A 71,527-nucleotide genomic window follows, 5' to 3' on the forward strand; every position below is an offset into this window, starting at 1 on the left:
CCTCCATTTGGAGGCCCTCCCCCCACTTCAGGGTTATCAGAAAACCGGGGTGGGGGTGGAAAATGTCTGCTGGGCACTCCATTATTTCCTTATGGAGTCCCATAAGATATAATGGAGAACTGATCTGCAGGAATATGGGACTCTTGGGGCACTGTTTTTTGAGGTAGAGGCACCATATTTTCAGCAGAACATCCGATGCCCCTTCTCAAAATACCCTCCATGTTTCAAAAGGATTGGACCAGGGGGTCCAATTCTATGAGCCCCAAAAGAAGGTGCCCCTATCTTTCATTATCCCCAATGGAAGGAAGAAGAAGAAGAAGATATTGGATTTATATCCCACCCTCCACTCCGAAGAGTCTCAGAGCGGCTCACAATCTCCTTTACCTTCCTCCCCCACAACAGACACCCTGTGAGGTGGGTGGGGCTGGAGAGAGCTCTCACGGCAGCTGTCCTTTCAAGGACAACCTCTGCCAGAGCTATGGCTGACCCAAGGCCATTCCAGCAGGTGCAAGTGGAGGAGTGGGGAATCAAACCCGGTTCTCCCAGATAAGAGTCCGCACACTTAACCACTACACCAAACTGGCTGTCCAGTTTGGAAGGCATTTAAAAGGTGTGCAGTCCTTTTAAATGTGATGGCCAGAACTCCCTTTGGAATTCAATTATGCTTGTCACAACCTTGCTCCTGGCTCCACCCCAAAAGTCTCCTGGCTCCACCCTCAAAGTCTCCTGGCTCCACACCCAAAGTCCTCAGATATTTCTTGAATTGGACTTGGAAACCCTACCTTCTAGCCACATGTGAAGAGGAAACTGAAAGGAAAGGTAAATACAGTCAAAACCGTTGGGGAAGCTTGGAGGCTGTTTAAAACTACAATCCTAGAAGCCCAGATGAAATATATACCAGAAGTTAGGAAACAGGTATAAGAAAAGGCCTGCATGGTTAACAAAGTAATGGAAGCTGTAAAAGGTAAGAAGGACTCCTTTAAGCAGTGGAAAGCTAGTCCAAGTGAGATTAATAAAAGGGAACACAGGCTGCGGCAAATCAAATGCAAGATTGTGATCAGGCAGGCAAAAAGGGACTATGAGGAGCATATTGCAAAAAACATAAAGACCAACAATAAAAATTTCTTCAAATATATTAGAAGCAGGAAACCAGCCAGGGAGGCAGTGGGGCCCTTGGATGATTACTGAAAGAGGATAGGGAAATGGCTGAGAAACTGAACGCATTTTTTGCCTCCGTCTTCACTGTGGAAGATGAGAAGTGTTTGCCTGCTCCAGAACCACTAATTTTGGAAGGGTGTTGAAAGACCCGAGACAAATTGAGGTGACAAGAGAGGAGGTCCTACAACTGATTGACAAATTAAAAACTAATAAGTCACCAGATCCGGATGGCATACATCCGAGAGTTCTGAAAGAACTCAAAGTTGGACTTGTGGATCTCCTGACAAAAATATGTAATCTTTCATTGAAATCTACCTCTGTTCCTGAGGACTGGAAGGTAGCAAATGTCACCCCCATCTTTAAAAAGGGTCCCAGAGGAGATCCGGGAAATTACAGGCCAGTCAGTCTGACTTCAATACCAGGAAAGTTGGTAGAAACCATTATCAAGGACAGAATGAGTAGGCACATTGATGAACACAAGTTATTGAGGAAGACTCAGCATGGGTTCTGTAAGGAAAGATCTTGCCTCACTAACCTGTTACAGCTCTTTGAGGGGGTGAACAAACATGTGGACAAAGGGGACTCAATAGATGTTGTTTACCTTGACTTCCAGAAAGCTTTTGATAAAGTTCTTCATCAAAGGCTCCTTAGTAAGCTTGAGAGTCATGGAGTAAAAGGACAAAAACTGTGGATCAAAAACTGGCTAATTAATAGGAAGCAGAGAGTGAGTATAAATGGGCAGTCTTCACAGTGGAGGACGGTAAGCAGTGGGGTGCCGCAGGGCTCAGTACTGGGTCCCATGCTCTTTAACTTGTTAATAAATGATTTGGAATTGGGAGTAAGCAGTGAAGTGGCCAAGTTTGCAGATGACACTAAATTGTTCAGGGTGGTGAGAACCAGAGAGGATTGTGAGGCATTCCAAAGGGATCTGTTGAGGCTGGGTGAGTGGGCATCAACATGGCAGATGAGGTTCAATGTGGCCAAGTGCAAAGTAATGCACATTGCGGCCAAGAATCCCAGCTACAAATACAAGTTGATGGGTTGTGAACTGGCAGAGACTGACCAAGAGAGAGACCTTGGGGTCGTGGTGGATAACTCACTGAAAATGTCAAGACAGTGTGCGATTGCAATAAAAAAGGCCAATGCCATGCTGGGAATTATTAGGAAGGGAATTGAGAACAAATCAGCCAGTATCATAATGCCCCTGTATAAATTGATGGTGCAGTCTCCTTTGGAATACTGTATACAATTCTGGTCACCGCACCTCAAAAAGGATATTATAGCATTGGAAAAAGTGCAGAAAAGGGCAACTAGAATGATTAAAGGTTTGGAACACTTTCCCTATGAAGAAAGGTTAAAACGCTTGAGGCTCTTTAGCTTGGAAAAACGTCGACTGCGGGGTGACATGATAGAGGTTTACAAGATAATGCATGGGATGGAGAAAGTAGAGAAAGAAGTACTTTTCTCCCTTTCTCACAATACAAGAACTCGTGGGCATTTGATGAAATTGCTGAGCATACAGGTTAAAACGGATAAAAGGAAGTACTTCTTCACCCAAAGGGTGATTAACATGTGGAATTCACTGCCACAGGAGGTGGTGGTGGCTACAAGCATAGCCAGCTTTAAGAGGGGATTGGATAAAAATATGGAGCAGAGGTCCATCAGTGGCTATTAGCCACAGTGTGTGTGTGTATATATATGTGTGTGTGTATACACACACATACACACACACATTATAAAAATATGGATAAAATATGGATTGGATAAAAATACGGAGCAGAGGTCCATCAGTGGCTATTAGCCACAGTGTGTGTGTATATATATATATAATGTGTGTGTGTATTAGGGGTCCCAAATCCCCCGCTAGGCCTGGAGACCCCCGATTTGGAGCCTCCTCCTCCCGCTGGCCATAAAAGGGAAAGCGGGGGGGGAGGGGGAGAACGGCAGCCCTTCCCACCCAGCCCCGATCGCAGCAGCCAGAGCTGTTCCGTTTTCTCAGGCTGCTTCCCGCCCCCAGTCAGCTGGCCGGTGAAGGGAGGGGAGCCCAGCCACGCCCCCAAAGGACCATGTGCCTTTGCACCTCCGGAGGTGAGTGAGTTCTGTCTCCTGCATCAGATTTCCCAGAAAGGGGGGGGGCGGGGGGGGGGAGGGGGGTGGAGAGGGAAACGTCTTCTCATAGGGTATAATGGGGAATTGATCTGGAGGTTTCGGGGGCTCTGGGGGAGCTGTTTTTTGAGGTAGAGGCACCAAATTTTCAATATAGTATCTAGTGCCTCTCCCCAAAGTATCCCCCAAATTTCAAAACGATTGGACCAGGGGGTCCAATTCTATGAGCCCCAAAAGAAGGTGCCCTTATCCTTCATTATTTCCTATGGAAGGAAGACATTTAAAAAGGTGTGCTGTCCCTTTAAATGTGATGGCCAGAACTCTCTTGGAGTTCAATTATGCTTGTCACACTCTTGTTCCTGGCTCCGCCCCAATGTCTCCTGGCTCCACCCCCAAAGTCTCCTGGCTCCACCCCCAAAGTCCCCAGATATTTCTTGAATTGGACTTGGCAACCCTAGTGTGTATGTGTGTGTATACACACACAGACACATATATATTGGCCACTGTGTGACGCAGAGTGTTGGACTGGATGGGCAATTGGCCTGATCAAACATGGCTTCTCTTATGTTCTTATGTACTCCCTGATATTTGTTTGATGGACTTTGTTTGACCGACTTAGAGGAGAGTGTGCATGAGAAAGCCCTGATATTACCATTGGGGCACAGAGATTATATATTTTCTGTTGCTTTGCCTCCACTTACGGGGTTAACTAGGTATGCAGTCTTAAAAAGAGACAAGTGTGAAGAAATGCCCACCAATCTAGGAATTCATTCCAATATTTCAGTCATTGCTGTGAATACATTTTGTGTGTGTTCAGGAATGCAGCTGCAAACTCATAGCTGGTAGAATGGAGGGGGTTGGGGAAAGGAGCCATCCGCATCCACTCTTGGTTATGCTGTTGGGTATGGCCTAAGCAGATAGAAGAGTGGTAAAGCTGTAGTACCTGAGTTCAATCTCGGTGAAAGCTGGGTGAAGGGAGCCAGCTCATCGTTGACTCAGACTTCCATCCTTTTGAGGTTGATAAAATGAGTACCCAGCTTGGTGGGGGTAAGTGTAAATGACTGGGGAAAGCAATGGCAAACCACCCATAAAAAAGTCTGCCATGAAAATGTTGTGAAAGCAACCTCACCCCAAAGTCAGAAACAACTGGTGCTTGCATAGGGGATTATCTTTACCTTTATGGCCTAAGCAAGATTTAACACCCTATACCCTGCTGGAAGGTGACACATAAAGAAACAGAGAGGGAAACAGCCAGATTGCTAGGTATTCTTATCTGTATGGCACAGCTTTGATCTGAATGATCCCAGGGGAAGCATACTTTCTCTCAAGGTAGATTATTAATTCTCTGGACACAGAGAAGAAGCTCTGTTACTATTACTATTTCTTTTGCATCTTGCTCTACATTTGAGTGCACGAGCCATGAAAGACTAAGCTTTTACCCAGGGATTCCATCTTGTACACATAGTGAAGGACAACATGGAAAAGTCCCAGCAATGAGAATTAAGGTAATGCTGAACATTACTGCAACTTCAAGAAAAAACTAACTTGTCCTATCATTAAAATAAGTGCTAAGTGTGGGAAAAGTAGACAGGGTGTTTTCACCTTTTCTTTGTATCCTTGCTCAGTCTGAATGCATGAAGAGAACATGTGTATACTTTTTATTCATTTATTAAACTTTCTTATATTGAATTTGTGAAACCTGGTCTCTGTAAACACACCATGCCTGTTTGGTCTTGCTTTCTGAAGTGCAGCAGGGTCTTGCCATCCCTGGAGCACAATATCTCAAAACTGTGAAGTTGTAATCAAGCTTCCCTTTAGCATGTGCTGGACTGCGCCAGCACACAAATTCTCAGAGTCCAGCGCAGGGATTTTTCTCCAAGCACAGCTACTTGAGAGGTTGGTGGCCCTGCCCACCTGCCAGCCTCCCTCCCTCTCCCCTCTGACTGCCTTCCTGCTTTGAACTGACCTGGTGGCTTGGCTATTCAGCAGTCATCAAGCTCAGTGGTCAGCGTCACAGGAGGGAGGGGGAAATTGGCTGTTGACTGTGCTGTTTAAAGAGGCATCGGAGGAAAAGGAACCGCATGGTCTGGCTGGAGCCATCTCCTGAGTTGGGAGAGCGAGGGCTTCCCTTTCCCTCCCCCATGTATTTTTTTAAAAAACGAACATGGCAGTGAGGCTCTTAATGGGCCATCCGCTGCCTGAGCTGCCTTCAGGGATGCAGGTGAGGCCTCAGTCCAAGAGGGGGAGGGGGGAGATAGAGCCTCAGCCCCTTTGTCCACCTGTGCCAGTTCCCTTCCCCCTCCCAAATGCTCCTCTAAATGTATTGTTGGCAGGCGAGTAGCCCATGAAGAGCCTCGCTGCCACATGCTTTTTAAAGATACATGGGGGGGGGGGGAAGGAACTGCGTGGGCAGGAGAGAGTATGGTTCTCTTTCCCTCCCCCTCTCATGTCCCTTTTAAAAGCACGGTGGCAGAGAGGCTCTTCATGGGCTACTTGCCACCAGTGCCGCCATGAGCGGTGGGGAGTGGGAAGGCCTCAGTCCAGTGGTGGGAGGGGAGAGAGAGAGAGGGTTCCAACCAGGCGGGGGGAGGAGCTTCACCTTTGTGTGCATCTGTGTTTTGAGTGTATGGGCTCCATGTGTGTGTGTGTTTGGGGTGTAGGGGCTCTGTGTGGTGGGAATGTGTATGTGTGTTTTGCATTTAGGGGCTGTGTGTGAGTTTTGAATGTAGGAGTTCTGTGTGCGTTGTAGGGGCTGTGTGGAGGGTGTGTGTGGGTGTGTTTTGAGTGTATGGGCTGTATGTGTGTGTGTTTTGGGTGTAGGAGCTGTGTATGTAGGAGATTGTGTGTGTTTGGGGGTGTAAGGGCTGTGTGGAGGGTGTGTGTGTGTGTGTGTGTGTTTTGGGGTGTTGGGGATGTATGTGTGTGTGTGTGTGTTTTGGGTGTTGGGGATGAACCTAGGGGACATAGCTTGGAGGTGGGGCTTTTCTCAGTCGCTTCTCACTTCTTCAGAAGCCCTCTCACCTTTTCAGAAGTGAGCAGTGACTCATGAAAGCTCATACCCTGCTACAAGTTTTGTTATTCCTTAAAGCTACTTGCTTTGAAAGAGGTATCTCTGATGATGCTGTTATTCTCTAGACCAGGGATGTCAAACTCATTTGTTATGAGGGCTGGATCTTACATGAATGAGACCATGTTGAGCTGGGCCATGTGCATTCCTATTTAAGATTAGGTAGCAGAAATATAAACTTTATAAAGGACATAGACAAATACAAATATATTGTAAGAAAACTTAAAAATAAAACATGCTTAAAACAGTACCACTCATTGGCCTTAAAGGTGTGTTCTTCTGCCACAGGATCCAGGGAACTGGGCAAAGGAAGCTGACTCTTTCCTTCCTTCCCCAGGGAACCAGGAGGGGGAGGAGCCTCAGCCAATAGAAGAAAGAGAGGCTTGGCTCAGCAGCTCTATTGTGTGATGGAGATAGTCTGGCAAAGCAAGCTCTTCCTCCCCCCCAAGGGAGGAGTCTCATCCAATGGAGAAAATAGAGGTTTTTCTCTGTAGCTCTTGTGAGATTGAGCAAGCCTTGCAAAGCAAGCTGTGATGCAGAAGGAAGCAAGAGAGAAGGAGAAGGAAACAGATGACAGCCAGTTGCTCGGGGGCCTAATTTAGTCCTCAGGCCACATGTTTGACACCCCAGCTCTAGACCCTTCTGCTCACAGTTTTAAAGCTAGCACCATTTTTGACTCACAGGGAAAAAATTCTGCTCACAAGACTGCAGACCTTAGAGGGAACATTGGTTGTAATAGAATGCCCCCAAGCTAGCTTGTAGAAGCAAAGTGGGTGACTGCAGCAACTAGGCAGAGCCTCTAAAAGGCAATGCAGGTAGAGAGTGCTAGACATGCAACTCTGTTTATGTACTGTCAAGAGGCAATTGTTCTTTGTGATATGGAGAACAATGAACAGACTTTTGGAAAGGAAATATATTTAAATAGTCTAGAGAGTCTACAGTAGAGAAAACATATTTACAGAAGAGTCAATGAAAGAGAATCATGCATGGTCATGTTATGTCTCTGGTTGCGAATGGGCCTCCCACTGGCAAAATGCACAGCACTGCTCTGCAGTAGCAGTCTTGGCCAAAATTCAGTGTTGCAATAGTTCTCTGGGGAATTATGTAGAATTTAGGATTTTGCCATAACTAATTTTGGAATTGAGTAGTAGGTCCAAAGCCAACATAAACAATAATATGTGATGAGCAACCAAGGTAGAGACCATCTGCCCCACATTCTGATGCCTATCTTGGGCATGGTGATTAGGTAGCTGCATACTAGGTGAAATACACTTCTAAAAGAGAGAGGAACATTTTCAGGATTATGAGGAATATTCAGACCTGAGTTGCAAGGCAGTTTGTGATGGAAGCTGGAGGAACTGTGAAACACCACACTTAATCAAATTTATAATAGTATTCTGCAAGTGCTACCACAGTTTGGCAGGAGATACTCTCAGACTTGCTGGTGGCAGGAGTTATCCAGCTTTTTCGCACCTGTGGGGACTGAGCAGAAGAGGCAGCATCACCGATGGCTCAGGATGGCTACAGGGTTTGCCAACATCCTGGGGACTAACCCAAAGGAATAAGCAAGGCTTGTGGGTCTGTTCCTTCACAGCAAACAAGGATCAAACAAGGTGGATGGTTGGAACAAGGGGTTATCTTCATATAATGAGGTCTTCCCATTGCAGCAGCAATTGACATGGCTTCCTGGAGCACAGCTTTCCAGTGCAGAATTGTACAACCCACTAAAATAATCCAAACAATTTCCTTGGAAGTGCTGCTGTCATCTATGCCTCTACACTCTCATGACTCTGAATTCACAATTTTAATGTAATTACTAGCATCCCTGGGAAACAGAAGACTAACCTCATTTTTTGAATAATGAATCAAGGTGTTTGAAGTGTCCCTATTTTTGCAGGATGGATTTCATTGCCTATATCTATTCTGACGGAGGGACCTTCCAGGCTCTCAGGCAGGAATCTTTAGCAATCCTGCAACTGGAAGTCTTTTATCAAAAATTCCACAGGTTGACTGGACCTGGGTCCTTGTGCACATAAAGCGCATCGAGATCCCATGCAGCATCATGGCTAAGAGAATAAACTGTGATCTAGGAGACACCCAGTTTAAATCTTGCCTCTGCTATAAATTCACTAGGTGACCTTGGACAAGATTATCTCTCTCATTCTTCGCTTCCTTCAGTCTGCAACATGGAGATAATAATACTGGTCTGCTTTTCAAGGCTGTTGTAAGGATTACAAAGTGTGCATCTACTAAACTGAACATTGAAAATGCTTTCTAAATGCTCATTTTAAGTGCTACAGCTCATCAGCCAGGGGAAGGGAATACTTCAGAATTTAAAGCTAGAGTGTCGTGGGCACAAGTTCAGTGAGATTTCTTGAAGCAGAAAATTCACCTCCTAAGAACTCATACAAGCAGCCTATGACAGGCAGAACTATTCAGGTGACATCATGTTCACACATGGTAGTAAAGATTATCTTTTCATGACACATTTTTTGTCATTTGCAAATGTGCTTAATCTTGATAGAAAGTGGGACAATTTTTTAAACTGAATGCACATTCTAATCTAGGTAATTTTGTATTTGCATTACATATCAATTTAAGCCTCACGTGCAGGAGCACTGTAAACCTAAATGCCCTCCAAACGAGGTTGGGGAATTAGTTAGGTGGGCACTTGGCTCACTAGGAATCTTTTACCAATGTATACAAGAATACACATCCAGAAAAGTGATGCTTAAATAATGGGACTCTAATTTAGTAAAACCAATTACAATTTATTAAGAAAAATATAGTCTTCCATACAAGATAAAAATACACATACAACCATACATACACACAGTCCTAAGAAATATAGATAGATGGATAGGGAAACATATAAGGGTAGACACACAGGGTAATATTACCTATCGTAGTCTTCAAGGAAGGCTCCAATGGCGACAAAAGAGGACAGGGGAAATGGACCCAAAACTGTGGCCAGAATTGGGGATGGATCCAGACAGCGGAATTGGGATACTGCTAGAAGCACACATGAGTGGAGTTGGGTCAGAGGTTATAAGGACTCCCTTGAGCCCTCAAGGAATGGGAGGGAGGAGGGAGGAGAAAGGGGAGGCTCTGCAATGACCAGGAGGGCTGGACTATTGCAGAGCCAATAGCAAGTCCCTTGGTGGCACCCAATTGGGTACCTGTCTTGACCAATGAACCTGCCTGGATCCTGGGTACCTGAAAGAATTTCCAGATTGCAACAGGGCCTGGGGCGGCTCCAAGGTGTCAGTCAGGAAGAAGAATGGAAATGGCTAAATACTTAAGATTAAATGGGCTTATCTGGGAAGGTGACAATAGGGAATCAAATATTGACCTAGGTATCCCCGGTTTAGACAAAAGACTTGGCTCATGCAGGAGATGGTCTTCCTCTTTCTTAGTCTTCTTCCTGACACCAGTCTATGTCCTGGGTTTCGTTAGACAAAGGCTTGAGTGGTCTGGCAGGATCCATGCCTGGATAAGCTTGATTGCCTTATGCAAAAGCTGAAGCAGATGCTGGAGATGGAATCAGGAAAACAAGATGGATTCTGGTGGTGTTAGCCTTTGGTTCATGGAAACAGGCTGGAAACTGCTTGCCTGTACAGTGCATGGTGGTGTGGCTTCTGCCACTGCAGTGGCCAAGACTGGGCACACAAGGAGTAGCTGGCAGCTCATCTGTAGTTCTGGCTAACACCCTTCAGAGGTGTAAAATGCAGCTGCAAAGCTGAGGCTTATAGTACCCACATAAGCCTTAGAAACTGTAAGCAAAGTCCACTTCTTAGAGCAGATGTGTGAGAGTCAAAACTCCAGGCACCCTGGCAACCATACTGGTGATCACGATGTCCATATGTATGAAAAGTAGGGGGCTTTCCTTACAGCACTTTCAGCCCTCCAGGTCCCAGGATAACAGATGATTCAATCTCTGGGAAATCACCTGTGTTTAAGGGAGCCATATGAGCACACTAGTGTACAGTGAGAGTGAGTTGCAGTATTCAGTAGAAGTCAATTTTACTGTGTTCAGACTTCCCTGAACTCTTAGTGGCTTTAGCCAGAACAGTATTGAAAGGAAATAATTGGAAAGGTGTTTGACAGGGGTTCTTCAACTGACTATGCTCCAAACCATTAAAGCAGAGAAAAGAAACACTTGTCAGAGGATGACATTCAATGAATATGACTGTGCAAGCATTTTATGCAATACTGTACCACACAACCTGTGGCCAGGTGTGCCCTTTGAACCAAATAAGGAACAACTTAGAAGTCCTGTGAAGGGAAGTACTAAATATGTTTATTAATAAACAGACAGAGTGCTGGATACATAAGGTAAAGGACCTCAGAGGATTTCAAAGTTTGTCCAGAGATTTTATACCCTTAATTACATAGCAAAAAATTATACAAAGCATAATTTATTGGTTATTACAGGTCAAACCCATTTTGACCTGGCCAAGTCCCATTGGACATTCAGAAGTTGGGATGTCCTCTGAAATTAACATTTTGTTGATAATTTGAGAAGAAACACAATTCTTTGTTGACCTTTCAGCAATATGTATATCTAGTCTGTGGAGGTGTTCTCTTTTCAAGGATAGTATTTTGTCTATGCCAAGTCTGGTCTCTCTCTCCACCAAACATCCACATTCCATAATATATTGTGTACCTTCTTTGTGAGGCTAAAGTTTTTATTTTCAAAATCAAGAGCCTACGGGCTTCAGGTCTCCCCTACATGGTACTATGCAGAGAAGAGGTCTAAAGGCCTTGAGGCTATTTGAACCTTTATTATTCCTAGCTAACAGATACATTAGGATAAAAGACCAAGTTAGTGAATGTAATGCTAATTCCCACTTTCATTTTCTAAACCAAGCCAAACTGAGAAAAGAGATCTATATTAAAAATGCACAGAGGAAAAGCCTTAAGTCTAAATGTCAGAAATATCATATTCTAACTTTATGTTTTACCTTATATACTTTTCTTAACATTATAACTGTCTTAATTTCCGTCCCTAAATATAATTGTAATATATCTGGATATGTATATAAAATATTCAGGTTAATGCATTCCAAAATATGGAGAATCCAGGGATCTGTTCCCTTGAGCAACTGATTTGCTATCTATTTGAAAGCCTTCTGTGCGCCTTCCCATGGCAATAATAATGCACCCTCTTCCTTTGTGCTCAGCTGAATCAGCAGCTTTGCAGTAAAATATAGGCTCAGAGACTGGTTCTCCTGCCAGAAATTCATGGTGCTACCTTCAGGCTTCAGTGTAGCGCCTTGCCCAGGATTTGTATTGTGAGGGAAAGAGAAGACAGACTAGCCAGTGGAGGGAGGGACATACAAAATGGGTGGGTTGTTCTCTGGAAGAGCAGCTGACTGCAAAGCTGGAGCTCATTGAGACGGTGACTGTTTGAGCCAAGTAATCAATACATGGACATCCAGCCCAGGAGGAAAAGGTGATCTTGAGAGAAAGCAAGAGAGGTGAGAGTTGTAGGAAATGTGAAAGGAGAGATATTTTATGGTTGCAGAGGAAGTGCCTGGGAGGGGAGAAGTGAGTGATGCAGAACCTCTACGCATAGGGCTGCCAACCCCCCGGTCCGGGTGCGGAATCTCCCGGCTGGGAGGTTCTCAACCAGCCGGCCCACATTGGGCCGGTGGGGGGAACCTCCTCCTGCAATGACAGCACCCGGAAGTGATGTCATCAAATGGTGGCGCCCGTGCAGGGCCACTCTAGGCGTTTCCAGGAAAACTCTATGGTTTTCCCAGACGCTTTAGTCATTTGGGAGGTTAAAACTCTATGGAAACACCTAGAGCGGCCCCACACGGGCGCCACCATTTTGATCATGTCACTTCCGGGTGACGTCATTCATCTCACGTGCGCATCACACGCACAAATGTCCCCTGCCGGGGGATGAAGAGGACTTGGCAACCCTATCTACGCATCTGCTTCTGGGCCTGCTGCTTTCACAGCCGTGCAAGAGGAGAGGGGCAATCCCAGAGAAGGAGGAAGCACAAGACTGTGCAAGCAGAAAATAGGGTAGAAAAAAGACCCAGCAGGTGTGAAAGAGAGTGGGATGTCACTCTCTGCATGTATTTGCACACATTAGTGAGAATCAGTGTTATTTTAGGATGCATGGATGAAGGGAAGCTGCTGCAATATATTTGGATGCTTTGTTAGGCTTTCTTTGTGAAATAGAGTAGAAGAGCCAGGTTAGTGTAGTGGTTAGGAGCATAGACTCTAATCTGGAGAACTAGGTTTGATTTCCCCCTCCTCTACATGCAGCTGCTGTGTGACCTTGGGTCAGTCACAGTTCTCTCAGAATTCTCTCAGAGCTGTTATCTCAAGAATCTGTCACAGGACTTCTTGAGTAAATGCAGAAGAAGCTTTTAATGAAGAATTAGGTAGCAAACACTTGTAGCATGTATATGCAAGACTACTTGTCTTGCTAGACTGACAATAAGTAAAAGGTACAGTCCAGGTTACAAGTTAATGACTCATCATTTCTGCTGCCTCACTGTCTCCAGTCCAAAAGTCTCTCAATTAGTTCCCAGATCCTGGTGTTGCTTTCCTCCAAGGTCGCATTCCAGCTTTGTGGACATTTTCCACTGGTACCCTTCTTCTGTTACCAGGGAGATAAAATTAGGCTTAGCTTCACACAATGATCTACCCTCTACTGTGGCCTCATTTGTTACCAGCACTATTCTACATAATCTATAAAAGAATATAATGAACATATATGGATAGTATATATTGATATTATAATACATAGATGAATACAGAGACATGAATACATGTATATAAATGCATATATGAATACATTTGGATAATTTACCACTCATTAGCTATGACAATACTATTAGGAAAGTCAATAGACTGTTTCTGGACCACAAATCCTTGTCAGGGACTTGTATCTGACACAGCCCCACCTACCTCACAGGGTATCTGTTGTGGGGAGAGGAAGAGAAAGAAACTGTAAGCTGCTCTGAGACTCCAAGTGAAGGGGGAGTATAAATCCAATTTGTTCTTCTTATTCTCCTTCTCCTCCTATTTCAACACATTCAATTGTCCTTCTTCCCAAACCACCTGTTCTTAGGATTGCTGACAGGCATGGAGGAAAATGTCATATTCCTTTAATGTGTGGAAGTGGAGAGTGGTGAAGTTTTTCATGGTATGGTTGTAAGTAACATCACCTGGTAGACAATATCCTATTAAGCCACTCTTAAAGGGGAAAGATATTGAAGATATCGGAAGATATTGGATTTATATCCCGCCCTCCACTCCAAAGAGTCTCAGAGCGGCTCACAATCTCCTTTACCTTCCTCCCCCACAACAGACACCCTGTGAAGTAGGTGGGGCTGGAGAGGGCTCTCACAGCAGCTGCCCTTTCAAGGACAACCTCTGCCAGGGCTATGGCTGACCCAAGACCATTCCAGCAGGTGCAAGTGGAGGAGTGGGGAATCAAACCCGGTTCTCCCAGAAAAGAGTCCTCACACTTAACCACTACACCAAACTGGCTCTCTCTCTATCTTTTCTTTCTCTAGGCAGCTGGCAACCACAGCCTAAAAGGACACAAAGGGATATGATATGGTCAGAGGTGCTGGTAGAGGGGGCAAAAAAAGATTTCAGTGGCAGGAAGATCCACACCACTTGAGGCTGCTTTGTTCCCTTTTGTCTTTTTTTAAGAGCTCTGTCCAGTTTGTTTGGAATTTCTCAAATGACTCAGCCTCCCATGGGAGAGGTTCTTCTGCAAGACAAGTTAGTAAATGGCTGCTGATTCTTTTTGTTTCTCCTTTGGTTCTCATAATGTTCTGCTTAAACACTCTTGAATAATATTCCCTGCATAGTCAAGCAGATATCTCTGCCAACTCTGCTGGACCACACCCTCACTAGAAACTAGGCCAAGCTCTTGAGTTTCTGTTTTGCTAATGCTGCTCCATAAGCAAAACCCTTTAACTACTATATTTGTCCTTTCTGTAAAGTCCTAAGTGGCCCTCAGTGTGTATATATAGTTGAATGCCTGTGTATGTACCCTTGGGCTTACAGTGGGTGGTTGCATGGTAACAACCACATCCAAAGTAGGGTTGCCAATCCCCAGGTGGGGGCAGGGGATCCCCCGATTTGGAGGCCCTCCCCCCACTTCAGGGTCATCAGAAAGCGGACCTTCAAGGGACAACTCTTACCTATGGAATCAAATGAACTATTTGGGTAGTTTCATTTCCACAGTCCAGGGGCACCTCAGTGGCAATGACACACCTACCTGGCCTGACCATTTAGCTGACCGATGCCAGTATCAGTTATGCAACCAGTGCATTTCTTTTCCCCCTACATAATTATATTTCTCTTCTTAAATCTTATATGGATGGCAACCTGATGCTGTAAAATTTGCTACACTCTTTTTACTCTATCTGTAATTTTTTCCACTGTGAGAAATTGTTATGGTTGTCCCTCCATGATTAAAGGATCATTCAATGGCAGATCCAGCCAACCACCTCTTGTAATAACACTTCTTTCTAGCAAAAAAAATGGCATTAAAAGAATACCCCAATGGTCTTTATATACTAATTTCTAGTAATGCCTTCACTGTTTTTTGAGATAGAGGCACCATATTTTCAGCATAGCATCCAGTGCCTCTTCCCAAAATACCCTCCAAATTTCAAAAGGATTGGACCAGAGAGTCCAATTCTATGAAACCCAAAAGAAGGTGCCCTTATCCTTCATTATGGAAGGAAGGCATTTAAAAGGTGTGTGGTCCCTTTAAATGTGATGGCCAGAACTCCCTTTGGCGTTCAATTATGCTTGTCACAACCTTGCTTCTGGCTCCACCCTCAAAGTCTCTTGGCTCCACCCCCAAAATCCCCAGATATTTCTTGAATTGGATTTTGCAACCCTAATCCAAACATGTGCTACATATTTTCATTGCTATGGGACCTTCCCTTCCTCTGAAATACAAAGTTATCTTCTCCTCAGCTCTGAAGTAATTATTCAGTAGTCCTTTCTAAATTTCTGTGACCTAGAGGGAGTAAACCAGAATTTGGGTGGTACTACCTCAGACTCAGGTGACTGAGAGGGAGAGAAATTCCATCTATAGGAGAATGATTCAAAAACAAACAATGCTGGGCTAGGTGAACAATGATTTGATTGGAAATAGAGCAGCTTCATTCGCTTTGATTCACTATTCATAAGCCAAGGGTGGGCCTCTGTCTTACTGGGATACTTTGCCAGCAATGACACCAAAAATTGTGAGTTCTTACTCTTTATTTATTTAAAACATTTGTTAGATGCCTTTCTACCTTGTGGAATCAGAGTTACCAGGTCCTACCTCCTCCCCAGTGGAAGGCATTCCTGGAGGAGGTGGGGACATCCCCAACATGATGACATCACACAGAAGTGACATCGTCATATTGGGGACTGGCACCTGCACACCTGAACTCCAAGCACTGAATTCACTGTTGGAATTCAAACCACACCCCCGCCTCTTGTGGACAGCATTTAAAAGGGACCCTTTAAATACTGTTTGGAAGAAGTGGGGGCCATGCATGCCTGAACTCCAAGCAGTGAACTCCAAGTGTCAATCCTTTAAATGCTGTTTGGAAGAAGCAGGTGGGGGGGCATGTGCACCTGAAATCCAGTAGCAAATTTATCACTTGGAGTTTAATAATAACAATAATAAAATTTTATTTATACCCCGCCCTCCCCGCCGGGGCAGGCTCAGGGCGGCTTACAGGGTGTGGCAAAAGCCATGTTGAACAATAAAACAATTATACATTTCTATACCATTTAAAATTTACCATTAAGTTTACATAATATAAAAGTCTAAAATCAATCTAAAATAATCTCATCTTATTGCTATCTCAATTATTGATGTTAGTGATGGCATGGTGTTTATTTCAGGTTCCATCTTGGAAGGCTAGCCGGAAGAGGGCGGTTGTGCATGCCCTATGGAATTGGCTAATGTCCCGTAGGGCCCGCACCTCTTCCGGCAGCTGATTCCACCATTGGAGTGCTTTTATAGAGAAGGCCTGTTCTCTGGTTATTTTTAGTTTGGCCTCCTTTGGCCCAGGTACTTCCAGAAGGTTTTGTGAGCTGGATCGCAGTGCTCTCTGGGGAACATATGGAGAGAGGCGGTCCCTAAGGTAAACAGGTCCTTGGCCATATAGGGCTTTAAAGGTAATAACCAGCACCTTGTAACGAACTCGGTAAATAACTGGCAGCCAATGCAGCTCCCGCAGCCCAGCTCGCACATGTTCCCACCGAGGTAGGCCCAATAGCAGTCTGGCTGCTGCATTCTGCACTAGCTGCAGTTTCCGGGTTCGGCACAGGGGCAGCCCCATGTAGAGGGCATTACAGTAGTCGAGGTGACCGTTGCATGGATCACTGTTGCCAGGTCATTGCGCTCCAGGAAGGGAGCCAACTGCCTTGCCTGCCTAAGGTGGAAAAAGGCGGATTTGGCAGTGGCTGCTATCTGGGCCTCCATTGTCAAGAAAGACTCCAGTAGCACTCCCAAGCTCCTGACCCTGCGCACTGGTATCAGTGACACACCGTCAAAAGCTGGAAGGGAGATCCCTCCCTCCGGACCACCATGCCCTAGACAAAGGACCTCTGTCTTCGCTGGATTCAGTTTCAGCTCACTCAACCTGATCCAGTCTGCCACGGCTTGCAGCGCCCGGTCCAGATTTATAGGAACATCGGCAGCCCGGCCGTCCATCAATAGATAGAGCTGGGTGTCATCCGCATACTGGTGACAACCCAGCCCATATCTCCGGGCAATCTGGGCAAGGGGGCGCATGTAGATGTTAAATAACATCGGGGAGAGAACTGCTCCCTGAGGCACCCCACAGTTGAGTGAGTGTCTCTGGGACAGCTCCCTCCCAATTGCCACCCTTTGTCCCTGACCCTCCAGGAAAGAGGAAAGCCATTGCAAGGCTAGCCCCTGAATCCCTGCGTCGGCGAGGCGGCGGGCCAGCAGCCGGTGGTCGACCATATCGAACGCGGTCGAAAGGTCTAACAACAGCAATACTGCCACACCGCCTTGGTCTAGGTGTCGCCGGAGATCATCCATGAGGGCGACCAGAACCGTCTCTGTCCCATGGCCCGGGCGGAAGCTGGACTGGAATGGATCCAAAGTGGAAGCGTCATCCAGGAAGCTCTGTAACTGCAACACCACAGCCCTCTCTATAACCTTGCCCAAAAAGGGCAAGTTTGAGACTGGCCGGTAATAAGCCAATTCGGCTGGGTCTGATGTAGCTTTTTTCAGGAGGGGGTGCACCACTGCCTCTTTCAGAGGGGTTGGAAAAGAACCCTCAGAAAGAGATCTATTTATGATGTCCCGTATAAGACATCTCAGCTCCTCCTGGCAAGCTTTAATTAGCCAGGAGGGGCACGGGTCCAGATCGCAAGTTGTTGGGCGTGCAGTAGAGAGGATCCTGTCAACCTCCTCTAGGTCGAGCAGGTCGAAACGGTCCAGGATCAAACCAGAAGACAGGCACGGAGCCTCAAGTTCACATACTGTATCTAGTATGGCGGGGCAGTCACGGCAGAGCAACTGGACTTTGTCTGCAAAGAATTTCGCGAATGCCTCATAGCCTATCTCTAATTCCTTAACATTTGGTTTGCCTTATGGCAATGTAGTAAGGTTCCGAATTATCTTAAATAATTGTGCCGGGCGCGAATTTGCAGACGCAATCTTAGCCGCAAAGTATGTTTTCTTTGTGGCTTTGACTGCCATCTCATAGGACCTCATAAACTCTCTATAAGATGCTCTAGCTGCTTCGTCATGAGTATGCTGCCATTGCCTCTCTAGCCGTCTGAGGCCTTGTTTCAGCTGGCGTAGTTCCGGGGTATACCACGCGCCAACCTAGGCCGGGGTCGCAGAGGGCGTCGGGGTGCGATCTCGTCAATGGCTCTGGAAAGCCGGCTATGCCAGGTCTCAACCAGGTCATTGAGGGAATCGCCAGAGGGCCAGGGATCCTGCAGAGCCATTTGGAACCGTTCCGGGTCCATTTGGCTTCGCGGGCGAGCCATAATGCGCTCGTCGCCTAGACAGGTTTGGCATGGAGCGTCCACATGAGTTTAGGCAGGCAGCTGGTGACTGCCCCCCTCTCTCTCTTCTGCAAGATTTAAAGAGCCTTCCAGCTGGTTGGTTGTCCATGTGCTCCCGCCAATCAGGCCCTTTAAATTTCACAGGAGGGAGAGGGGTGGTCACTCTTGGGGTTTCTCCCACCAGCCAGCTGTCTAGTGCAGGCAGGAACCCCCAAAATCATGGGATCCCCCAACCCCACCTGGGGACTGGCACCCCTTGGTGGAACTCTAGAAGGCTTACAATGTAAATAAAGCAACAATTATTTAAAAACTTATAACTGACAGTCTCTAATTTTGACTGCCAATAAATAAAAATTAAATTATTCAAATGCAGTCTTACTAAAACTGTCTTTAACTTACTGCTGAAGATTGAAAGTGAAGGAGCCAGGTGCACCTTCCTGGGGAGATTGTTCCATAATTGTGGGGCTGCCTCTGAAAATACCCTCTCTCATGTGCCCACCAGTCAGTCAGGAGAGCCTTTATGATCTTAATTCTTAGGCAGAAACATATGAGAGAAGACGGTCCCTCAGATACCCCAGTTCCAAGCCATGTAGGGCTTTAAAGGACAAAATTAGGGAGATAATTCATCATGTAGGATGCAGTAAGATTTCTAAGAAAGAAGCCCAAATATGCATTCTGAAGTGGTGCAGTCCACACACAAGTTTATCACTTTGATGAAAACTAGTTCTTAGTCGGATCTAAGTATCCTACCACATTGGGTTGTCATGGCTTCATATGGAGGACATATGCATCCATAAATACTCTAAGATGGGATGAAGCTGAGATAGGATGAAGCTCCTTCTTCCACTGTTCTACTCCTATGTCTGCTATGATATTATTAAAGATAGAATGACATATAGAAGAACAAGCTTTATGGAGGACGAGTCAACATGACTTCTGCAAAGTTTGTTGTACCAAATTTTGGGAGTTAACAAGAATGTACAGGTGCTAGCTTTACACACTGACTCAGTTCAAATGCTGCATGAAACCATGGATTAAACTAAGCACATATAGTGTGATTGCATTAATGCAGAACACTGTTTTTAGTCAAGGTCAGCCTAGCCAGGATCTGAAGTTGGTTTATTTTCCACAGTAGTCTTAACTATAGTGTGATGTTTGACTGCAGACATTCTGGCTTAGTCTTGGTTTAATCCTGCTTTGTTCTTTGGTGATGGCCTCAAAACAGAAAGGAATTAAGCCAGTATTTGTGAAGACAAATGAGCTGACTCCTGGTTTCACAAAATAACCATAGTTTAAATAAGCCATGATTTTATCATCAGACAGCCTTTATTGGCATGCATAGACCTATACAATAGAAGGTCAACCAAATTACAAATGAGGAGAATACAGAGTCCAAAGTAAGATTAGAAATACAAGATAAAAACAAAAATAACATTATAAAATCTAATACATTGTATTACTTATTGGGGCATGCAATCATAACACTATGAAGAAACTTTGCTACTATTTCAGTTATTCAATATCTGGGTTATTAAACAAGGAAAGAATCTTAAAATCATCAAAGAGTCTCTAGGAGCGGGGCTAATATGGGATATTAAAAGTCACAATGGGACGCCAAATAAAAAGGGCACTGAAGAAGAACATGGGAGACAGTTTCAACACAGTCCTTTGTACAAGAACAGCACCTGCTAGAGTAAGGAATCCCTTGAAATCTGCCAGATAAAATGGCTGAAGGAAGAATGTTAAATCTGGCCAAGGAGAAGGCTCTGCGCAAGTTTGGAGCTAGGAGTTGATAGAGGTATGCAACTGGAAAGCTTGGATTTGGAACTATCAGTAAATTTAAGGGAGAGCAGATTCTATTGGCAAGGCTATAGAGAGTTTGTAACTCTGAATCCAATAGACTAGATTTTATTTTTTAAAAAGCCTCACTCAGAAAGCCTGGTTAAAGGTTCTAAGGATATATTCAGGGAATTTATTTTGGCTTAAATGTAAGATAACCAGCTAGAATTGACCGATTCAGATAGTAGCTGATATATAAAACCATGATTTTTGTCCTACATCTGAATAGAGGCAGTATATACTTGGATTTCTTTGACAATGTCTATCACCCAAAGCTCCTGACTAAATTTAGAAGTCATATGATTGGGGGTGAACTGTCCCAGAGGCAAGCACTTGACTGCGGGGTGCCTCAGGGGGCGGTGCTCTCCTCAATGTTGTTCAACATCTACATGTGCCCCCTTGCCCAGATTGCCCGGAGGTATGGGTTGGGTTGTCACCAGTACGCTGATGTTACCTGACTGTGTCCCAGAAAATTTGGACCTGGCACTACAAGCCGTGGCTGGCTGGCTTAGGCTGAATAGATTGAAGCTCAGTCCACCAAAGACAGAGGTCCTTTGCATGAGTCGTGGCAGTCTGGGAAAGGAAATTCCCCTACCGACGTTTGATGGTGCACCACTGGCAATGGCACACAAGGTCAAGAGCTTGGGGGTGCTACTGGAGCCTGCCTTGACAATGGAGGCCCAGAGCAGCCACTGCTAAATCCACGTTTTTCCATCTTAGGCGGGCAAGGCAGTTGGTCCCCTTCCTGGAGCGCGGCGACTTGGCAACAGTGATCCATGCAATGGTCACCTTGAGGCTGGACTACTGTAATGCCCTCTACATGGGGCTGCCCTTGTGCTGAACCTGGAAGCTGCAGCTAGTGCAGAACGCGGCCGCCCAGCTGTTATTGGGGCTCCCCAGGTGAGAGCACATTCAGCCGGGAACTGCACTGGCTGCCAATAGTATACTGAATTCGTTACAAGGTGCTGGTTATTACCTTTAAAGCCCTATGTAGCCTAGGACCTGCCCACCTTAAGGACCATCTCTCCCCACATGTTCCCCAGAGAGTACTCAGATTGGGACCACAAAATCTATTAGTAATCCCTAGGCCGAAGGAGGCCTGATTGAAATCAACCAGAGACAGGGCCTTCTCAATTGTAGCCCCCTGCTGGTGGAACCAACTGCCAGATAAAGTGAGGGCCTTGCGGAACCTTGTGCAGTTCCGCAGGGCCTGCAAGACTGTCCTCTTCCGGCTGGCATTCAATTGACTTGGCACCGGTATTTAAGAGAAGTGGAAGAAGGCCGTCGCCACCAGAATAGCACCAACTCAATATTCTGTTTTAACTGCTTTAATCATTGCATATCTATTTTATTATTGAATGTGTAATTTTAATATTCATTAATTTGTTTGTGGGATTTTATGTTGTGAGCCGCCCTGAGCCTGCTTCGGCAGGGAGGGTGGGATATAAATCAAGTAAAATAAATAAATAAATAAATAAATAGATTAGCATATTAAACAACAGGAAGCAGAGGATAGTAGCAAACAGAGAATTGTCACAATGGGGTTTCCTAAAGCAGTGGTTCCCCCAAAGGATCTGTATTAGGACAAATGATACTTAACTCATTCATAAGTGGTCTGGAGTGAGTAATAAAGTAGACAAATTATTCAGGATGCTGGAAACAGAAGTGGACTGAAACGAATTCCAAGAGGACCTCTCCAAACTAAGTGAATAAGCAAAACCAAGGCAAATGAGATTTATTTAATCATGACTTCCTATATACACAGATGGGAACTGAACCTGTGATAATCAGGTATCTTGGAGCTGTGGTGAATAGCTTAATGGAACCAGCAGGAGGAAAAAGAGAGGCAAATTCTCATGCTTGTAATTATTAGAAAAGGAATGGGGGGGAAGAGCTATCATCGTAACTAATGCTTAGTCACCATTTCTCAGAAAAATTAAGAAAAAAGGTAAGAAAAGTGAATGGGAAGCAAAATGATCAATGGGACTGAATCACCTGTGGGAGAAAGGGCTAAACAGGAAAAAAAGACAGAAATAATCTTCCCTATCTCCCACTATATTGTATTGGAATTTGTGGTCACCTAGTGAAACCGATGAACAACTATTTCTTCATACAATGCAGGTTCCTACCAGAAGATGTACTGATCAGCTAAGATAGCTTCAGAGGGGGTACAGCAAAATTCATGGGGGATAGCTTCTGTCATGAGGGTTAAATGACATCTCCATGTGGGAAACAGCAGGGGAAGGAGGCTATATCCTTAATGTCATCGGTACTTCTTGATGGCCACTGTGGGAAATAGGACTATACATCAGATAGACCTTGAGTTTGATTCGAAAAGCTGCTTCGTATATGTTCTTATGGTGGCTTCTTCAATTTCAATTTAGCTCTTTACCTGGGGACCATAACTAAGGGCACCTCCATAGCTGCAAGGTGAAACATGCTATATTCCAATTACTTAAAACATCCCATTTTCTTTATTTTTGTGCATTCAAGGCACTGCACTGCAGCTGTTGCATACAAGCACTATGTATAGCACACACTCAGAAGCTTTCTGCCCTGTGTCCCAAGTCAGTCCTCCCTCCTTCTAGTCCTCCCCCTTTTCCAATGGCCCTCAAAGCAGGGAACTGCAATGAAACATCACTGCATCAAGGTGGGTTGTCAGAAAGCTTCATGGGAGTCACTTGCCTAAGTATAAGCTAAGGAAAGATTCACTTGGCTTCAGAAGACAGCCTGTACCCCTCCCTTTTTCCTAGTAGTCCTTGCCCATCCTCTTTTATCTCCCCAAACACCAAAGCTCTCAAGATCTCATTTTCCCTTTTCCTTCACCAAGGTTTATGAGCTTTGCTCCACACAACTGAGTTGGTTCTAGGCCTCCCAGTACCAACTGCAGATTGTGTTGTAAACTGGGCAGTGAGGCACCCTGGATAAAGGGACTTTTTCTTGCCTGTAGCAAAAGTAGAGGGAAGTTGTATTATATACAGACACAACTAACTGAACTCTCTTTCACCCTTGAAACAGGAACTTCTCATTTTAAAGTCACACACAGACACTCTAGACCAGTGGCCCCCAACCTTTTTGGTGCCAGGGACCGGCCCCAGGGCCGGCAGGGTGGGGGCACCGAATTTGGCCTCCCGCGGTGCCTCCCCCCTCTATTTTTACAATGTTAAGGCCAGGGAAAGCACCTTCTGGGCTCTTTAAAGGCTCACACCCCCACCCCCACCAATCAGCGACTGCAGCAGCCAGCGACCTGCTGAACAGAGGTACTGGGGGTGGGTGGGCAGTGCCAGTGCCCATTGGACTGGAGCCCCACAGAGGGAGGGAGCTCTGCCCAGTTGCAGGAGAAGAGGTGCGCGCTTTCGGCCCCAGGTGTCTCTGGTGTGCTCCAGTGCCAGTCAAGCCCAGAGGGGAGCCATAAAGCAAATGCGGACTCTCTCCACCGTGCTTGGCTTCACCTTCATGGTGCACCAGGGTCCTGTGCCAGCTCTGCCAGGCAGGAAGGGATGCTGAGCCAGCGCACAGCCCCATGGGAGTGTGCCTTTGCCTGGCCTTGGGGACATCCTGCACGTGCCCAGTCCAAATTCTGGCTGTTGCTGCCATTTCCCTGTTGGAGAAAGAATCTATTTTAACCCAGCTTTGACAGCTCTGTAATGACAGCTGGTGATCTAGCCGGCATGCTAGGTCACAGGCTGGTTTGAGCCGGCTGAGGACAGGTGAAGGAACCTGCTGAGTCAGCATGACAATGCACTGCCAGGATTGGCTGACTGGACTATAAATGAACTGTGTCTGCAATGCACAAGTCTCTTTCTGAGAACTGACTTGCTGGCGGAGCGTTTTGTTCCTGTGATCAATATATTGGACTGCACTAGAGAGCACGTACTGTATATAAGGTAAATACACTACTTTGGCACTAGTTGCAGTGTCTGGCTGATTTCTTTCCTGGAGCTCAGTGTTGGGCTCATCACACCGCTCACTCTGCTAGCGTCCGCACCGACATTCCCCCGCCGATCAGCTGGGAGGATAAGCCCTTAAAGAGCCTGGAAGGTGCTTTCCCTGGCCTTAACATTGTAAAAATGGAGGGAGGAGGATGCGCTGCGGGGGGGGGGGGGAGGCGGCGGCAAGGCTGCACAGCACCATGGGGGGAGGGGCAGAGGCTGCATGGCCCAATTGCTGATGGGTCATGGACTGGTACCAGTCCAGGAATTGGGGACCCCTGCTGTAGACCGTAACTGATTTAGAAAGGTTCTGAAGCAGCATGAGTGATTTACAGGTCCATTGATCTGCACCTGTACAACATGGTACTTCTCAGAGAAAAAGGACAAGTCTCTGCCTGAAGGAATTCAACATCTCTATATCAACAGAGGAGGAGATGGCAGAGTAGAGTTGCCAATTCTTGGTTGGAACACTCCTATAGACCTGAGGGTCTGCACTTGGTGAGGGTGGAGTTTGGGGAGGGAGCTCAGCTGAGATGTGATGCCATAGAGTCTACTCTCCATTTTCTCCGGGCAATCTCTCTGGTCTGCAGATCAGTTAATTCTGGGAGAAATCCAGGCCTTATCTGGAGTTTGGCAATCAAGGGACAGAGGGAAAAGAAGAAAGAAGGTGAAAAGCAAAGGTAAACTGGAAATGAATACTCACAAATTCAGGCACACCTATTAAGGGTTGAGGATTAGGACTAAGGAAAAACAAAGTTTCACAAAAGAGGTTATGAGCTGGAATTTTGGTTTACTATTTGCTGTTTTGCATCTAAGAGCACATCCAGCCTGAAACACTTGCAGGGCACCTTGTGGTCCCTGGTGGTCAGTAATCCCTTGTGGATTAGCTATAATTAGATTCAGCAGAGTTTGTTCAGCTACTAACAGTCAGATTGCCCAGTGTGACAAAAGAGGCCTATGAAAAATGGAGGGCTCACTGGACTTATCTAAGGGCAGCTAGTTTTCTTCTGAGCTTTCTTGGGGAATTCTTGGGAAATGTTTGGGGTTTCTTAAGCTTTTCTTTCTGAGGAAGCTTGGAGGAACTAAGCCTGAAAGAGCCTGACCTCTTCTTCAACCTTCTTTACCAGTCTTTCCTTCTGAAAGATCTTGGCAGAGAGGGCTTTCTGGAGACAAAGGAGGTTTTTAAAGCCCAGTTCATTGAATCATTGTCATTGGCTCATTTCATTAAAGGAGAAGATACAGGAAACTGCAATGCTGAGGCACTCTAGCAAGAAAGGACATTCCAGAAGTGCTTTGTTTGGCCATAAGGATGACCTTGGTTGGAAACACCAGGTTTACAGAGGCAAAGCCATTACAAGCCAGGCCTGAACTTTTGGAAGACCCAGTGCCAGCAATTTAATTATGGTGCAAAGAAAAGAGTCCTTGCCCCCCCCCCCCTCAAATTTACAGCTGCTTGTTGGAAAATGTGAAGAAAATTAAAGTGTCCTGTTCAAGATTGTGTATTGAATCTTGCAGCAGACACAGAACTACAAGCTACCTTTCTCCTGTCACAGCAATTTAATTATCAGCAGCAAAACACGAGGCTTCATTTCAGTCCACAGTTGCTCCCTCCTCAAATACCAGTTGAACCAATAAGAAAGAAAAGATGTTGTTTAGAAATGCTTGCTTGTAATCATTTTGCTCCAGGCGTCTTTTGGATCTACTTCTCTTTTTCTCCTTCCCGCGGCACAAACTTCACTCAGACTGCGGGTTTCCCAGCAACCAGCAAATAGGGTACAGCGGCTGTTAACTCAAGGGAAGGAGCTCACGAATCTCATTGATTTAGACAATCAGTGTAAATGTTAAAACAACAGCAGAAGGGAGATAAAACTCTAACGAGTGAGATTAAGAAAGCAGTTTACCGAGATGGGCTGCACTATTTTGAGAACATTCAACTGCTCCCCCTTGTGGCTCAAGATGGAAAAGTAAATCTTGGTCTGAAATTGCTCATTAAATTATATTTTGCCTGATGCAAGCTATTCTCTTCATCCCACCATAAACCCAAACTTTTTAAATTTGTTTTTACTTATTTTCTAATTTATAGTTTGCCTTTCTCAAAAAAACCTAAAAATTCTATCATGCTATTTAATAACAATAGCTAAAAAGTAGATAATGGAAATCTGATTTTGAAATTGTTTATTTAGAATTTAACACCCCCACCCAATTTGCTGCTGTGACATATTTCTTTCTCCCCCCAAGGAGACAAGAGAAAGTAATAAAAACCAGGCTGAGCAAGGAGGTGGGTGGTGGCCACTGCAGCTGCTGGAAGCCTGCTGCCCAGCCCCAAACAGGGCAGGTGCAAGCGAGGGAATAGGGTTGCCAGGTCTGGAGGCTTTGGGGGTGGAGCTGGGAGAGGGTGGGGTTTGGGGAGTGGAGGGGCCTCAGCATGGTACAGTACCATAGAGTCCACCCTTCAAAGCAGCCATTTTCTCCAGGGGAACTCATCTCTGCCAGCTGGAGATCAGTTGTCAAAGTGGGAGATCTCCAGACCTCACCTGGAGGCTGGCAATCCTAAGAGGGAAGGACCCTGCTCTTCTTTCTTTTTTTAAAGGAACAGGGTTTTTTTCTTTTCTCCAAGTCACTTGGCAACCTTGTTCATGTGCCTCTTTCAATCTCCCGTGAGGTGTGAACTGAGTGGTATTTTGGGCTGCTTCTGTACAGAGGCAGTCTCTGCTTTGGTGTCCACATTGGAGTAATTTAGTTTTGGAGCAGCCACATGATGTTGTATTCCAATTGTCCCCATCCTAAGTGGGCTGTTTCCCAAATCAACTTTCCTGCACTTTTTTTCTGGGTGGGGGGAGTGCAGTCCAGGTGCATTATCACACAATCTGAAAGTGGGATGTACTGTTTTCAAAGTTCCCATATGCATCACCAATTTCCTTCTATTAGCCTATAATTTCCATCTATCAGCCTATAGCAGCTACCCCTTTCACCCTGTGTCACCATCAGAGTCCTTTTTGAGGTCTTTTCACAAAAGCCATGAATTGTGTGTGTGTGGATGCACTGCTGCCAATGGGAATCCCTCTGCATTCACAGTGGTGATGAATGGAAAATGCTCACTCGCTGGATGTCTTGAGTTGCACACCCGCATTCTAATCTAGGGGACAGATAGTGAGATGCCTTTCCTAATAATGAGTGCTGCTGTGTCTTCACTCATTTGTTATTGAAATGGTTGTTTTCTTGTGTTGGTAGTGTGTTTGTTTGTGTATCATTTTTGTGTTGAGAGGAGTATCTTGCTAGATTTTTGAAAAATGGCACAATATTCTGAACCCAGTTGTGGTTTGTTAATGGCAGAAAGAGAGGCAGCAACTTTGTGGCTTCCTTTGTGTTGCCTGACTTGCTTTGTGGAACTGTTTGAGGTATCATAGATTCACAGAGTTGGAAGGGATCTCCAGGGTCATCTAGTCCAATTCCCTGCACAATTCAGGAAATTCACAAATACCTCCCCCTAAGTTCACATAGAATCACAGGTAAACAGTGAATTAAAAATAGCAGTGTGTGTTTCAACCCTGTCCATATATCACACTGACTGACCATTTTAGCTTACTTAAAAGGTAAGTTCCCTTTATTCCAGATACAACAAAGCTGGTAGTGGCTGCACAGTGGAGGCAAGTACCCTGCCCATGGTCAGATTTTATTACATTTCTAAGGCAAAGCAGTTTGGTTTTGAAAATAGTCCATGTTCCTTAATAAGGAAACCATGTTTCTTGGCATATGTTCAAAAGTACTTTCCTTTATATAAGCCTTTGTGTGTGGAAAGGAAGGAATCTTAACAGTATCATAAGGGCATAGGTATGAACCAGGAAAATGCATTCTGACTTGTGGTTCATGGTGTGCCTGGGTTGTGAAGCATGAATTGTCACAAAGTTTTAGCTGCCAAACAAAGCAGTTTGGTTTGTGAGATTTGTGATGCGGTAGAACGGACACACACCTGGCATACTATTGACACCAAACTCTTAGGGGATCTCTGGCTGATTCTCTTCTATCTGCCCTCCAAGTTTGGTGAGGATTGGATTTACAGAGTCCAAGTTACAGTCCCCAGTGTGCATACACCTGTTTGTTATTAGTATATATTGGAAACTGAGCTACAAGAAAGGAAGCAAAATGTCAGGGCAGAAAAGGGCCTCTACATAGCTGTACAAAGTCCTAAATTGCAATAACAACAGGTGGTATTGTTGTAAGAAAGGCAACTCTGCATGCATGGAGACTGGAGGGGGGGGCAGTATGTTTGTTTTTGTTTCAGAATCGGGGCAAGGTGTTCTTTCCTGTATTTGCCATGCTAGAAGAGTGTGCCTTCCATTGTCTGCAAGCAACCTGAGAGCTTCCTTTCCTCCAGTTCACCTTAGGGTTCCCAAATCTGTGTTGGGAAATTCCTGTAGCTGTGGAGGTGGAGGTGGGAAGGACAGAGTTTGAGGAAGGGAGGAACTGCCATGGTAGATAATTTTGTGGAATCCACCTTCCAAAGCAGCCATTTCCTCCAGAGAACTGATCTCTGTAGTCTGAAGATCAGTTGTAATCTCGGAAGATCTCCAGGCCCCACTTGAAGGCTCAAATACAAAAAAAGAAGACACTAGGACAACCACAAAGGTTATAGTGACAAAATTACTAAACCTTATGCATAACAATGAAAAGTTTATAATAAAATAACATCATATTACAAAAATACATAATTCATAAATACATCATCAGTAGAGTTCCAATGTACAGGAGGCCATTATCCTGCTTCGAAGTATTTTTCCAGCAAAGATGCACTCTACATTGATTCCACAATGGGGTTATACAACTCAATTTTACATTCTGGGACCGGCTCCAATACCTTGCAATGCCTTGAGTTGTATTGGAGCTGGTCCCAGAATGTAAAACTGATAAGACGTTATGTCTATTGTGAAGATTACGTACAGTGACTTTGCAGTAAGTGTTGAAGGAGGAAGAGTGTGAGGTTACCTTCCAATGGAATATTGTAAATCTTATAGAAGTTGTATATGTCAGACATTGTACCTGCTTTAACTCACTTATAGCCTATTGACCTGACTAACGCCATCTTGTTTGCTATTACTAACCATGAGACTATACTGTGCATTTCAAACGAGGAGGGAAAGTTGTAAATCCCAGAGAAGGAATTTCTCACTTGGCATCTAGAGACTCCCCAAGCCTTTGAAGCTAGCCAGCCTCAAGGTAAACAGTGGGGAGCCTTCCTGGGAAAGAGATAACAGAATGTGGGAACAGACAACTGTCTCTCAGGGTGTGAGAATGAATTCTTTGTTATGCTATCTGCCTCTACAAAAATCCAAGAGTAACCTTGGAATGCATCAAACTCAATCTGCTTGTACCCAGACCACTAGTTCTTGAATAAACGGATTAATTTTGAAACAAAGTGATCTAAGTTTATTTCAACGTTCAATGTCTGACAGTATGGCCCCATTGTGGAATCAATGTAGAGTGCACCTTTGCTGGAAGAATACTTCGAAGCAGGATAATTAGTCGGCCTCCTGAACATTGGAACTCTACTGATGATGTATTCATGAATTATGTATTTTTGTAATATGATGTTATTCTATTATAAACTTTTCATTATTATGCATAAGGTTTAGTAATTTTGTCACTATAACCTTTGTGGTTGTTTTTTACCCACTTGAAGGATGGCAATACTAGTTCAAAACCTTTTCCTCAACTTTGTTCTGCCCCCAAAGAGGTACTACATTCAAAGAAGCAACACACACTTTTGTCTGTCACATTCAAAGAAGCAACGCACACTGAGGGAAGGCAAGCCAAGTCCAAACATGTCCGCTCATTCTGATTCTGCACAAACATGGACAGCTTTTAAGGGCCACTTGTAGGAACCATAATCTAGAAAGGATTGATTAAATGGAAATGGAAATTTCTGTTTTTCTTCATTGCCTCAAGTCCCTATTTTTAAGCCAAAGTGGTGATACCTTACTGCTGCACTGCTCTGCTGTACTTAATATACATACAGCAAGGCCATTGTTGCAACTTCCTGTTGTTTCTTTTGCATTCACTTCTGACAGTGACTCTATGGAGTGTGTGGTATTCATTATATAGCAGGTCCAGTAATATCCTAACAGTCTATGAATAGAATCAGAAGCTAACAAAGGAGATGAAGAAAGTCTGCAAACTGCTTTCAAAAAGCTGAGAGTAGATCCAGCTGGGTCTTCTACATCTATAATTGAAGGCACAGGCCTGAGAGCTGCTGTCCAAGCAACTGTGGATGGAGCCAGGCATCAGAGGATCTGCTCAAGGGAGACCTGGCATGGGTGTGCAAGGAAACCCTTGAGAGGGGCAACAAGGCCACAACACTGCAGGCATTCCAAATTTCCTGTCCTGCATCCCCCCAAGTTTACATACTGTGGCATAAAAGCATCCTCTGCAGGTAACAAGCTGAAGCATGAAAGCCAGGCAGATGGTTTAAAGGGCAAACTTAGTCCAGAGCTTGGTGTTCCGTAAGAACCATACTCCGAAGGAAAGAGATGCCCTCTTTTTGACAGCAATAACTGCAGAAGAGCCAGAGCAGAGCACCGGAGCACTTGCACAAGTGAGCAACCTTTGGAGAATTTGTGAAAGAGCTGTCCTGCTTTTTCTTTGGCCTTTGACACCAGCCTGGATCTCAACCATCCTTCAGATTTCCAGTTGTTATCCAAGATGAGTTATGAGAAGCAGTGCTCTTGTCTGGACAAGGAATGCCGATGCAAACCATGGCAAGTGAGAGAAGCATATTCATTCTCTAGCTTGCGGAGCATCAGAATACGAAAAAGCCATCCTGGAAGTGCATTCACAGTCACTGCCAAACAGGCCACCCTCCGGTACATCAGGCTCTGCCCAGTCATGTTCTGAGCAAACTCGTGTCTTTGTGGATGATATGACTATTGAAGATCTTTCAGGGTATATGGAGTATTATTTGTATATTCACAAGAAGATGTTCCACATGGCAGAGATGATGTACACTTGACTTGAGAATCATGGGTTGGCAGTTCAGTGGTGGTAGTGAGATGTTCCCTCAGTACCATAGTTGGAAATGTATCCATTGTTATCACTGCGTGTTTGTTCAAATGTTTAGCCACCTTGAGTCTGCTTGCGGAAAGGGCAGAATAAAAAAAATCTAAAGTAGTAGTAGTAGTAGTAGTAATATTTGCGCCATACAATGTAGATGTTTTACATATAGCAACAGGTTATCAGGTTTGCAAATTGCTGTAGGAGTGCAAAACTCAAAGGTCCATTTGTGTCTAAGAACCCAAGACTGGAGAATCTGGGAATGGACAGTGGTGCATTTGTGTGAGTGCTGTGACATGACTAGATAAATTTACTAGGAACTCCAGCTGTGCGAGGCAAGAAGGTGGTACAGGCAACCATCACGCCACAGCAAAGATGCTTGCTTCTAAATGTGTGCTAATGTGCTACAATTCATATGACCATGAAATTTTTTTTTTTTAATATTCTGAGGATGCTGTTGTTCCCATTTAGTAATTGACTAATTCTGCTGCTATGGAGTGAAAACTTTAGTTCATCCTATCCCTCCTGCTGCAACATTTTATTACTTACATCATTGTTTTGTTTAACAAAGAAGATGGTTGGATTGAAGGTAAAAACAAGCTCCTGTTGAGTGTAATTTAAATTATCCATGTACATTTTCTATGTGCACTCTTTGCTCAAGTGGACTTTGCTTTATTTACTTTAAAGGTGAATTTGCAGTAAGAACAGGCATACCACCTCTGCAAAATGTGGGGAAACACATGGAGGGGAGGGAATTCCCCAAAGGATCAATATATACAATAAAATCAAAATTATTACATCACAATACCAATGAACATACTTCAGATATATCCAGGGCTTTTTTTGAGCAGGAATGCACAGGAATGCAGTTCCAGCTGGTTTGGTGTCAAGGGGTGTGGCCTAATATGCACATGAGTTGGGATTTTTCTACAAAAAAGCCATGGATATATCAATGTATATTCTTTCAGTAAAGATGAAACTCTCAAACTACATACATGAATGTATTTTAAAGCAAAAACTAACTCACAGAAACTACTAATTGTTTTAAACTGCAAGTATTTAAATATGTATGTAAAAACTATGGATATTGGTAATTTGAAAACCATAGAGGAAAAACTAGGAAGATAAATGATTCCATAAAATAAGGTTCTAGGTAAGACTCTACAACTGAGATAAATGACTTCTACACTCAAAATCACTAGCCATGGATTGTTAATAGAATCATCCAGCCACTTGCAGGCCTAGTGTGTCTGAGTAGGCCAGGTGGGTGACTGTCTATGGGTGCCACCTGGCTTACACGGGTGCTGGGTGCCCACTCCCACTTCCATTCTCTCTCCACAGGCTGCCAAGCCACCAGCACTGCTTCTCAGCTGTTCCGGGGAAGCTGCAAATAAAAGTAGCTGGCCGGCAAGGCAAGAGGTGGGGTGGAGGGAAGGAGCTCTTGGCTCCTTTCTGCTTCTGCTCCGCCTCTTTCTGCCTTGGTCAGCTGCAGTCAGTGGCCAGAGGAGCTTCCTCCCACTGCCACCACCACTGAGAGAGGGAGGTAGGCTGGAGAGGAGCCGCCTGGCCCCTTCCAATGGGGATGGCTGGATGGCATGGCGGGAAGTTGGGGGCGGGGGGCACCTTGCCTGGGACAGTGCAAGGCTGCTAGCACCCTAGCGCTAGTGCTGGCCACTTGAGAAATAAGGGGAGAACTGTAACTACTCAATAGACATCCCTTCCACACATAAGAAAGTGTGGCATTTTGGTAAAGACCCACTATTTGCTATATCGGTCACCTATATGGATTTGTTAATATCTTTGGGAAGAAGCATCAACATTAGCTGATTTCACAATGAGTTGAATTTGCTTTCCTTTCACTCCCACATTAGGATTTTTAAAAGATGAACATAGTAAATGTTTAAATATGATTTAAAAGAAAAAGAATCATCTTGTACTGTAATGTGTTGGTTCTTTTTTCCAGCACATGTACTTCCAAAGACTGATTTACACTGTATGCCTCCTGGACACTCTCACATGAATGGGGCCAAGCTGAGAATGGAAAGAGGTATACTGACACAAAAATCTAATATCACTTGGAATAATGGCCACTTTTTCTTCATCACCTGGGTCTTAATTTCAAACAACCCTTGTGCCTGGTGGTTGAGATAAATCATTCAGTCAGTAGAAATGGCCTGTGGGCAGACGAGGCAGACAGAAATATGCATCAGGGAAAAGGCTCAAGTTGATGGGGTTGCCATCTAAGCGAATGTCCTCCAGTGCCCGACGGATGTAACTGTGATCTATGCTATTGCAAAATGCATCTTCATGCATGGTCTGAATGTTGTTGTTCTAGCAAGAAAACAAAAAGCAAGGAGAAAATCTCAAAGGGCCAAGCCAGGTCTCTTTTGGAGTAATATAAAGGTGTTTCTAAGACAAAGAAAACATTGTAGGGTTGCCAGCTGTGGGGTGCAGGATGTCATTGGGTAGAATGCAATAGAGCCCACCTTCTGAAACAACACTTTTCTCTAGGGAACTGATCTCTGTAGCCTGGAGATCAAATGTAATTCCAGGAGATCTCCAGCCACCACCTGGAGACTGGCAACCTTATCCAGGGAAAGGAGTCTACTGGCAAGTACTTCCCCTCTCATAACATATATAAATGGAACATCATGCTCCTTTGTTTGGTGTAGTGGTTAAATGTGGTGTTGTGGTTAAGTGCGCAGACTCTTATCTGGGAGAACCAGGTTTGATTCCCCACTCCTCCACTTGCAGCTGCTGGAATGGCCTTGGGCCAGCCATAGCTCTCATAGGAGTTGTCCTTGAAAGGGCAGCTGCTGTGAGAGTCCTCTTAGCCCCACCCACCTCACAGGGTATCTGTTGTGGGGGAGGAAGATAAAGGAGATTGTGAGACGCTCTGAGACTCTCTGAGTGGAGGGCAGGATATAAATCCAATTCGTCTTCTTTTTCTTCTTTGGACTGGCTAAATTATGAGCTGAACTCAGTGCTGGAGGTCCCTAGGCAGTCAAAATCTTGGGGGCCCCCTCGTAAATTATCTCAGAGTTGGAGTGCCAGCCCCACCACCCGTGCCCTCACTGTAGCCTTCAGGCACCTTCTTAAAAGTTCCTTTGACAAAGCTATGTGGGAGAGGCCAAGAGAGGCAAACTTGGTGACAATGCCAGCAGCAGCAGCACTAGGCAAGCCAGGCAAAGAGCAGCTCAGTTGCTGGCTGTGTGTGCAGGCTGGGAGGGCTGCAAGCAGGGGGGGAAATAGAGGGGGGAGCCAGCCTGGGGCCCCTAAAGGCATGGGGGCCCATAGGCTAGTGCCTACTTGGCCTAATTGTTAATCTGGCCCTGACTGAATTGACCCATTGGACAACCTGATTCTTGCCAGTTTGGATCAGGGCATTGGGCTGGATAAAGTTGTCTTCTGTAAGGTGCAGAGGACAGGACTAACAAAGCGAGCATAGGATGGATGATGTCCTTTTGGCAGAAGTGTTTGGAAGGATCAGTGACAGAACACTAGCAGGACCAAGCTAAGTTAAATTAGAGGGGCTCATATCCACAGACAAGCATTTATATAAGCCCATATTATGGCTCCATCCCTTGCGTTTCCTAATAACCTATAACAAAATGGGAAATAATTACTGGTTCTTTTCAGGGTCATTCTCTCGACTACTGATGTCTAAATATCTGGCAGCCAGGGGTCTCTATCACTGCCTCACCTGTAGATGCAGAGACCGCAGTCCCTCAGGCAGGGGCACTGGGATATAGTCCAGTTTGTTATCAGCTAAATAAAGGAACTGCAGCTTCTTCAGATCCTGAAAGCACAAGAAAGAAGAATTAGGCCTCTGCTTGCCCTAACTTTCAATTTAGGCTTCTCAAAATCTTTCCTGGATTTTCAAAGGAGGCCAATTTTATTGCATATGTCTTAAGTTCATTCCAAAAGGAAGCAGCAACAGAAACTTTCAGAATTTTGCCACCAATGGTTAATTTCTAAAAATATACATGCAAGGGACATCATGCTCCCTGTCCTAAAAAGGGGTCTAGTTATGTACACCTGATTTTTCTTTATACATCCATTAAGTAATTCTCATGTTACATTCAACAGATGTATAGCTGAACATGTGATTGAAGCTGCACATTTTTCCAGGTACTGTAGCTGGTTTCACAGGTAAAGTGAACACACATTGGCTGTTTCTTACAGGCATACATATATACATACCAGATGTATGTGTGTTTGCTGTAACTACTATAGCCCTGTTCACAAGTTGCAGTGAGTGCATTTACAATTTGTGTACAGTGTACACTTAATTTTCTTTAATATGTGCATTTAGTAATTCTTGTGTCATATTCAATTCTTGTACAGCTGAACATGTGATGCAAACCCCACATTTATCCATGTACTGGTCCTTGGTTTCAGTTGCAAAATGAATATGTCATGACTCTCTTACAACTTGTATGCACCTATAGGCAGGCCACAGGATGTATGTGTGTTCATTATAACCGGAACAGGATTTGTGTGTGTCCTACATCATACAAACACCTCCATTACTTTTTCTCCCCCACCCTCACACTTTCACTGTTATTAACACTGAAGTGATATTGAGGCAATCACAGAGGAGCAGGAACAAACTTGAAACATTTGAGAAAGGTTTACCTGGAAGGCTTCAGGTCGGATGCCTGAACTCTGGATCATGTTAAAGCGAGCATCCAGCTGTATAATGCCACTGGGCATCTCAGGCAGGGAAGTCAACTTGTTTTCAGGGAGGATAAGTTCTTGCAAAGAGGACAGCAGTCTGAAAGAGTCTTCATGCACCCAGGAAATAAAGTTGTTTGTCAAGTCAATTCGTTTCAGTTTTGCTGTGGAAAGAGTTCAGAGTTAAAACTGCACAGGTATTTTCACATGCTTTTCTGATCACCACTGTTCACAACGGATGCTTGCCTCACTTGAAATGTTATCACACCCACTCTGGTTAGTGTAGGAGACATTATTCCCCCTGACTATCCAAGATGCTGGTCCCTCTGCCCTTTGACTTTGGGATGAATTCACAACATCTTTTCTTTATTGCCTGCTTATCCACACCACCTTTTCCTTCACTATTTCCTTCCCTCCCCCCACCCAAACTCTAGTGGAATTAACAAGGTTGGGGAAAAGCCATGTTAATCCCTCATCAAGTTTTAAATTAAAACCAAAGGAAGACAGTGCAGCATCCTCCTCAGGTGTAGGACTAGAACTACACCTGGATTCAACCCCCCCACTCAGCTATGAAGCTCACTGGGTAACAAGGAGGAAGGAACAGTAATGTCACAGATGTCCACAGTAATGAGAAAGGAAGAAGAATTCAGTATGCAAGCACAAGTGAAACCAGACTAGGTTGCTGATAATACAAATCACAAAAAAATTCTCTATAAGGAATTTTCAAAGATATGCCAACATTTTTTCAAAGCTAATGTGCTCCTAGTGTTTATGAAAATAGTTCCTAATTTGGTTATGTCAGCTGGCCCTAAATCTGAGATAGACTAAATCAATCATCAGATGAGATTTACTTTCATTGTAAACAAAACCCACATTATTAAATGGGATCATTTTCAGATATTTCCCGCTGAGATAAATGCATGGCAAGTACATTTTCCACAGCAAGTACGTTTCAATGGATGAGAGTACTTTACTTTTGACTTTGATTGTAACAGGAAAAGTGACTCAATGAGAATAAAGTATGAATGATGCAGAAAGCTGTATGGGTGGCCTTGTTTGTAACAGGGAAAGTGGTTTGCAATGCAATCATATATAGTTACTCCAGCGTAAGCCCATTAATTTCAAAGGACTTAGTCTGGAGTAACTCTGCATAGGGGTACACTATTACTTGAGGGTGAAACTGTTGACAGGCCGCAAGAATCTAAAAATTACAACTAGAATCCCAAAGGAGCATAGCATACTGAGTCCAGTGAAGTCATTGGCTTGAATCCAACTGATGCGATTGAAGCGGGCATAGAAGTACACAGTCTCTAACGGCAGAGGAGGGATGTGTTCCAGTTCGGTATCATCACAGTACACAGAGGTTCTGATACACACACAGACCAAGCAGGTGGGAAGATCTAGAGGTGAGAAAGTGCCAGGTTACTGCAATGTGCTTTATGTGAGACATGCTCCAAAGGCAGCTTCAGCTGGTACAAGACGATACTGCACATGGCAGCAAGACTGTTGTTCAGCAGAAGATGTACAGAACAGATCTTGCCATTTTAAAAGAATGACAATTGCAGCTGATTGCTTTCTGGGCACAAATCAATGTATGGTAAAACCCTAAACAGCTGGGTTCAGGATACCTGAAGGACCATCTACTCTCTTGTGAACTTGCCTGTCTCTTAAGGTCATTTGGAGAGACACTGCTCCATGCATGCCCCCCCCCATACCTTCTGAAGTAATAAGTGGCCATTAGAGAGAGGTCTTTTCCATTGGGACACCCAGATTAGGAACTCCTTTCTCATGGCCATTCACCAAGGAATGAACTACCTAAGCCTTCACTGCCAGGTACAGATCTTCTTTATTGCTCAGACCTTTCTGGTGAGTGGGAATGCCCCTTGCACTGGCATTTCAGCAATGGTTATCACTACTACTGGCCTCTGAACCTTTTGTGCTGCTGCTATCATTTTAATGTTTTACTGTAGGATACATTTAATTGCTTATTGATTCTTACATGCATTATTGCAGAAAGTGAAAAGTGCCTTGGGAGCCAGTTTGCTGGGCAGACAAGATCTCTCTCTCTCTCTCTTGGCTTGACTTCGCGAACGAAGATTTAAGAAGGATGCAGTAGTCCACGTCTGCTGCAGGCTTGCTGGTGGCTGACAAGACCAATGCGGGACAGGCAGATCCGGCCACAGTGGCTGCAGGGAAAAGTCTGATTTGGGGTTGGTGCTGTAGCAGTGCGATTCTTCCTCAATCTCCTTTTGTCCTCAAGACCAGCTATGCGTGCGTTCTCAAAGGAAGAGACAGCCTGGTGGATGGTGTGCCTCCATGCTTTGCGATCTGAGGCTAGGTCAGACCACTGGTGATGGTTGATGCGACAGGTGCCAAGGGATTTCTTCAAGGAGTCCTTGTACCTCTTCTTCGGTGCCCCTCTATTTCGATGGAGGTGGAAAGTTCACCATACAGAGCAATCTTGGGAAGGCGGTGGTTTTCCATCCTAGAAATATGCCCTGCACAGCGCAGCTGCGTCTTCAACAGCAGTGCCTCGATGCTTGTAACCTCCACCCGCTTGAGGACTTCAGTGTTGGTCACAAAGTCACTTCAGTGGATGTTGAGGATGGTGCGAAGGCAGCGCTGATGAAAGCGCTCAAGGAGTCGCAGGTGATGACGGTATAAAACCCACGATCGGAGCCGTAGATGAGGGTTGTCATCACAACCACTTTGTAAACATTGATCTTTGTGCCTTTTTTCAGATGCTTGTTGCTCCACACTCTTTTGTGCAGTCGGCCAAATGCACAGTTTGCCTTTGCCAGCCTGTTGTCAATCTCCTTGTCGATCTTGGCATCTGAGGAGATGATGCACCCCAGGTAGCTGAACTGCTGGACTGTCTTCAGAACTGATTCACCCACAGTGATGCAGGGTGGGTGATAATATTCCTGGGGTGCAGGCTGGTGGAGAACTTCTGTCTTCTTCAGACTAACTTCTAGGCCGAATGGCTTGGCAGCCTCTGCAAAGCAGGACGTCATATGCTGCAGAGCTGATACCGAGTGGGAGACAAGTGCAGCATCATCAGCAAATAGTAGCTCTCAGATAAGTTTTTCCATTGTCTTTGAGTGAGCCTTTAGTCGCCTCAGGTTGAACAGGCTGCCATCGGTGCGATAGCGGATGTAGACACCATCGTCATCATCTAGATCTACTGCGGCTCTTTGAAGCATCATGCTAAAGAAGATCGTAAAGAGAGTTGGCGCAAGAACACAGCCTTGCTTTACACCTGTGCCTATTGGGAAGGGCTCCGAGAGGTCGTTGCAGTGTCTGACTTGGCCTCGCTGGTCTTCATGTAGATGGATGATCATGCTGAGGAACCTTGGGGGAAATCGTAAACATTCCAAGATTTGCCACAGGCCTTTCCTGCTAACGGTATCAAAAGCTTTGGTAAGGTCGACAAAGGTCACATATAGACCCTTGTTCTGTTCTCTGCATTTCTCTTGGAGCTGCCTGAGAACAAATACCATGTCGGTGGTGCTCCTGTTAGCTCTGAAGCCGCACTGGCTCTCTGGGAGGAGTTCTTCTGCAATGGTGGGCACCAGTCTGTTCAGGAGTATTCTGGCAAGGATTTTGCCTGCGATGGAGAGCAGGGTTATCCCCCGGTAGTTGGAGCAGTCTGACTTTTCCCCTTTGTTCTTGTGTAGTGATGATGATTGCATCGCGAAAGTCCTGTGGTAGTTTGCCTTGTTCCCAGCAGGTGACAAGTACTTTGTGAAGTGTGCTATGTAGTACTGTGTCCCCATGCTTCCAGATCTCTGGTGGGATTCCATCAACTCCCGCTGCCTTGCCGCTTTTCAGTTGCTTGATGGCTTTAACAGTCTCTTCTAGGGTGGGGATCTCATCCAACTCTGTTTTCACTGGTTGAAGTGGGGTGAGGTGTATTGCTGAATCTTGAACTACGCGGTTGGCACTGAAGAGAACCTGAAAATACTCCGACCACTGGTTCAGTATGGATACCTTGTCTGTGAGGAGCACTTGGCCGTCTGCACTACACAGACAAGATATCTCTTTTTTAAATATCGAGGAAGGCACAGAGGAAGATCTTCGATCCAACTCATTGCAGAGTCCCTTAGAAAAAGCCGTATGTAGAAGAATTATATGAATTTAAAAAGTGAATGCCATTTTAGATCAAGAACTAATAATTCTTCATATGTTTAAATTTATTACTTACTTGTTGCATTAAATTCAAACAAATGTGACATTTCATGATTCAGTGGTTTGTTGAGATTGTCTTGTGACTGCTTCAACATGTCTCTGATTGCCCGTGATTATGTAGATGTCATCAGGGTGTCAATGTGCTGCAGTGGTTGGAATGTTGGACTAGGATCTGGGAGATGCAAGCCTGAATCTTCACTCTGCCATGGGTGCACTCTGAGTGACCTTGGCCCAGTTACACACAGTCAGCCTAACCTACCTCACAGGGTTGTTGTGAGGATAAAATGGAGGAGAACTGAACCATGTAAGCTACTCATTGGGATCCTCATTGGGGAGAAAGGCAGGGTATAAGTGCCATAAACAACAACAACAACAAATCTAATAGTCATGGGCATCATCTGTATATCTAATCTATAGTAATAATTTTCTTATCACCATGGCATAACCGAGGAAGGTGTCGTGTCTCAGGGTGCAGGCAGGAGGGAGTCTAAAGCCGGTCAGAAGTCAAAGTTCAAGGAGTCAGTCAGGAGCCAAGTTACCACAGCAAAATTGCAAACCAGAAGAAGAAGTCAGTGTCCAAAGCCAAAGGGTCAGGTGCCAAGGAATTCAAACCTGTCAGGAACTAGAATCAGGAAGGATCGTGGATGCAAGCCAGGGAATCGACTTGCTGCTTCCACGAGGTTGCCAAGTCCCAGGCATGAGTTATATGGGCACATCAATCAGCCTATTTCCTGGGTGGCTGTAGTTCCTCTAGTATTCAGGGCTAAGAGATCTGAAGCATTGGCGCGTGGTGCATCTGTTTTCTGTCAGTGTCTTTCAAAGACAAGTGTGCATTCTTGAGATGGGAGGGGGAGAGTTTGGAGGAGACTGATTGTCAACAGCCGGAGTGGGTGCCTGAAATGTGGAGGATGTGATTGACGGCTCAGCTGTTGGTTCTTCTTGGTCTGTTAACCCTTCCAGCTCCTGCTCCTCAGGTCTCATTACAGAAGGCCATTTGCTAATATTTTGAGAACAAACAATTGGCCCATCACATGTCAGTTAGTGTCTCTGGCAACCCACTGGTTGACTTCCCTGCCCCGCCTACTCAGACCCAGGAATGTTGAACAAACTGCCAGAAGCAGTCTTATCTCAGAGACAGTCACATCTCTTAGCTCCTCTCTGTCAACCAGCTTCAAAAAGGGCTGCAGAACTCCTGCGGCCTCACAAAAGACACTATCAACAGCCCACACAGACGGCCTCCCAGCACGCACAGCCTCAGAAGGCAATAGCCAAGGACTGGCACTGTCTCAGAGGGCATGGCTGTCCCACCATTACTGTCTTTCACTCCCTCCTTTCCTCAGCCTTGCCCCAGGATGGTTGCCTTAGAAGGAGATAGGGAAGCCTTCACAGGACTGTTCAGATCAAAGTGGGGGGGGGGGAGAGAAATGAGGAGAATGATGTCAGCTGCTTTGGTTCCCTCCTCACCGCCACACACACACTATGAAGAAAGACTGTCCTTTTCCTTAGAGGCTGCAGGGTTGCCAACTCCATGTCAGGAAATTCTAGATAGCAGAGATCAGCTCCCCTTGAGATGGTGGGGAGGGAGTAAATGCCTTCACTTGGGTGGGTGGGAAGACAGCCAGGCTGGGGTGAGGGGCACTCTCCCAGAGGCCTTCAGTGGTACCTTTCCAGGCTGGTGGGAAATTCCTAAGGGATCACTACAGGCCTCTGAGGGAAAGGCCTTTCATCCTGGGGAACCACTGTTGCCAATCTCCAGGTGAGGGCTGGAGCCTGGAGATCTCTCAGAGTTACAACTGCTCTCCAGATGGCAGATATCAGCTCCCCTTGAGGTGGAGGGGGGGAGTGAATGCCTTCACTTGGATGGGTGGGAAGACGGCCAGGTGGGGCAGAGGACACTGACCCCCAGAGGCCTTTAGTGGTACCTTTCCAGGCTGGTAGGAAATTCCTAAGGGATCACTACAGGTCTCTGGGGGAAAGGCCTTTCCTCCTGGGGAACAGCTGTTGCCAATCTCCAGGTGAGGGCTGGAGATATCTCAGAATTACAACTGCTATCCAAATAGATGGCAGAGGTCAGCTCCTCTTGAGATGGGGGGGGGAGTGAATGCCTTCATTTGGGTGGGTGGGAAGACAGCCAGGCTCAGGCTGGGGGGGGGGCACTCGCCCAGAGGCCTTTAGTGGTACCTTTCCAGGCTAGTAGGAAATTCCTAAGGGATCACTACAGGCCTCTTTCCAAATTGATGGGAAATTCCTGGAGATTCTGTGGTGGAATATGAGGAGGACATATGAGTTAGGGCTTCAGAGTGGGATATGCCAGACCCAGGTTCTTGCTATGGAAGCTGACTGAGTGATTTTGGACCAGGCATAGACTTCCAGCCTAACCTGCCTCACAGGGTTGTTGTTCAGATCACGTGGGAGGAGAACAGAATGATGCAAACTGCTTTGTCCCCCCTCTCCACTGTGAAGAAAGACTGTCATTATCCTATGTAGAAGCTTCAGGAAGGGGGATGGCAATGGAAAGCTGAAGTCAGAGGACAGATAAAGGAAAGGAGATAGGGTTGCCAACTCCAAGTTAGGGGTGGGGCCTGGAGAGAGTAGAGTTTGAGAAGGGATAGGACCTCAGACAGGTACAATACCATTTCCTTCTGGGGAGGCACTGGAGATCACTCAGATGTACAGACAATAGACTGGCAAAGGCAAACCGTGCATTTGGCCGACTGCATAAAAGAGTGAGGAGCAACAAGCATCTGAAAAAAGGCACAAAGATCAATGTTTACAAAGCGGTTGTGATGACAACCCTCATCTACGGCTCCGAATTGTGGGTTTTATACCGTCATCACCTGCGACTCCTTGAGCGCTTTCATCAGTGCTGCCTTCGCACCATCCTCAACATCCACTGGAGTGACTTTGTGACCAACACTGAAGTCCTCATGCGGGCGGAGGTTACAAGCATCGAGGCATTGTTGTTGAAGACGCAGCTGCGCTGGGCAGGGCATATCTCCAGGATGGAAAACCATTGCCTTCCCAAGATTGCCCTGTATGGCGAACTTTCCACTGGCCATCGAAATAGAGGGGCACCGAAGAAGAGGTACAAGGACTCCTTGAAGAAATCCCTTGGTACCTGTTGCATTAACCATCACCAGTGGTCTGACCTAGCCTCAGATCGCAAAGCATGGAGGCACACCATCCACCAGGCTGTCTCTTCCTTTGAGAACGCACGCATAGCTGGTCTTGAGGACAAAAGGAGATTGAGGAAGAATCGTACTGCTACAGCACCAACCCCAAATTAGACTTTTCCCTGCAGCCACTGTGGCCAGACCTGCCTGTCCCGCATTGGTCTTGTCAGCCACCAGCAAGCCTGCAGCAGATGTGGACTACTGCACCCTTCTTAAATCTTCGTTCGCGAAGTCAAGCCAAGAGAGACAGTTGTTCTCTAGATGGCAGACATTAGCTTCCCTTGAGGGGGGGGGGGTGTCAATGCCTTCACTTGGGTGGGTGGGAAGACAGCAAGGATGACAGGCACTCACCCAGAGCCTCCTTCTAGAGCCCATTGTATTTTTCTTCACAATAGGCCTTACTTTTAGTAGTTAAATAAAATCCATACAATGGGACCATGCAGGACTAGGGAACAGGCTTTCAAAAAAATACAGTTTTAAAAACCAGAGTGTAACACTTTTCCTTCATAGTAATAGTGATGTTTGTGACTGTGGTTTCCACACAAGGACCATCTTGTGCAGTTTCCCTGTTACTACTGCAGTAGCTGATACAGCACAGCAGCAATGGTACTTCTACATGGCATTTTCCCTGCCCTGACCCCCTGATGTGGGTGGGTGGGATATCTTCTCTCCCATGAATTCTTGCACTCCCTTCTTGTAAAAAAAACCAACCCCCCCCCCCCATAGCATAGATACTATGTGTTTCCAGGTAAATTTCCATTCAATGTAAATCCTACTTCAGTTATCATTGAACTATATATATCTTTACTCCTCCTCCATCTGCCAAAATGCATTAAGTTTGTGGATCAAACCAACAGTTACCTGGGTCAACATTTCATTTCCAGTAATGGCCAGCTAGTTCACTGGACATCAAGATTCCAAGCAACTCATCCCCTAGCATCTGCTATTCAGATGTTCACAGCCTTTGAGGTTACTGTCTATAGAGGTATATTCTGTCACACTGAGGCATGCTGGCCTCATGCTTGGACAGAGGTGATGCATGTCTTTTGACTAAGGCCCACAAAAGTTTGATGACCTAAGGAATTGGATTTTATGAACACAGAATATTAATTATCCCACAGGGAGTATTATGCCATGCGGTTCACTGTTTTTCTCCCCCTCCCCTAAAAGCAGGTCAATCGGGCTCATAAATTAGTCATATTGTAAAATAACAGTCAGAAATTATTAGCGATTCAGTTTGTGTTATGATGATATGAGAAAAGATATATGAAAACATAGAGCAAACATAGGTTTGCTTATGAAACCTTGGCCCATTTCATAAGCAAGTGCTAAATTCACTTGAGGAAAAAAAAGGAACAAATAAAAAGAAACTATTGAGTCAACTCTAATTAAGACATGGATCACAAGCTGCCAGCAATCCAAAGAGGCTGCTTAAAAATGAATCATCCTTGGCCAAATTCAATCCAGAAGGAGCAACGCCTTCTAAATGGATGGGGCTACCCTAGGAATTTTGTTGACCTCTCACATTTAAAGACACAAACCTCAAATGAAATGGAGAGATTTTTTGCACACAGTAACCATTGCTGCTATCTATGTTTGGAACTTACAGCCCATTGCAAGCCCATTGCATTCCAAGCACCAATTAAAACTGCTTGGATTTAAAAAACAAACAAAAAACAAACATAAAACCCTATTCAGAGAACTAAACAGACCCCAGATCTATTAGTGGAGGAGTTCAAAGCAGAAAGGCAACAATTTCCTTCAGCCTACTACTTAATTTGTCCCAGTTTAGAGTGACAGAAAATGAATAAAGATATTTATCCCTCGCTACAGGATTTTAATTGTCACTAATCTAATTGCTACTCTGTCCGATTGCTCTTACATCTCTACTCATTAAAGTGTTGCTTTGTTGCTGTTTTTGTGGATTTCCAAGCAGTTCTTTTCTCAGGCTTCCCTCACATCTCAAAGAAGAAACCCCATCATTTTTATGGAAAAAGAGCACATCCTCTCAATTCAGTGGGTTACAGAGAAGAAAAAGGGGCTGAGGTGAAAATGGTGGTAACAGGGATGTCTCTCTTCAACTTCCAACAGCATTTATTCATTTTTTTAAAAAGTATAAAGAGCTTTTCTATAAGTTAGGAAGACTCTAAGCAACATACAATATGAATATGAAAGGTGACAATATGAAGCACTTATTTATATATTTATTTAATTCAATTTAGAACTGCCCTGCCTTGAAGAACAGGGCTCAGGGTGGTGTACAATGAAATACATAAAATCAGAAACACAGTACATAAATTAAAGATGACACTAAAATTCTATTAGCACTACCTTGTCTCACAAGGAAGGGGGGTGGGAGTGCCAGAAAGATGATGAAACTGTCACTACCCTCAACCAAATGCCTGCTGGAACAGTTCTGCCTTACAGGCCCTGCAGAATTTCATCAGATCCTGCAAGGCACAGATGTTCAGCAGAGAGTTTCACCGGTTTGGAACCAGGTAGAAAACACCCTGGCAATGGTTGAGGACAGCTGGACATCTCTTGGGCTGGTGACCACCAACAGATATGATCTACTGAGCACAAAGGTCTCCTGTGGGGTATACCAGGAGAGGCGGTCCTGGAGATACATAGGTCCCTGACTGTTCAGGGCCTTAAAGGTTAACACCTAAACCTTGAAGCTGAGCCGGTACTCCATTGGCAACCAGTGTAGCTCATACAGTACAAGATGGATGGATATGTGCTGCATACAGAGTTCCTGTAAGGACCTGCACAGCTGCATTCTGCATTTTAAAAAGAGGTTTCATACAGTGAAACAAAATACCTTGACCAGGCAATTTAATTTAGATAATATCACAGTCATAAAGCCTTATAGAGGTACCTAAAAGATAGATGTTCAAAATCAAGAGGAAACACTGGATGCAACATGTTATGAGAAAATTACAAGCAGGGGGATGATGAGAATGGGAGATGTGAGGGGTTGTCTGTTTATCAGTGTTACTATGAATACATATAAGAATACAAATGAGTCAAAACAGTTGAAGAAAAAAAATTGGATATCTTAGGGTTGCCAGCCTCCAGGTGGGGGCCTGGAGATCTCTTGCTTTTACAACTGATCTTCAGCTGGCAGAGATGAGCTCCTCTGGGGAAAACGGTTGCTTTGAAGGGTGGACTCTATAGCATTGTACCATGATGGGGCCCCTCCCCTCCCCTCCCCAAACCCCACCCTCTCCTGGATCCACTCCCAAAGTCTTCAGGTATTTTCTAACACAGTCCTGGCAACCCTAGATCTCTTGTGCCTCAGTTTAGACAGCATTTCTCAAAAAGAGGTCACTGGGGTGCAGTTGGAACACCTTTTTACCTGTTGCTTTGAAGAGAGAGACCACCCCCACCCCCAGCCCATTTCTCCCTTGGAGAGGAAATTGCTCACTTACCCTGATTTGTTATGGACCCAAAGAGATCTGGCCCCTTAGTCCTGGGGACTGCAGAGCTTGGTGGCTTGCTTGGTGGATGTTCAGTTGGCACAGCTGTTGTGATCAGGGGCTGTGGAAAGCCCCTGGTGGGAGGAGCTAAGGTATCAACTTCAATCTAAAAGTAAAATATATATGGTTTTCAGAATCAATACCAATGTTTCTGTTTTAAAGGCATGTGAACTGAGCCACACATATCATTTCTTAGATCAGAAGTTTTCAGGTTGATATTTATTTAAAATGTGCACAAATGTGGCCTCAAAATGGCTTATAAGTCATCACATATCAACAAAAAACACATGGGAAAAATTACAACAAACTTTGTTTTAAAAGCTTTGGTTCCACCAAAGCTAGGTTTGCCAGCCCCCAGCTCCTGGCAGGGGATCCCCTAATTTTGCAGGCTTCTCCCCACCACCAGCCAGCTGGCTGGCAGGGGGAAGCCCTGCCCCAACAGCCATGATGTGCTTTTGGATCTCCACAGGTTTAGAAGAAGTTTGCAAACTATAATATAGTGGGTTCTATGCAATGATGAGGTGAGGTGATAGTGAACATAGCTCTTTTATTGAATACAGCATGATATAGCACTGCCTAAGAAGACTGAAAAACAGGGCCACAGGGCCAACTATATACACACCCAAAGTTCCCGCGCTGCCTGTGGTTGGACCATTCAAACCAGCCGGGGGCTCTTGATTGGTGCAGGGCAACAGGAATTTGGATCATACTACCTATTGTTCCTGAATCCCCAAGCTCAGTTCTTCAGGCCCCAATGAGCCAAGCGAGAACTCCAGCTTATAACAACAATTCTAAGCACATATACAACATCCCTTCCCCTCAAGTGCACAAATTACAAATTACAAATAAATAAGCCTAGCTGACATAGTCCTCGAGGTAGGCTAATTTGCGATGCTCTCTGGTGGACCGCCTGAGCACCAGAGTGGGTGGCGGAGCAGATGCAGTTGCCGTGGCAGTGAGTGGAGGAGCCACCGCTGTATTTCTTTAGCCAGCAGCTCCTGGGTCTCCATGACTGCCAGCTCTACCTGAAAGGCAGGGCCCTGAGCTTCTGCCTCAGCCGTGGCCATCGGGGAAGGAGTGGGGGTGGTGGCCTGGTCGTCAGAGCTGTTGTCCTCGACTTCTTCCTCAGGGCTCTCGTGGGACCTCAGCCGGTCGATGTGCTTCCTTATAGTGGACCCCCCCCCCGTTGTAATCTCATACATCACAGACCCCAGTACCTGGGCAACCCTTGCCAGAATCCAAGCGCCCCCCCCCCCCCAAAGTTCTTAGCCATAACCCAGTCCCTTGTGTCTAAAGCCCAAGGTGCCCGGACAACCTCTGGAACCTCCTGCAGATCGAGGGCTCTGTCTGGATGTAATCAATCTAATAGGGTGGTTAACTGGTGGCCCATGAGGAGTTCAGCCAGGCTGCAGCCCATGGCAGTGGAGGGGACAGTGTGCTGTGATAATAACAACTCTGCAAGGTGGGCCTCCCAGAACCCCTGGGTGATGCAGCAGAGCGATTCTTTAGTCATCTGCACCATCCCTTCGGCCTGGCCATTGGTGGCCAGGTGGAAGGGAGCTGATCTGATATGCCTAATGAGGTTCCAGGCGCAGAAGTCCTGGAACTCCCCCGATGTGGAGGCCATCCTGTTATCTGAAACCAGTGTGTCTGGGAGGCTGTGCGTGGCAAACACCCGTTGGAGGTTGCTGATGGCAGCCCGGGAGGAGGTGGAAGCGACCGGAAGCACTCCAGCCATTTCGAGTGCGAGTCCACAATTAAGAAGAACATTTGTCCCTGGAAGAGCCCTGCAAAGTCCAGGTGCAAGCGGGACCAGGGATATTGTGTGGACTCCCAGTGCTGCACCAGGGCCTGGGGAGGCACCAGCCATGTCTCCTGGCAGGGCTGGCATTGGATGACCCAAGACTCGATCGCATTGTCAATCCTGGGCCACCATACATAACTGCAGGCAAGTGCCTTCATGCGCACGATTCCTGGGTGGGTTTCATGCAGCGCCATGAGGACTTGGGGTCTCAAAACTGGAGGTACCATCACCCTCTTCCTCCATAACAAACACCCCTTATGGACAGAAAGCTCGTCCCTGTGGACGCGAATGCCCCAAACTCCGGTCCCACCCAGCCCATGGGCCATCCCCTCCACACCCATTTCAAAACTCTGGAGAGTATTTTGTCCTTGGCCAAGCAGCATGCAATGTCCTTCGCGTGAACTGGGTGATCTGGAAGCAGGATCTGGTGTGCTGGGGCAGGATCTGGATCGTCTTATGGCAGCGGCAGATGGCTGAGGGCGTCCACGTGGCCCATGGCTTTTCCCGGCCTGTACTGAAGACCATACTGGTACCCAGCCAAGAAAATGGACCACCACAGTACCTTAGGCGACAGCATCTGGGGTGTTTGTCGGTTGGGGACAAAGAGGCCGAGTAAGGGCTTGTGGTCCATAAGGATGGTGAAGGGCCAGCCGTACAAGTAATCATGGAATTTTTAAACTCCCACCACGATTGCCAGGCCCGCTTTCTCGATTTGTGTGCAGTTGCACTCCAGTTTCTGCAATGTCCTGGAGTAATAGGCTACTGGGACCTCTCTGCCATCCAGCAAATCGTGGGCCAGGACGGCGCCCACCCAGTAGGGGAAGGTATCACAGGCAGAAATGACGGGCAGACACTCGTCGAAGTGCACCAGCAAGCTATTAGAAGTTAAGAGGCCCTTAATTGCCTGGAAGGCAGCCGCTTGCTGGCAACCCCAAACCCACGGAGTCCGTTTGTCCAAGAGCCTATGCAAGGGTTCCGTTACCGCTGCCTTGTGGGGGAGGAAGGCGTGGTAAAAGTTGAGCAAGCCAAGGAATGCTTGTAATTCGGCTTTGCTAGTGGGGGCTGGCATGTCACAAATGGCTGTGGTTTTGTCCTTGGCTGGGTGGAATCCATTTGCATCCACTGTGTATCCCAAAAAGTCTATTGTAGGGACCCTCAACAGACATTTTTCCCTCTTTACCTTGAGCCCCGCCTTGTTGAAACGCTGGAGTACGGTGTGGAGGCGTTGTTGTGGCATTGCTGTGGCAATCAGCACATCGTCAAAGAATGGCTGGACCCTGGGATGCCTTTTAAGAGAATCCATTAAGTTCTGAAAGATCCCCGGGGCCACACTGATCCCAAACTGGAGGCGTTTGTCCTGGAAGTCACCCCAATGTGTGCCTATGGTTTGAGCCTCTGCCGTGGCGTCATCCACTGGGAACTGCTGGTCCGGGTAGGCATAGCCCTGAGCTGGGTCCGGGTAGGCATAGCCCTGAAGCACTTTGTTGATCTTGCATTTATAGTCTAAACAGATGCGGACACTCCCATTTGGCTTGACTGGGGTGACGATTGAGGTTTCCCATCGTGCGTTGGCAACCAGCTCCAGGACCCCTTGTGCCATGAGGTGGTCTAGTTCCTCCTCAATCTTGGGTTTCAAGGCAAAGGGTACTCGCCGGACCTTCAGCCATATGGGCTGCACATTGGGATTGATTTGTAGCGACATGGGGGGGGGGGACCCGTGTGTGTTCCTAGAGTCCCCTCAAATACAGACAGGAACTTCCCACAAATATCGTGGAAATTCATACTCGCAAGGGTGTGATGGATTCCCTCTACCCGGATTCCCAAGGGCACAAACCAAGCCCGGCCCAACAGGCTACTCAGGTTCCCTTCCGCCACCAGCAAGGGAAGGTTCCCTGAAAATTTCCCATACTACACTTTGACTATCCCAGCCCCTTTGATGCCAATCGCCCTTTTCTGAAAGTCCCTTATGAGCACAGGAGACAGGTGTAGTCACGGTTCCTCCTTGGGCAAAGTTTCTTAAGGGTCTGGGCAGAGATAATGGTGTGTGTGACCCCAGAGTCAATCTCCATTTGACAGAGGGTGCCCTCAATAAACACTGTCATTTTGAGTTTATCTGGGGACGGCATGGTGATGTCACATACCTGTCTGACCGACGTGGTGATGGCATTGATATCTTCCATGACGGCGACCTCGTGGCAGCAGCCATGTTTTCCGCTCTTCCAACAGGTGGCACTCTCTTGGGTTGGCATTGTTTTAGAGCTGCAGACTCTGGCGAGGTGACCCGTCTTTCTGAACTGGTGGCAGATGGTGTCCCGGAATTGGCAGGAGCAGTGCTCACGGTTCTCCCCACAACTTGCACACTCCCGAGCTGACACTTTGTGGCAGCGTGGTGGAGTTTGAGAGCGTCGTCTCCCCCTGAGTCGTCCGCTTCTGAGGAGGATGAGGCGGCTTAGTGAGCCACCGCCGATGTGCGCTCTTTTCGTGATTTCTCATAGGTGACAGCCTCTTTGATCGCCTCGGTGAAGTCCATATCATCTTTCCTGAGCAACTTCCTCCTCAGCTTCTTGTCCCGCAGCCCGAAAATAAATCGGTCCCTCAGTCTTTCCTCCAGTGCAGCCGAGTGACAACCAGCGGAGGGCCGCAATGAAGTCCACGGCAGACTCGTTGGGCTGCTGACGCCGCTTGGAGAAGTCAAAGTGACAGGTCAGGACCAACAGCTGCGGTTCGAAATGGGTCATCAGGGCAGCGGTGATGTCTGTGAAGGAGGCATCCTTGAGGAGGATGGGCGCCATTAGCCCCTGGGCTAGTTCCTGGGTGTTCATCCCACACGAGCTGAGGAGTAGTGATTTCTTTTTATTCCAACAACCCCATGGTAGTGGATGAAGTTCTCCAGTCGTTCCAACCAAGTCTTCCATCACTCTGGACTGGTCACATCGAACTCGGGAATCATTCCTGGCATAGTGGCCATCACCAGCACTGGCGGTGCGTGCGCGGTACAGAAAATCCACGGCTGCTGGCCTTGCTTACCAGGATCCCATCCTCATTGCCACTATAATATAGTGGATTCTATGCAATGATGAGGCAAGGTGATAGTGAACATAGCTCTTTTATTGAATACAGCATGGTATAGCGCTGCCTAAGGAGACTGAAGACTAGGGCCACAGGGCCAACTATATACACACCCAAAGTTCCCGCGCTGCCTGTGATTGGACCATTCAAACCGGCCGGGGGCTCTTGATTGGAGCAGGACAGCAGGAATTTGGATCCTACTGCCTATTGTTCCTGAGTCCCCAAGCTCAGTCCTTCAGGCCTCAATGAGTCAAGCAAGAACTCCAGCTTATAGATACAATTCTAAGCACATATACAACACAAACTGTGTTTTGAAATGTGTGTGTGCCTTTAAATCTCAGCAAGATGCAAAAGCTACATGGAGAAGGGTGAGCAGGCACAACCACATGGCTCTTCCTGGTGAGTGTGTGAAAGAGGAAGAGAGCACAGTCCCTCTGTTTTGCATTCAGAAGTCACTTATATAGCAAAATGGATAATAAAGAGTTACTAGACCCTGATTATAGGATGAAGGAAAACTGCATGCCCTGGACCTCTCTCTTCCTTATGTTCATTTTTCTGTGTTAGTCTGAAGAAATCTGTTGAAATACAGCAGATTGTTGCATTTAGCAACTTCCCTGAGTAAAGCAATGCATATCGTGAGATCACAAAAGCGTGGGCATGCAAACTTTGTTTATTTTGGCAGTTTTGTGAGAGTGTTTGTATCCCTTAATAAAGCCTGCTGGGAAATCCTTTGAAAGCAAAAAATAGGATAAGGAAATGTATTTGTTGTTTGGCAATGGGAAAGTCTCCAGACTCCACCCCCAAAGTCTTCAGGCTCCACCTTCAAAGTCCCCAGGTATTTCCTGAGTTGGAAACCCTAACCAGAGCACTTCTACAGACAGAAGTATTTCTGCTGGTGGAGCACAATTTTGTCACCTCCCTTCTACCACTGTTTATTTCACGAGGCATTTGGGGGAGATGAGAAAGTCATGCCCCACTGGTGGAAATCCTTCTGTCTGCAGAAATGCTCTAGTGGATTGGAGCCATCATACACAAACAGACAAAAGGCTAGCAGTTAGGGACAGAACCAAGCTCCAGTCTTAATTACTGACAGGTGGTTCACACACTAGGTTTTCTTCTACACACAAGTAAACTGAAATGTCATGTGGTGCATAACATGATATGCATGATGTGTTGGCAGAGTTTAGGAAATAATTTAATTTACATTTTAAAGTTTGCTTTCAATGAATTTACTACAGCAGGATTTTGCAGAAAGACAATAACTGGCTGCAGGCCATTAATGCAACAGAAAGGCTTGCACTAACACATACTAACACACAGCACAGAAAGAAACAACAAGCAATAGGCTAAACTGCAAGAGAAAACCTTCAATAAACCCAAAACATTAGAGAACAAACCATAGCTTCTTCTAGGGCGCAAGTGGACTAAATCACTCTTTTAGCGACATTGTCAGTAACTAGACTTTTAGCAGGCTGTTGCTTTTCCAACATGACATTTGATCACAGATACTACTGTTAAAAATTCTTGTGTTCACAGCAGCTGAGAAAGAATACTGCCATAACTATGGGAAATCCACTGTTTATTATACTGATGATTGATTCTCGTAACAGTGTCACAAATGCTTCTGTTCTGTCTCTTGTTCATGCAAAATTTGATGCGACTCAGCTCTCAGGAAGGTGAGGAATTCCTGACATTTAGCAAGGTGAGATTGTTCAAAAGTCACATCACCACAAGTTTTGCTTCCTGTCATACTGATACATAAAACTGTAAAGAGCAAGGTCATAAACTCTAAGGGCCCAACTGCATGTCATACACCTTATATTTAGATTTGCCAGGACTTTCTATCAGACATGAACTGCAAATTTCCTACTGGGAACTTCATTTCCAGACATGCAGAAAAAAGGAGCTTAAACTTTTTCCCTTGCACAATTTGCTTGAAACACCCTGGATAGCTGCTATATACGGCACTGGGGGCTCTGCATGTACTGATGGGGCAAAGAGTGGCTCCCCGGAAACACTCCAGATTGTGAAAACTTAAATCCCTTCTCCCCCATGCTGCAGTCACAAATTGAATTAGCTCTGTTTACAAAGAAATGATAAGATGGTTGCTGCCCATTTGGTGTAGTGGTTAAGTGCACGGACTCTTATCTGGGAGAACCAGGTTTGATTCCCCACTCCTCCACTTGCAGCTGCTGGAATGGCCTTGGGTCAGCCACAGCTATTGCGGGAGTTGTCCTTGAAAGGGCAGCTGCTTTGAGAGCTGTCTCATCCCTACCCACCTCACAGGGTGTCTGTTGTGGGGGAGGAAGGTAAAGGAGATTGTAAGCCGCTCTGAGACCCTTGAGATTTGGAATGAAGGGTGGGGTATAAGTCCAGTATCATCATCTTCTTCTTCTCGTCTACTCCAGGCAGGCTTATTGTCTTTCATTTGGTGTTACAAACTGATCCCAAGGACCAACAGGACTTTGGACAGTAGCCCTGAAGACAGATACCAAACCAGTTCTGAGAGGGTCAAAATTATCAACAGCAGTCTCTGAACGCTGACACATAGAAATTAAAGGGAAAGTTCAGTCTCCTACAAAACATCTGTGGCTGCCTATATACAAGGACAGCATAGTGAGAAGCATTTAGAAGCAGGTCCATTACAGGATAAAATACAAATGCTGAGGAAGAGGAATTTTCCTCCCAGCTGCATAATGGTCTCTTTTCCTGAGCTGTCTGAGCTGATCTTGCCATTGGTGCTTGACACATCCAATTTGTTGGTCCTGAAGGTTTTTAATATGCTTGCCAAGGCAATTGCTGCAGCAGTCCTGTACCCCTGTTCTGAATCCTCTACTGTCATTGGGGTGACCTTATTAGACGGGGTTTGTGTCATCTGCACTGGCTTCCTATTTGTTTCTGGGCTCAGTACAAGATGCTGTTGTTGTTGTTTTTACTTTTATGGCTGTGCCCAGAGCTGCTGAAGAAGTGCCTCTCTACATGTATTGTCTGAACCTGGACTTGAGATCTATACATGGGGCCTTTCTTCAGGAGCCAACTCTAACTGAAGTTCTGCTAGGTAGGAGTCAGGGGACAAACTTTACAGTTGCTGCCCCTTGGTTCTGGAACACCTTCTCTAAGGAGTCAAGAGTACTCGTCTGGCCCCCTCTTTAAAAACCATCTGGACTAAAGACCTTCCTTTTCCAGGCCTTTGAATTATACTGACTAATGGTGCTATGGAACTTTTTATTCGTTAGTTTGTTGAAATATGATGTTCAATGATGATTTTTGTCTACTTCTATTATCTGTAATTCGTTTTGTAAACCAGCTTGGGAACCATGTGGGGTTGAAAAGCAGCTTAGGAATGCATTAAAATAAACTAACATAACTGGTGGGAAATAGGAGAGATAAAAAAAATGATGTCTATGTCATAGAGCCACATGGCTGTGTCTACCAGAATTTCTAATTGTTCACCAAAGTAGCCCAGATTTTGCAAACTGAATAAAGTATATGAATTTCTATATATTCACATCTTATTTTTCTCAAAGCTTCTATTTTCAAAGTATTCAGAATATTTTACCAAGAAGTGAAGAATGGAAGACTATGGATGGAATAGAGACAGGGGACAGAAAGTAAAAGGACAAGGAATCATGCAGAACATCACCATAGCAAATTCTTTAGTGGATACCAAATTACTTTGATGGGAATTTGAGTACATCAAATATGCAAGGCCCTGATTGTTTAGTACCTTTGATGCCAAGTCTTCATAATCATAGATATCCTCATAACTACTGAGATCAATGATTTCTCCATAATTGTCCAGGCTGGCATCATCACTGTCTAGATCCAAGTTGTCATAAAATGGAATGTGAGTTTTCAGCTTTTTCTTCCCATCTTCTTTAGACAGAGCTGCTGGAGCCAGTGCAAAAATCAGGACAAATATTGCACTCATCAAGGCTGCAGTCCACATTCTGGATCTGACTAAGTGGGGAGAAACAACAATAACATAATTTTTTTAAAAAGCTGGAGAAAATAACAAGCCATTTTCTATTCATATACAGATTACCTGGTGTGCACTTTTGGCCCATCAGTCTCTCTGGGCATCAGTCCTGCAGTGATAAGAATAGCTCTCTGCATCCTACCCCACTGAGCAGACTGGAAGAAACTCCAGAAGGATGGGAGGGAATTTTAACACCTAACAGTCAAAGCTCACCAGAGTTTAGCTCTAGGGTTCACTTCTAGAATATGAATCAGAATAACAAAGCAAGCAGTATATTTTGAGCATGAGCAAAATGCTTCCCTCCCACTACTGATCAAACACTACCAAGTCCAGTCCACTCCCTCCCATTAGAGTTGCCAATTTCTAGGTGGGGCCTGGAGATCTCCTGGAATTACAATTGATCTCCATAGTATGGATCTGCTGCTCAGCAATAGGTTCCAGGATCTCCCCACAGAAACTGATTCTGAACCAGTGGAACAAGGGCTACTTCCCCAGCCTCCATGAAGCTTAAAGAAAGTTTCTCAGGATCCTGGGGATAAGAAGCCTGGAGCTTCCACTCCCCAATATAGGAAAAGGAGTGTGGTGGTAATTGGAGACTTCTTGCTCAGAGGGGTGGAGCCCAAAGTGTGCCGACCAGATTTGTCCTCCCAAGAGGTCTGCTGTCTGCCAGGTGCATGCATTCAGGATGTGACAGAAAGGATTGGAAAACTTATCAGACCCATTAATTATTATGCTTTCCTGCCGATCCACGTGGGAACAAATGATACTGCCCATCACGGCTCTGAATGTATTAGAAAAGACTATGTCGCTCTAGGTCAGAAGGTGAAGGAGGTGGGAGCACAGATTGTATTCTCATAGGTTCTTCCTGTTGAAGGCTGTGGCTTAGGACAAGAAAGAAGAATACTTCAAATAAATGACTGGCTATGTCAGTGGTGTCATCAGAAAAGATTCGGATTTCTGGATCATGGCTTAAGCTTTTGAGATGGTGGTCTTCTATCAGGAGATGGTTTGCATCTTACAAAGGTAGGAAAAAGGGTGTTTGGTAACAGCCTTGCTAACCTAATAAGGAAGCCTTTAAACTGAATTGTATGGGGGAGTGAGACAATAATTCAAAGCCTCATATGATGCCAGAAACTGGGGATGAGAACACTAAAGCTTTGCAGAGAGTGGTGCATACACTAGGTAATGTTAGCTTGCAGGCATTACAGAAATTAACCCTCAGGAAGCATAAAACATGGATTCCAATGTCTCTACACTAATGCATAGAGTATGGGAAACAAACAGAAGGAACTGGAAGTCCTAATACAGGAAGGAGACTATGACATAATAGGTCTTACTGAAACTTGGGGGGATGACATTCACAATAGGAATATTAGGATTCAGGGGTACAACTTATTTAAAGGGACAGACAAATTAGAAGGGGCTGAGGGTAGCAGTATATGTGAAGGAGATATATACTTGTGAGGAAATATGTGAATCTGAGCATGGCAGTCTCTGAGTAAAAATAAAAGTTCGAAATAACAGTGATATTATGTTGGGGGTCTGCTATGGACCACAAATCCAGGCAGAGGACTTGGATGAGATACTCCTACAACAGATTGCATGGAAGATTTCAATTACCTGGACATCTGTTGGAAGTCCAACTCTGCTAAAAATGAAATGTCAAATAGTTTCCTGACTTGTTTTGCTGACAACTTTCTTTTCCAGAAAGTGAAAAGGAAACAAGGGGATCTGCTATCTTGGACTTGTTTCAACAACAAGGAAGAATTGATTGATGAAGTGAAAATAGTGGGCACCCTGGGCAGTAGTGACTATATGATTTTGGAATTTACAGTCTTAGGGAAGGGGAAAGTTATATGTAGTCAGACTTATAAGTTGGACTTCAGAAAGGCAAACTTAGACAAACTTAGAACTATGCTGGGTAAAATCCCATAGTCAGAAATACTTAGGAAGAGGGCTGGGAATTTCTTAAAAACGAAATACTGAAAGTGCAATCAGACAATTCCTATGAGAAGAAAAAATGGAAGAAGCCTAAAGAAGACGAGGTGGCTCCATAAACAGCTCTCTAAAGACTTGAGAAATAAAAAAGACTCCTTTAGGAAATGGAAGGATGGCCTTATAACCAAGAATTAATATAAACAAATCACCAGTGCTTGTAAGAGAGAGAGTTAGGAAAGCTAAAGCTCAGTATGAGCTTAGGCTAGCCAAAAATGCTAAAAATAACAAAAAAGGGGTTCTTTTCTTATGTTCAGAGTAAGAAAAAGAACAAGGACATCATGAGCCCATTGCAAAGGCAGGGGAGTGAAATTGTAACAGGTAATGAAGAGAGGGCGGAACTACTCAATTCCTACATTTCCTCAGTCTTCTCTTCTGAGGGAAACAGTGCTCATCATGGCAAAAACAGAACATATAATGAGGGTATGGCATTGCAACCTAGGATCAGCATAAGGGTAGTACATAAACACCTAGTTTCTTTGAATGAAACTAAATCCTTAGGGCCAGATGAACTGCATCTAAGGGTTTGCAGATGTAGAGCGTTTTCGCACTGACCTTACTCGGGAGCGACGTCCCTCTTCACCGCACAGCGTCTGCAAGGATTTCGCACTAATTGCTCCGCAGAACCCGGAAGAGCCGCAAAGTCCCGCGGCTTTTGCATCGCAAAATGTAAACTGGCTTTTGGCCAGTTTACATTTAGCTTTTGGCCAGTTTACATTTGCGATGCAAAAGCCGCGGGACTTTGTGTCTCTTCCAGATTCTGCGGAACAATTAGTGCGAAATCCGCGCAGACGCTGCGCGGTGAAGAGGGACGTCGCTCCCGAGTAAGGTCAGTGCGAAAACGCCCGTTATTTCTGAGCCTCTGGATATTATTTTTGAGAATTCTTGGAGAACAGGAGAGATGCCAGAAGATTGGAGGCAAGCAAATATTATCCCCCATCTTCAAGAAGCGGAAAGGGGAGGATCCGGGTAACTACCGACCCATCAGCTTGACATCAATACCTGGAAAAGTTTTAGAACAAATCATCAGTCAGTCCTGGAACATTTAGAAAGGATGGCTGTGATTACTAAGAGCCAACTTGGGTTTCTCAAGAACAAGTCATGTCAGACTAACCTGATCTCTTTTTTTGAGAAAGTGACTACCTTGCTGGATCAGGGGAATGCTGTAGACATAGTTTATCTTGATTTCAGTAAGGCTTTTGATAAGGTTCCACATACTATCCTTGTTGACAAGTTGGTAAAATGTGGTTTGGATCCTGTTACTGTTAGGTGGATCTGTAACTGGTTGACAGATCACATCCAAAGAGGATAATCTTGATAGGCTGGAAAACTGGGCTAAACCCAATAAAATGAATTTTAACGGGGTAAATGTATAGGTCTGCATTTAGGTAGGAAAAATCCAATGCATGGTTATAGGATGGGGGAGACTTGTCTTAGCAGTAGTATGTGCGAAAAGGATCTAGGGGTTTTAGTGAATCATACGCTGAACATGAGTCAACAGTGTGATGTGATGGCTAAAAAGGCAAATGCAATTTTGGGCTGTATCAACAGAAGTATAGTGTCCAGATCACGTGAAGTGATGGTATCGCTTTACTCTGCTCTGGTAAGACGTCACCTGGAGTATTGTGTTCAGTTTTGGGCATCACATTTTAAGAAGGATATAGGCAAGCTGGAATGGGTCCAGAGGAGGACAACGAAGATGGTGAGGGGTCTGGAGACCAAGTCCTATGAAGAAAGGTTGAAGGAGCAGGGCATGTTTAGCCAGGAGAGAAGGCAGCTAAGAGGTGATATGATCACCATCTTCAAGTACTGGAAGGGTTGTCATATAGAGGATGGTGTGGAATTGTTTCCTGTGACCCCAGAAGGTAGGACTAGAACCAATGGGTTGAAATTAAATCAAAAGAGTTTCCGACTCAACATTAGGAAGAACTTCCTGACCGTTAGAGAGGTTCCTCGGGGGACAGGCTTCCTCAAGAGGTGGTGGGCTCTCCTTCCTTGGAGGTTTTTGAACACAGGCTAGATGGCCATCTGATAGCAATGAGGATCCTGTGAATTTAGAGGGGCGCTATTTGTGAATTTCCTGCATTGTGAAGGGGGTTAGACTAAATGACCGTGGAGATCCCTTCCAACTCTATGATTCTAGAGAAAATAGCTGTTTTGGAGGAGGGGACTCTACAGCATTATACCCAGCATTATCCCTCCCCAGGCTCCACCCCCCCCCCCCAGATCTCCAGGAATTTTCCAAGCTGGTGTTGGCAATCCTACCCTCCCTGCACAGCTTTGATTGGGTTCAAGACAACCTTAAACACTTTTATATTAGAGCTTAAGCACAGGAAGTGGTAAAAGAAGCAGGGCTAAAAGGGCTTTTCTCAAGGTTAAATGCAGTCTTCAGTAGAGTTTATCAGGACTATATTCCCAATCCCTCGGTGCTGTTTCCTATACTTTCTTCTTATTTAACTGTCACATCTCCAACTGCCTTCTATACAACTGGATATCTGCCTTTCTTGCTCCAGCTTGTCGAGCCTTTGCTTTAGCTCATTATATACCTTCTGTTGCTTCCAGAGCCTGTCTGACCTTGCCCTGCAGCGTTTTTAAAAGATGTTCCTTTACAAGCTTCATACAGAGAGACTGGGAGCTTCACAGCTGCTGAGAACAAATGGCTGAAGCTTTGAGCCCCCGGGGGATTATTACTTTCCTTCCCCTTTCAGTCTTTTTCACATGCTTGAATGTTCCACTGTGCCAGAGGGGCCCAGGGTAGAGTCACCTTTGGCTTAAGAAACTGATTTGACTGTTTAACGGACGAAATTGAAAGGACATTCTGGTCCACTGTGGCAAAGGGGGAGGCAGCTTCAGAAATGGAGAGTCCAGGTTCACACCACACTGAGATGAAAATACTGAGATGCTATTAACAATTTGGTGAATTACGGCTCACAAATTACTGCTTATTGCCTGGGACTTGTTCTCCACAGTGCTTAAATTCTGACATTAACCCAGGTGGAGTGTTGAAGACTGTTCTCTGTTGAGGTCACAGCAAATGAACCTGGGGAGGTGAGGGGGGTGCCATCTCTAGTTTAGGAGGTACTGAACAAGGGCATTTTATTTGCTAGGGCTGCAGGGATGAGGGAATTGTTTGAAGTTTTTATATATTTTGTATGTTTCCAGAGCCCTGACCTGGATGGTCCAGGCTAGCCTGATCTTGTTAGATCTTGGAAAGTAAGCAGGGTCAGCCTTAATTAATATTTGTGTGGGAGACCATCAAGGAAGTCCAGGTTTACTTGTAGATAATGGCAAACTACCTCTGGCTGTCTCTTGCCTTGGAATCCCTGTGGGACTGCTGTAAATTGGCTGTGACTTGATGATGCTTTCCATCACCACCATGTTTTCAGGCTTGAATTTATAGGCTGCCTTGAGACTTGGGAAAAGGTGGAGTATAGGTATGTTAATAAAGAATTAAAATAAAGAAAAGAATGTTTGGACAGGATTATAATCTCCTAGAATTTTTAGGGTTGTTCTGTTCTCTCTCTCTCTTTTTGTCAGATCTTCTCTGCTTTTTTTTTTTGTTAGATCTTCTCTGCTTTTCCTAACATGAAGATGAGGAAAGATGAAGTTCCATATAACTTGAATTCCATGTAATTAATGACCAAAGTAAATAGCATCTGTTGCAGTGCCACTTTTTGTGGGACCCCATTGCATATTTCCTTTCACTGTGAGAACTGTCCATTTATCGCTACTCTCTTCTTCTTGTTCTATATCCAGTTTTTAATCCATTAGAAGACCTAGCCTCTTATTCCATGGCTGCCAGGTTTACTGAGGTGTCTTTGGTAAAGGACTTTGGTAAAGCCTTTTGGAAATTCTATGACATCTGCTGGATCATCCTTATCCACATACTTATTAGCTCTCTCAGAAAACTCCAAAGGTTTGGTGAGACAGAACTTACCTTGCAGAAGCCATGCTGATTTCCCCTCAGTAGTTCTCTACATGATTAATAAGTAGGGTTGCCAGCCTCCAAGTTGGGCCTGAAAATCTCCTGCTTTTATAGCTGATCTCCAGCTGGTGAGATCAGCTCCCCTGGAGGGAATGGTTGCTTGAAGGGTAGACTCTATGGCATTGTACCATGCAGAGGCCCCTCCCCTCTCCAAACCCTTCCATCTCCTGGATCCATCCCCAAAGTATCCAGGTATTTTTCAACATAGACCTGGCAACCCTATTAATAAGTGAGCAGTGACTCATGAAAGCTCATACCCTGCCACAAATTTTGTTAGTCTTTAAGGTACTACTGGACTCTTTTCTACTGCTACTAGGCTTGCCAATTCCCAGGTCCCAGCAGGGGTTCTCCAGCTTTCCCAGGCTCCTTCCCACCCCCAGTCAGCTGGCCGGTGGGGGGAAGCCCCACCCCTACAGCCACCATATGACTTTCCACCTCCAAAGGCTTCAGTCTCCGATTGAAAGGCTTCCTCTTGGGATGGTGTGTCTGTGTTACTTTGAAGAAATTGGCAGCAACTCATGAGTAGAGATGCCAATCCCTTGCTTCAGAGATGCCAGAAATGGGGGAGGGGGAGGGAAATGTCTGCTGGGCACTTCATTATTCCCTATGTGGAGATCGATTCTCATAGGGTATAATGGGGAATTGATCTGGATGTATCAGGGGCTCTGGGGGGGACTGTTTTTTGAGGTAGAGGCACCATATTTTCAGTATAGCATCTAGTGCCTCTCCCCAAAACACCCTCTAAGTTTCAAAACAGTTGGACCAGGGGGTCTAATTCTGAGAGCCCCAAAAGAAGGTGCCCCTATCCTTCATTATTTAAGGCATTTAAAAAGGTGTGCTGTCCCTTTAAATGTGATGGCCAGAACTCCTTTGGAGTTCAATTATGTTTATCACACCCTTGCTCCTGGCTCCGCCCCCAGTGTCTCCTGGCTCCACCCCAAAAGTCTCCTGGCTCCACCCCAAAAGTCCCCAGATATTTCTTGAATTGGACTTGGCAACCCTAACTGCTACTGGCAGACAAACATGGCTACCCACTTTATCTATGTTTAATAATTGCCTTTTTTAATTCATGTGGAACATTTGTTAGTCTGACTGGCTTGTGATATCCTGGATCTCCTCTGGATTTAAAAAGAATTGATAATGCATTTGCTCTATTTAAGCAGGAATGCACAGGAATGCAGTTCCAGCTGACTTGGCATCAGGGGGTGTGGCCTAATATGCAAATAACTTCCTGCATTCGCTATTTTCTGATTTTTGTTGACAAGTTACACACACAAGAAATTACATGTTGAACTGAAGTATTCACCATTCTTCAGCTCTAGAAAGACTCCCCAGATTGTCCTGATCAGCCACTGGACTTAGCTCAGAATCAGTACCCAAACACCCTAATTCATAGCCTCTCCCTCCCCCAGACACTTTAGTTGCTCATACTCCATTCCTGGAACCTACTGTATCCTCCCAAGCTTTCATTTTAACAGTACATTGTTTCCAACTTTTTGTTTTTAATTAACTGAAATTACCTTTGTTCAGGACCTATTTTTCAGTCCCCTCCATTAGCCCAGAATTTGCACTCTAACTACTGGTATCCAAACCCCAGTTATCCCAGTTCACCAGCTGGAGAGAGGCATTGCTCTAAGCAATGGGCACATAGTTGGGACCTGAAATGCAGAATATCTGAGTTATAGATTCTTTGTCTCTGGACTTGGCTGACCACTTGCCAGCATTCTGTGTTAGCTTTTAGGAAACAGCAGCATATATGTTGCAGCAACTAGCATGCACTCTGCAGGATGGAAACACCACCTTTCAGCAAAAGTTTTTTGGCTCATCTTTTATCAGAAGCAACTGCTCGTAAGTCTTTCCTACAGGGCCCAGAAAGTTGCTGCCAATGGACCAAAAGCTAATCAGGCTTGGTCTTCTTGCTTTAACAGCAGATTGATATACAAAAAGGGGAAGACGTTCATGGTATGGAAATAAACCTTTTAGAGTTGCCAGCTTCTAGGTAGGGCTTGTAGATCTTCCAGAATTACAACTGATGTCCAGAATACAGAGATCCATTCCTCAGAAGAAAAGACTGTTAGAAGGGTGGACTTTAAGACATCAAATGCCACAGAGGTCCATCCCATCCCCATACCCCACCATCCCCAGTTTCCACCCCCAAATCTCCAGAAACTTTCCAACCCAGGGATGGCAAGCCTATAACCTGTTAATGACTGCACATCAATATTATTAAAAACACAGCTACACAAGCAGGTTGAAAAGTTGCCAAGCATAACCCAAATGTTTGCATGCAATGACTTTTCACTAAATAGTGTGGAATCATTACCCAGATGTACTCTGTTCTTGTTTCATATACTTTAAGCAAGTGACCGTAGTTCAAAGGCCTCAGTGCTACCTTACCAGTTTTTCTGATAGGAACACAGGGAGGGAGGGTGATCACACCTGATTCCCTTTCCAAATACAACCCTCATTTGTGTGGCTTCATTCCTATTTAGACTCTATGGAATAGTACTTTAAGTGGTTAAAATAGGTTCATTATTCTAGCTGTGGAAAAACTGGAAGAACATAGTCCTAAAAAAAAATATTATTATTATTATTATTATTATTATTATTATTATTATTATTATTATTATTATTATTATTATTATTATTATTATTATTATTATTATTATTAGGGTTGACAACATTTGGAAGGCACAAATCAGGGAAGAGGCAGAGCTCAGTCCAGGACACTTCTAGACAAAGGTAGAGGCAATGGGACAAGGTTTGGAGCCCCTGTGCCCAGGGACAGAGGTATGCTGTCAAAGGGTAGAGCCAATGGAAGATACTAATTCATTTAGGGTGCAGAGGTCCTCCCACACCCCAGCAGAATTGATAGCAGGAGGGAAAGGGAATTAGAAAGGGCAGCTGCAGTGTTTAGAGAAGCAAGTTTTGAGGTACAAAAAAGGTAGGGTAGGAAGTAAAAGTAAAAACTGATTGCAAACTAGGATTGCCAGCAGGAGATTCACCTCTGTGGAAAAATTGTAGCATTCAGCCAAAATTCTATTTAATCATAAAGTTTTGGCTAAATGCTTGAGTATCACTTGTAATGTGCTGAAATCACTCTTGATTATGCTGGAAGTGATGTCAGTGTGTTGGGACGTTAAGCAGCCCCTCCATTTCCCTCTCACTTTTCTCTTGCTGCCCAGCTGAGCAGTTGCAGGAAAGGCCCTCTTTGGGAAGGGAGATTCTCCTGCTTCCAGCAGGAATTTAGGAATGCTGCTACAAACATAGTGTGGCAAAGGTCTTAAAGGCACAGCACGTGGCATTTAAGTGACTTAACAGTTAAAAAACCAACCTATTTTTTATTTTATCAATTATATTAAAAATATAAACCCTCACTGCCAACTGGCAAGAAGGAGAGAAAACGGGTCATGCCTGTGGAAAACTAGGCAACCTTGAGCAACATTAACTCAGCTCAAAATATTCATCAGAACTGTCAGCTATCTCTCTCTGCAGTTCAGCAAGACAAAGTACAACCTTTGGAAATTTTTACGAGCTGTTTGCAATGTGACATAGGGAATTTTTTTTAAAAAATGTCATGGATTTGACTACACACCTAAGTCTACTTGGTGTGTAGTACTTCAGATAATACTTAAGCTCCATAACATTCCCTGGAAAATACATAGGTCATTATTTTTTGTAGGGTGAAAAACTTAAGAATGCAACTAGACAAAATGTGAGATATCCATGATCAAGTGCCCTAGCATTCTTTTTCTTTTTTTAGAAGTTAAAAGGCAACCGCAGGAGCCCATAACAGAAACTGGCTCCCTCAAGCTGCTGTGAGATCTGATAAGGGGGGGAGAGGGGACAGGGATTCCTGTATTATGCTTGTCTTTAGTTCTTACCAGAGCTAACATAAATTCAAGGGAGACAATTTCTATCAAGAAAAAGCATAGTGGGAAATGCTGTCACCCCAATCTAAACAGATGTTATTTAATCTTAAAAATATATTCAGATAACTGATTAAAAATTCCCCGCATTTCCTCTAAGTAACTCTTAGTATTCATCTAAAAAAAAGGGAAAGGGAAAGGTAATCCCCCATGCAAGCACCAGTTATTTCTGACTCTGGGGTGACATTGCTTTCACAATGTTTTCATGGCAGACTTTTTATGGGGTGGTTTACCATTGTCTTCCCCAGTCATTTACACTTTACCCTCAGCAAGCTGGGTACTCATTTTACTGACCTCAGAAAAATGGAAGGCTGAGTCAACCATGAGCCAGCTACCTGAACCCAGCTTCCACCGGGATTGAACTCAGGTCATGAGCAGAACTTGGACTGCAGTACTTCAGCTTACCACTCTGTGCCACAGGGCTCCGTACATTTATCTACCTTTCATGAAATGTATATATACAGAAATAAAATAAGAGCCTCTGAGGATTTCCTAGGATGTGACTCTCTGCTTTAATAGCATTTTTACGTGTGCTGTTGTCATATATTATATGTGCCTGCACACTCTAATAGAGACATACACTCCTTTGTAACCTGAGTGATCAGTGCAATTCCCCAGACAAAAGCCAGCTTTTAGAAAATGAAATGGGGGTCAAAAGCTCTGGCCACCTAAAAAGAAGAGGCTATCTAGAACAGAGGCATTCTGAATCTGATACAAGGTTTGCCCTTCATACAGCACAAGGGTGGATTGTGCAGGGACATTTAAAACTGATTCACTTTCTTGGAAGAAAGGCTGTTTCATTCCAAAGAGTCTGATACTTGGACAGTAGCCAAGGAAAAAATGGCCAAAGCATTTGTTCCATGTTGTCATGTATAACAGTATTATCATACACATTTATATATGCTAAAATCAGGGGTCATTTTGTAGAAAAACAGGTGGTGGAGCTCATCCAGGGATTGTTATGCAGCTGCACCTACTATTCAATGGACAAGGTGGGAAGGAGGAGGTGGAACTCTCAGAAAGGTTCAGAGACTGCGCTCCTGTGAGCTCCCACTGAATCCAAGACCTGGCTAAAATGTATGCATTCACAGACACTTCCACCTGTATATGTACAAGTATGGATTGGCATACTAATACCTACGCAGATATGGTGCATGTACATGCATACATGCACAATACAAGTCATATTACAACACTCACATCTCTCATGTAAAGGTGCACATGCATGTAGAGATACATGTATGCATTCAGGTATGCAGAAACCAGTATGTAAGAGCCATCTTAGCACACACATGTTCTGATATATGTACATGGACACCCACATGTATGCACACAAATACTTCAGAGAATGCTGGTCTAAAATAGATAGTACTGATCCAAAAAGTGAGGACTCTACATCTTTACTCCCCACACATCTTCCATAGATCAAAGCCAAGAGCAACAGGTTTTTAAGAGCTGCACACTGCCAGAAAAGCTTGTGTGTTGTGCATTAGCCTCAATCCTCAGGCTGCTTCCATACTCACAGTGTTTCTGAACTGAGCATGAAAGTTCCTGAGCCCTGTTTGTTAAGGTCAAAGTGGTAGAGGGAAAAGTTGCTGAAAGGGGACAAATTACAAATGTACATACCACTTTTCTTCTTTCTGACTTGAATGAAGAAAGAGGCCAGCTCTCTGAGATTCTCTAGTTATCAGAATGATGCCGCTGAAAAGCTTACAATGAGAGTGGTGGCTGAAATGGATGGAGGACAAAAATGTTTAGAAGGGATAGGTTGGAGGGAGGCAAAGCAAAAAGGTCAGCCAATCATGGCAATGATTTTTCCATCTGTCACAAAGCCACCCCTCCCCCTTTCCTCCCTGTGGCATCACTGTGTGAAGTCCTTCACAAATAATTATGCTCAATTAAAGCTTTTATCCAAGGCTTTTGTTTCCCTTGTTTTTGGGATAGGAAGCAGTAGGCCTCAGAGTAACTTTTTTGGGGGAGGGGGGGAGGTACAAACTTTGCTGCTGTTAAGCTCACTTTTTAAAAAAAGATGTGTAGGGTACGGGGATTAGTCCAGTCTATGCTGAAACTTCTAAGTACTTGTTCCACTGCTTGGAATCTCCTTCAATCTAATATTATAGATAAAATCAAAGAATTATAGAGTTGGAAGGAACCTCCAGGGTCATCTAGTCCAAACCTCCTGCACAATGCAAAAAATTCATGAATACCTCCCTCCACACACACACACTCAGTGACCCCTGCTCCAAGCCCAGAATATGGCAAAAAAAAAACCCATCTCTCCAGAATCTCTGGCCTAACTAGCCTGGAGAAAAATTGCTGCCTGACCCCAAATGGCAAACAGAATCTGCTCAGGTGTATCAGAAGGGGCCATGAGAAGTGGCCTTTCCTGCCACCCTTCTCATGATCTACCTAAGTTAATAGAATCAGCATTGCTGTCAGATGGCCATCTAACCTCTGTTTAGAAACGTCCAAAGAAGGAAAACCCACCACCTTCCGAGGAAGCCAGTTCTGCTGAGGAGCCACTCAAACTGTCAGGAAGTCCTTCCTAATGTTTAGTCAAAAACTCTTTTGATTCAATTTCAGCTCACTGGTTCTGGTTCAACCTGAGGCAACAGAAAACAACTCCACACCATCCTCTATATCAGGGATGGCCAACAGTAGCTCTCCAGATGTTTTTGCCTACAACTCCCATCAGCCCCAGCCATTGGCCATGCTGGCTGGGTCTGATGGGAGTTGTAGGCAAAAAACATCTGGAGAGCCACCGTTGGCCACCCCTGCTCTATATGACAGCCTTTCAAGTACGGTTGTCTCCTCTCCAGGTTAAACATATCCAACTCCTTCAAAAGACTTGGTCTCCAGACCCCTCACCATCTTTGTAGCCCTCCTCTGGACACTTTCCAGCTTGTCTATATCTTTTTTTAAATTGTGGTGCCCAAAACTGAACACAGTACTCTAGGTGAGGTCTAACCAGAGCAAAGTACAGCAATACCATCACTTCATGTGACCTGGACACTATACTTCTGTGATACAGCCCAAAATTGCATTGGCCTTTTTAGTTACCACATCCAATGTTCCCTCTAAGCAGTAGAGTCTTGTGAGCAAAAATTCTACTTTGTGAGCTACTGGCATTAAAGTTGTGAGATACTGCTTAAACTATTGTGCTCTGGGGTCATCCTTCCTGAGCTAAGACAAAAATGTGTGAGCTGGAGGTTAAAAATCTGTGAACTAACTCATGCTAACTCAGCTTAGAGGGAACACTTACCACATTGCACAGCTGACTCATGTTCAATGTTTAGTCCATTAAGACCCCCAGATCCTTTTCATACATACTACTGCCAAAACAAGTCTCCATCATTCTATAATCATGCATTGGATTTTTCCTACCTAAATGCAGAACTTTACATTTATCCCTACTAAAATTCATTTTACGTCTAGTTTTGGACTGTTTATTCCTGTTTTACTGCATTACTATGCCATTAAAAGTTTGTTTTATTGGATTAGAATTGGAAATTCATTTTATTTGTTTTAGCCCCGTTTTCCAGCCTGTCAAGACCATCCTGTAACTTGACTGTCTTCTACTGTATGTGCGACCCTTCCAATTTAGTATCATCTGCAAATTTAATAAGCATTCCCTCTAGTCCTTCATCCAAATCATTTATAAAAATATCAAATTGAATCAAATTGAAGATATTAAATCAAATCAAAATTAGTATATTTTCCACATTTTCTGTATTCTTTTTCCCACACAAGATAAGAACTGATGCTAGGGTTGCAAGCTCCATGTTGGGAAATTCCAATATATTTTGGGGTGGACTAGCAGCCATTTTCTCAAGGGGAACCAATGTCTGTTGTGTGGATAATTTTGAGAGATCTTCTGTTCCCACAGAGGTTGACTACCCTAACTATGGCTGATGTTGCCACACTTATAACAAGCCTTACCACTTTCATCAGCCTGTGGAGCAGAACTTTGTGGCTGGGACTTTTGCTAATACTAAAACTTCCATTTGGTTTGGGCAGTCTTCTACAGTGCAAGACTATAGGCCCACTTATGTAGTAGCTCCCAACTTTAATGCCAGTAGCTCACAAAGTTGAAACTTTGCTGACAAGACTCTGCAGCTTAGAGGGAACATTGGTTGCAGCTAGCCATGTGTGTCTTCAGATGGGTTTTCACTACCATACCATACAAAACCTTTAATGGAATAACAGTTGCAAATAAAAATACACAGAGTATAAAATTTAAACATTGGAGATAAAATCGAAATAAAACCGAGCTTACAGCTGCATTCATACATGGTCAGATTTAAATTTAAGGATGTCAGCGAAAAATTTTGCCACAGCCTCACTAACCTCCCCCTCAGTATCATTCAATAAATAATAACAGAGTGGCAGAATAGACAAATCTGGGGAGAAAGAAAGCTTACAAAATAAATCTTTACAGAGATTATGATAAAAGGAACAATCAAGCAATATATGCTGAATTGTCGGGAATATTCGCTCCACAGGAACAGAGTCTGTTGCCTAAAGGGACTCGATGATATCTCCCTTGTAAAACTTTGGAGGGAAACGCGTTTAGTCTAGCCAACATAAATGCCCTGCGATGACTTGGAATGGTTAAGTCTGATAGATAATGGGGCATTTTGCCGCAGAAAGCATAAAGACCTAAGGAAGCTGGGGAGCAAATATAAGGGTCTGTTGGCCGTAGTTTCATTGCCTCCAACTCCCACAGTCTCAGTTTAATACATCTGAAGATATATGACTCATCAGAAGTAAAAAAATCATCAATCTCTATCCCCAACTGGTTAAGTTTGGACATAAGCACTGCTGTCCAGGATGAAATATATGGGTCTCTTTTCATACAATCAAGAAGGCTGTTAGGATCTGTTCTAAAGTGAATTTTGAGCCAGAATTTAAACACTGCAATCCAGGCTTTTGTCTCCACCAAAGACTGACCCACTTCAGAGCAGAGACCAAAATAGGACACACATTTTGGCATACCAAGAATTTGTCTAAAGAATGAGGCTTGAATGCCCTCCACTTTCCTGGTAAATGCTGAAATCCATATAGGGATACCATAGAGAATTTGGGCTAGCGTTTTGGCTTTGAACACCTTAATTGCTGCTGGAACTAATTGGTTGCCCCTTGCAAAGAAAAACTGTTTAATTTAAGCAACCAAACATTTAGCCAAGTTGACGGTGTTGTTACCATGTGAAACCCAGCTTAATTTGTGATTAAAAGTGATCCCCAAGTATTTAAAAAAAATTGTTGGCTCAATTGTTGAGTTGCCAATAAACCATCTCTGTGGGCACCAGCAATTTGAAAAGACAACTACTTTAGATTTGGCATAATTGATAGAGAGTGAATTACAATTACAGTAGCCATAGAAGGCATTCAAATACCTTTGCAGGCCCATACTTGTGCAAGAGAGGATGGTAGTATCATCGGCATAAAGTAATAAGGGGACCGCTCGGCCTCTAGTTTAGGCGTATGACCATTAATAGGGTTCAAAAATTGTTCCAGGTCAGTTAAAAATAAATTAAAAAGATGCTGGGCCAGCACACAACCTTGTTTAACCCCCTTTAATACTGGGATTTTGCTAGTCAAGTCACCCCTAGAAGAAAATTTCACTTGGCAAAAAGTATTAGAATGACGTTTCCTCAAGAGAAACAGCAGATGAGGGTCCATTCCCAGATAACCTAGCTTAATGCATAGTTGGCTTTATCTATTGAATCAAAAGCGCCCTTCAAATCGATGAAAGCAGCATATAATTTTTTTGTCCCGGTATGCATATATTTTTCAGCAAGGAAGGCCAGAGTGCAGCAATGGTCCATAGCAGATTTGCCTTTGGAGAAGCCAATCTGTTCAGGACCTATGATGTTGCCTAGGCGCATCCAGTCAGTTAATCGGAGTTCTAAATGTTTAGCATACAGTTTGCCCACTATAGATAATAAACTAATGGGGCAGAAATTTTCTGGTAACTCCAACCCCCCCTTTTTGTATATTGGGATAATTATAGAATCGAGCTAAGAGTCTGGGATGGAGCCATGCAGATCAATGAAAGAGAACA

The 71,527-nt window shown here is 44.8% G+C and overlaps 1 protein-coding gene and 1 pseudogene across 2 annotated transcripts; one reads left to right on the top strand and one right to left on the bottom strand.

Annotated features, from left to right (window-relative positions):
• The first annotated feature begins 30,270 nt into the window (after window positions 1–30,270).
• Window positions 30,271–31,245, top strand: LOC132567591 (oxidative stress-responsive serine-rich protein 1-like; annotated as a pseudogene).
• Window positions 31,246–33,277: 2,032 nt separating this feature from the next.
• On the bottom strand, window positions 33,278–55,530 carry OPTC (opticin). 2 transcript variants are annotated; one of them, XM_060233267.1, is made up of 6 exons: window positions 55,303–55,530; window positions 46,655–46,808; window positions 37,104–37,262; window positions 35,824–36,026; window positions 34,889–34,984; window positions 33,278–33,516 (listed from the first exon to the last, which is right to left on the bottom strand). In XM_060233267.1, exons 1-6 carry the CDS (start codon window positions 55,522–55,524, stop codon window positions 33,346–33,348), a joined length of 1,005 nt encoding a protein of 334 aa, XP_060089250.1. In that variant the 5' UTR covers window positions 55,525–55,530; the 3' UTR covers window positions 33,278–33,345. The 2 variants fall into 2 exon arrangements, with proteins under 2 accessions (XP_060089250.1, XP_060089251.1); XM_060233268.1 differs by lacking the exon at window positions 34,889–34,984.
• Between the last annotated feature and the right edge of the window lie 15,997 nt (window positions 55,531–71,527).

Source organism: Heteronotia binoei, chromosome 2 (genome assembly GCF_032191835.1).
Source record: "Heteronotia binoei isolate CCM8104 ecotype False Entrance Well chromosome 2, APGP_CSIRO_Hbin_v1, whole genome shotgun sequence".
Classification (NCBI taxonomy): domain Eukaryota; kingdom Metazoa; phylum Chordata; class Lepidosauria; order Squamata; family Gekkonidae; genus Heteronotia; species Heteronotia binoei.

Bases quoted from the DNA above. Each gene is read 5' to 3' on its own strand.
- OPTC (XM_060233267.1), bottom strand. From the start codon at position 55,524: ATGTGGACTGCAGCCTTGATGAGTGCAATATTTGTCCTGATTTTTGCA. The intron at 46,809-55,302 runs GTACTAAACAAT...TTTTACTTTTAG, and splicing joins ATGAAGACTTGGCATCAAAG to ATTGAAGTTGATACCTTAGC. The intron at 36,027-37,103 runs GTATGCTATGCT...CTCTTTCCACAG, and splicing joins CAATGACTTCACTGGACTCA to CAAAACTGAAACGAATTGAC.